At 43.9% G+C, this 57,844-nt stretch overlaps 1 protein-coding gene across 1 annotated transcript; it reads right to left on the bottom strand.

Moving 5' to 3' along the window:
- Nucleotides 1-2,480: 2,480 nt before the first annotated feature.
- LOC137661736 (deubiquitinase DESI2-like) lies at nt 2,481-43,981 on the bottom strand. The gene is made up of 5 exons (XM_068397361.1): nt 43,781-43,981; nt 21,628-21,700; nt 20,187-20,280; nt 18,998-19,139; nt 2,481-2,852 (listed from the first exon to the last, which is right to left on the bottom strand). The coding sequence occupies exons 1-5, from the start codon at nt 43,979-43,981 to the stop codon at nt 2,610-2,612; spliced, it is 753 nt and encodes a 250-aa protein (XP_068253462.1). The 3' UTR covers nt 2,481-2,609.
- Between the last annotated feature and the right edge of the window lie 13,863 nt (nt 43,982-57,844).

Here is a 57,844-nt window from a genome sequence, read left to right as displayed (position 1 = left end):
GACAAACATAACAGAAGATAAACATCTGGTTTTTATTACATTGACAGCTCGCCCCAAGTGTTGCTCACCATACTTCAAGCACATATTCATGTCCCCAATGAGGCTGAATGCAGCTTTCTTGTCTGGGTTACAATACAGCCAGTTAAGTGTTTTACTTCGTGAAATACTGTGAGAGGGTTTTCTATGTGAAACGTGCCTCTGGAGCCCTGGTTCTCTCCTGGATATACACATGATGCTTTATCTGGAGCTCAGGTGCAGAGCGGGAACATGAGGGTGATGGCTGGCTGGCTTTTGTCACATCAGGGACTAGGTGTTTCTGACTGCAGTTTCCCTGGCCTAGACAAAAGCTCTGGGAAAGCCTCTTCTCACTTTCCTCCACAGAAGGACCTAAAAAGAGGTTTCAAAATTCGCCGCACATAATGTGCTGCTGGCTATTGGCAGGCACCCTGGGAACTTCAGACAGATGGAGCTTGTGCTGCTGGTTTAGGCTGCAATGACCATGACTGCAAGGCAATAGAGAGTGCAACAGTACATTGTGTAATGTTGTTTCTGGGCAGCGGGATGGAGAACAGGATGGAAACCTTATTAAACATCCCTGGACAAGCCAGGGTAATCAAGACTGGTGCTGGATTGGATTGGAGGAGCTGCAGAATTGCTCACGATGCAGTATTGGCTGTGAATAGCCAAGGTTAATAAGGAACATGACTTTAGTTCAGCACAGAACTTGCAGCACTTTGCTCAGAGGATGAAAATGAGAGGTGTGTTGTAAAGGTTCTGTTGCCCAAACATGCATCACTTCAGGAGGTGGTGGAGTAAGTGAGTTAGATTTCCATCCAATAGATCTCTCCAAAGCCTCCTGCTTCACTAAGAGCGTGCACATGTAACAAACCATTAAGCACTGTCTGTGCAGACATGATGTACATCATAGCCAAGACCTTCAGCCCTGGAAGCACACAATTCTGTATATCTGAGCTAAAGAAACAGTTGATTTGACTTAGCATGCTATTGCAACCAATAAAAGAAAACAACCACCCATCTTAAGGGCTTGTAGTTCTTCCTGGGTGGAGGGTGGAAGTCCTGACTTGGTAGTAGCTGTTGAGAACAGCATTTCTAAAATGGCAACCCCTTCTCAACACTGTGCCTGGTCCATTTTCATCCTCCTTTGTGTAGCCAAGAGGAGTTGCAAGGGAGAGACGGGGCCCAGATTTCCCCTTTGATTTTCACCTACGTCTTCAGACTAGAACTCCTAGTGAGGTAATTGAGTGGAAGAGTTGGTGTACCTGTCCTTTTGTCCTCCTCTGCTTTCTTGTCAGCTGGCAGAATAAGCTTAAATACATCCAAGGACCAGATTCTTGTCAAGAGCCTGCCTGGAGAGGCAAGTGAGCCAGATGTGCCCATTTTTCATGGCACTGAAATAGTGCACACAACAGAAGGCACCATGGTGGCCCACGCATGGGAAGGGTCATCCATGCTTTCCTGATGTGGCCCTAGGTTTCCCCCTCCACCTCCAAAAAGGGAAGAGAAGGAAACAGGTTGACATTCTTTGGGTTCACCACTTATATGTACCTTCTTGGGTTGGCTCAAAAATGGGCTGGTGAAGGGTGGCTCAGGAGCCACGTTTTAGGTCTGTGAGTGCAGAAGGAAAAACTTGAAGGAAATACTGATATTCCCAACAGATTCCCTCTTGTCCTTCTACTGCTCCAGAGGGCCTTCCCCAAAGACAGCCAGCAAATGTCAGCTAGGAGAGAGATTCCCCAGGGAATCTGGGGAAAAAAGAGGAAACAGGGAACACTGCCTAAAAGTAGGGGAACTAAGAGGGGTCTGTGCCAAAAAGCACCAATATGGTCAACAGTCATCTCTGCACCTACTTAGTAGCTGCCTCTAAGCACTAGCCCCATCCTCTTTTTGACCCTGAAGAAAAGCCATGGTAACACATTCATTTTCTAGGTTCTTTGTTATTATTTTCAAGAGCAGGACAGTCATTTGAGCTCTTAAATTTGAGTACTGAAAACTGGTGGTTTAGAACAGCAGCACCTTTCATTTGTCCTTCACATGAGTTAGAAACCTGATAATTACAAAAGGGATGGGGCTGAGTGGAGCTTGTTGCTGGTCTAAGAGATGAGAAGGTTGAGTTCTGGCTCTGCTTCCTTCACTGGGTGTGGGCAGGAAACTTGCCATATGGGAATGGCAACCCCAGCCAAAACAGAGGGGGCTGCTGGGCTCATGTGGGTGGGGGAAGAGATAAAAAGATAAAACAGTTCCAGAGAAGGAACATCACAGTATGGTGCACCCCTGCCCATAAGCATGCTCTCATGCCTGATAAAGCCAGCAGTTCTCCATGGATCGAGGAGCATGGGGGCCCTGGAAGGAGAATCCCATTTAGTTGCCACACTCCTCAGCTCAGCGTTGGAGTTCACAGTCATTTTGCCAAGTAGCTGTAGTGGCAGCCCCTGGAAAAGGGACTGAAGCTTCACCTCCTTAGTAGAAAGGGTCTTCCCTCCCCTGCATTGTCTGATGAAGATGAGAGAAACCAAGGTGTGCGAGAGGGTGTGAGAAAGAAATAGTACAAGAGAGAGAGGGATGTTATTTGAGGGCATACTGGGCACAGTTTAGACCCGGGTATGTCTACAGGTTCGTGAGGTGCCTGAGGCTGAGGGGGCTGTAGAGGTGGAGGGAGACTCCTCATCTGTTGTGTCCCCCTGCTCCTCCTTGTGGAGGCCGAGGCTGATGTGGCTCTGCAGGGCTGCTGGGGTCAGCCATTCCTTGGGGAGGCAGCTCTGGAGGAATGGGATGCACGAGCTGAAGTAGGCCAGGCGGTTCACCCAGCGGGGGATCTCTTTCCCACATAGGATCTGTGGAGCAAACCGAAAAGGAGCGTGGTTAATAGTACCAAAACATGTGCATGGTGGCAATGTCATCCCCATCTGCACCACCACCTCAGCAGGGTGAATTCCCTGTTGCGTAGAAGAGAGCTGTTTGAAACATAGGGAGCACCTTCTGCAGTCAGAAACAGCTATAAATGCAAATGCTACACAACTGCTTGACAGGCACAGAGAGCCCTGCCAGCCATAGCCCTTGTCAGCATCACAGGAAAGACCGGGGGTTCCTGGCCCTCAATACCTTTGTCCACTCTGTTCTCTAGGCGGTCCATGGGTCAAAGGACAGGCCTGCTGGTGCCTCTCAACCAAGCAATGACACTTGTTTTCCAAGTAGCTCAAGAATTTTGGAAAAAGGTTTAGGCTGTTGCTGGCCAGACCTTTGAAGAGCCCAGAAGATCAGCCTGACTAGGTGGATGGAGTTGCCTGAGAAGTAATTCTTTCTGCTCACTTCTCTTCCTCAGGCTGACACACCAGGTCAGTCACGTTACAGTCTCTGGGGGTCCTTTTCCTATTCTAGCACATCACCCTTTAATTTCTCCTCGTATGGTATTTCCTAAATGTGGGAACGAAAGCAACAAACAGAAAAATACTAGCTTCCCACAAGACCTATGTTTGATCATAGATGCTCCTGGCACTGATTTGAGTTACACTCTGCTAGCACAGGTACTGTTTTCCAACGTCATCTCATATACAGCACAATGAAACAACTCACTGAGTTGTTTCTTCTGTAGCATTTGACCACACATACATGCAGGTGCCATATTTCAGTAGCTGTATCTGTCTTAGGCCACATATTGAAAGTTTCCCTTTACATTTTACCATTTCCTTTAGCAGACACAGAAGAGGCACCTGGAACTGATCAGCTGCGGTGCCTCAAGAACCTGTCTTTAGTAAATATGCTGCCTGCATGGCCCTACATCAGTATACTAGAGACTGAAGTCTGTGGCAGGTACGGTAGACATAATGCCCAAATTCTCCTTCCCTCTCAGCACTGTCTTCCATAGAGCAAGACAGGCAAGGAGGAAACTCCACCCTGCAGACCTTGTCCCACAATTTACATGGATTAGTGGTTCCAGGGTTGTCCATACTGCACCTTCTGCCAATACTAAATTCCTTTGTTCTTTCTCCCACCCTCCTCCCATCTAAAACTACACTTAATTTAATACTAATTACTGCAAAAACTAAGAGGGTGTTTGTCTGTAATCCATCCACTAAGGAGATTATTTGTCAAGATGTCTGTTATTGACAATGGAAATACAGTGCTTAGAGGTTTTCAGGGAGCACCACTGGAGCAGCTGCTGGAGGATGGGCCGTGCCACATTATAGTTGTTACTGCTGATGACCAGCTGGTCCTTCATGTGTATGGCCTGGGCAGAACAATCTAAGCCCCATTCCAACAGTCACCTGAGGACAGGGGAATTAGCTTGCTCCAACAGTGTGGAGTTTCCAATGAAGTGTGGAGAAGGCGGCAAATCCGTGACCATGCTAATTTGACTATGGAACTCACTGTATTTTGACATGCATTGTTTAAAAATCAATGTGTAAAATTGAAGATGTTATTATTAGGTATCAGAGAATGAGCAGAGCCCTTTAGCTGCTAAAATTACTTGCAAGCATAGACTGTTCTTTACCTAATACACCCCAAGGACTTTTATTACAGTTCTTACCAGTGCTGCATCCTACTTAACCTCAGATACAGCTATATGAATCTGTATTTTTGAAATTTTAAATCTGAGGGCAATTACTTTATTAGCAATTATTTATCTCCATCCAGATCCCTGGTTTCCATTGCTAGAGCTATTGCCTGAGCCTATAAACAGATGACCTCTCCACCTGCATTTAAGACTCATTCATAGAGAATTTGCTGATCCATTGGTTTTTCTCACCAGACATAACTGATCATTTTCACAAGAATACTGCTGAATTTTTTAAATTGTATTCAATACGTTCTACTCGAACATGGAACCTGAGCCAAAGCAAAAAAATGTAGCACAATTGCCTCTAGATTTTATAGCATTTCTCTTTTTTCCTCTCCAGAAACTTAGGCAACATATTACCAGTGTAGAAAGTGACTCAGTTTAGGCTCCTTGTGATGTATGCATGTATGTGAATTTAGTTTTCAAGCAGTCATAAGTCTTAATAAAGACTTCCCCCCAGACATTAATAGGAAGACAAAACCAGGGTATGATTCTTTGAAAAATTAGTAGAAATAACATAACAGCACAAGGTAAGACTGCTTGAAATGGAAATACTGTTTTTAAGAGTTGGCTTTCTTTCCTAAGCAGATCCTCTAGCAACCGAAATAGCACTTCCCAATGTGGAAGCAATGCTGAGATGTTTGCCTTTTGTTTATGGGAGCTTCTGCACCCAGAATGAATCAGTGAGGCAAGGAAGAGCCAGAAAAAGAATGGAGATGTGTGGGCATCAGGCCATCAATCAGCAAAGGGCAGTTTGTGGAGCTTAAGGATAATGATGAAGTCAAAGTGGTTTCCCTTCCTCAGTCATGCTTGTCCTTGCCTCTTGTCAGTGAAGCCTCGATACTTTTCCACAGCAAAACATAATGCTCAACAGGAGCAAAAGGGCAATGGCAGGGAATGCCACAAACACTACAGCCTGCTCCTGTGTTTTCTGCTCCTTGCCATAAAGCATATTGTGCTGGAGCATCCAGCAGTACTTAGCTAATGGAGAAACATCAAATAAACCTGACTGCAATGGGATTAAGCCAACTGAGTTTAAATAAAACAGCACAAGCAAGATGAAGTGGGTGTTTTCCAATTGCATATGAAGACACAGAAAAAACTACCTGCTGCAGCACTTCAGGGCAATTCTCAACTGAAAACCTCACACTAGAACAATAAACTCACAGAAGCCTGTTACCATCCATTGTTCCCACCAGCAGAACTCTTTTTAGAGGTTTGTAGAGTTTAGGATTTTACGTGGGTTTTTTCTTGTTCATCAAACAAGGGGGGTTTTCTCTTTTGAAGGGAGTAAACTTCTCCGTGATGGCTCATGTACTTGTCCTGTCAGACTTTGCAGATAAACTGCTATGGGTTAGAAATCACTGGTCCTAACCGTCATATAAGATTGTCCTGCTACCATTCCTTCAGGAAACTAAACATACTTGGAGTGGAGCCTGAGCTTGATACTTGACAAGAAAGCAGCTGAGCCTCTTAAGCTGACTGGAGAAGGAACTTTAAAGAAATAACAGTCACAGAAGGGCTAAGCCTATGTGAGATATAAGTCTGAAAGGTAACTCAGGGTTTAGTTATAGCTGCTCTGAGGCAGAAAAGTATTTGTGATGAGAAATCCTGTGGAGTACATGAGAGGCCGGACTACTAGCAGCAAAGCCTGGAACACCTCAGCCCATGTAGGGCTTCCCTAAGCTTTGCAAACCTCCTGTGAGCAGTGTCCAGCTATCATTGCCAAGCATAGCTCTTCCTCATCTTTCTGTCACCGTCAGGTCCCTGAACGTGTGAGTTATTCTCACCCCACAGAGGCAGCCAGTCCTTGCCACAGACTGAAATCCGGCATTTTGGATAGTGAGCGCAGCTTGTGATTGCCCACCAAGAGACCTGTCCCCATTTCAGGCAGAAACTGCAGCGGAGGCTGCATGTACTTGCAGCTTCCACTGAGCGGCACCTCGTGACAAGAGAGCCAAGACTTCCAGGGCTGCAGCTTCTTCTGGGGACTCTGCCGAAGAGCTGCGAATGGCTCAGCTGGCATCTGCAGAGTCAAGTGGAAACAGCAGTTCAGACATCTGTGGCTGAAGCCAAATGTGAGGGAGAAATGGGACATGACACTTTGGGTGCTATTTCTGGGCAGCTGTTAGATCCATGCCAGGATTTCAACTCATGAAGAAACAACTAGTTTGGGGTACAAAAAGATTCTCTGAACATCTTAAGCGGTGCCATTTTGCACTAAACAGTCACTGGTCAAAATGTACAAACTGCCCTGGGAGTAAGGACTGCACCCCATCACTCTTCCTTCCCCTAAGTGCCTTAAGAACCAGGCTTCATTGCTCAGCAAGTCCTTAAAGCTTCCTGCAAAGCTTTACTCTGGGCAGGGGGGCAGCCTAGCAGCTGGGAAACGTGGGTTTGAATGGAAGGCCACAATGGAAGAAGCTGAGTCTTCTGCCTTCTAGAGGACAACACTATCAATATGCTGCATTTTGTGAGGTCTTTGGGTATATGGGCATATGCTAGACATGATCTGAGATAGGCTAACAGGCTGAGCCCCTTTCAAAATAAAGTGAAGGGCTGATTAATTGTAGATCCCAAGAGAAAGGTCTTGAATGCAATAGGTACTGCGCTGTGCTGGATGATGCAATTGGGGCAATTCAGGCCATGCACAGAAGTATAACTCAAGGCACTTAGCAATTTTTTTTGAGTGAGCCTTCCCAAAGGCACCATGTAGTGCTCCGATCCATGAAAATTGACATCAGCAGAGGAAACATTACATTCCTCAAACAATACATGCTAATTACTTCAATTCTTGTCCTCAAACTGAGGCTCGGACTGTTCAGCACTGAACATCTGCTGAACCACACACTGCCACTTCCTCTTAGCAGTCTGGCTAAAAATAAGGTGGCATCCACGTGGGGCATGTATCCATTTGAGCTACTGTACAGTATTCCCTTGGTGTGTCTTAGAGAATGCAAAGGGCTTTTATTGGTGCCTGAGGAGTCTAACACACACCCTAGAGCACTTTTAAGAGCAAAGCCTTTAGAGCCCAAGGGGAATCTTTCCAGTGTTCGCATGAGTTGGCTCCTATGAGGCCTAGACAATATAGCATAGATGATGCTTATCAGAATTTCAGGATGAGGCCATTAGATACAAACCAGCACATCTGCCCAGGCAAGGCTTGCAGGCTGCGCTAGGGTAGCCAAAAATGATGTGTAGAAAGAGCAGCATGGCAACACGATGAAATTAGTACTTGGACACAACTGGAATAAACCATTAACCCAATGCACAGGGACATCTTTTTTAGCACCTTGCAAAATCTAAACTGGCAGTATAACTGCCCAGTGCTGGCAGAGATGAGGGAGTTTGAATGCATCAGCGAGGAACGTACCTCTAGCTCTGCACTCCTGATCAGCTGCTGCACGTGGTGTATATGCTGGAAATAACGTTCCTGAAAGAGAATGGACACACAGCCTTCGCAACACATCTGAAAGCATAGTCTCGTCTTGGCAGAGTTGGCATGCTAGGATCAACTGCTTGAAACAGATTTCTTGTATAGTTACTGTGTAAAAATGACAGTTTCTACTCTAGAGAATATAACTAGCCTGCGGGGATCAACAGAATAGATGAGAGGGGCTGCTTCCCTGGGCCATGAAGCTGCATGGAGCATGCATTCAGCAGAGTTAGGAATGGCCTATGTCTTGTAGGGGAAAGGGTACAGCTGAGAAACTGTAGATGAGGCTGAATGAGCTCAGTAATGAGGCTGTGTTCTGGGAGGTAGCATCCTGAGTCAAAGGCGGGAAGGGAAAAACCTTTTAAATGAATTTAAGCAACTGTCTAAAATGCCCCCATGCTCCTAAGCAATCTCTTTTTGTTCTACAGCAGGCAGGGCACTGCCACTCCTATGGGTCCTCCCCAGGACTGCAGGTGTTTCTCCCATGTAAATCAGAAAAAGCATCTGCACCATCTCCCTGAGACCAGCCAGGAGTGAGGAAATGGGAAAGCACTGAGAGGAGGGACTAATACCCACGGTCCCGCTCCCCTTGTAATGATAGCGGGAACATGTCAGTCACCTCTGTGGCCCTGTGGTAGGAGGACAGAGCTGCTTTCATGCTGGAGTCTGCTTGGAGAGAGATGCCAAGAACAGAGACAATAGAGTAGATAGCTCTGGGTCAAACGAGACAGCTGGCTTGTAGCACCTCAGCACTCACAGCACTGTTTCAGCTTCACTGGCCAGGCCACCAGTGGAGAGGCACAGTGGCTGCAAATGTGACATCTTGATGAACCACAAGAGCTGAATTATGAATGGCATCACTGATTAGTTATGTACCAACACTGGAGCATGGCAATACCCTCTTTGAGCATGAAGTTCCTTGTAACCCAGCACTTGTAAGTACAGCCAGCACCTGCAGGATGACAAGGTAGGCAGCAAGTGGCCTCATAACAGATGACCATTTTGGGAATGCCGAGTATAATTAAGTCTGGCCTTGTTAGTGTCATTTAAAATAATGAATCTCCCACCAAATGAATGAACTGCAATTCATTCATGTTATCATGATGGCATGAAGAGGAACTGCCTTCTCCTAGCAGGTGCTATTTTGAGACCAGCGGCTGAGAACGTCTGTTGCCTAATAGAGTCATCCTTTCAAGTGTTATGGACATGCTGAACATGACCAGGCCAACCCATATTCATAAAGGGATGGACATCAAGACCGTCTATTTTTTCCTGAATAGCTAGCCAAGAAAATTCCATGTTTCAATCTCAGGCCTTGTTTCCTAACATTGGTGAGCAGCAGGTTACTGCAGATGGAGATACAATGAGAAGAGAGAATACAGGAACTCATAGGAACAGGGAAAGACCACCTGTCTGGCAGTGTTGGCAGGACTCCTAAGCAAAAGATTCCAGTCTCAAGAGCCTGTCAACACACTTAGACAGCTTATTTACACTCCTGACACTTTTCATTTATCAACAGGCAGTGGTGAAAAGGACAGGGATTTTCCTTGCCATCTCCATTTGTGGAAAGGAGGCATCTGTTCTCAGGCATTTGCACACATAAAGACTCAAAGATTCCATGATGGTGTCAATAGAGATTAATTCACCAGATAGTATGAACTAACTTAGCTCCAGGGTATTATGCTTATTTATAACAGATGGGGGGTAGGGGGGGAGTCATTTGGTAAGACAAATGCAAAAAGCAGATAAAATATAATAGATGGTGCAAAATACCCACATTTACAGCAGTCCTAGAGATATATTTTAAGAGTAAATTATCTTTGCATTTAATCTTTTTGGCTAGCTAGATCACATTAAAGGGAAAACATGAAATAACAGCAGAGGCACATGTGGCAAAATCAGCCCTTTTTCAAAAAAATTGAAATGATGTGCTAAAAACTTGCCATTTAGGGGTGCTTAATTTCTGTTTCAAATTATTTGCCACCTCATACTGTTTCCCTGCACAAGGAGATAGGGGAAAGAGGGTGGACTGAGAGCTGAAAGAGGCATATGAGAGTTATCCCACTAATCATTTTTGTTGGGCTAGAGGACTCATTCAGCATAGCAAGGCTAGAAAGGTTAATGATGGAAAAAGAAGTTTATATTTTTATAGCAGCCTTCATTCCAAGGACTTCCCAAATACTTCATAAATTTCAGCTGATAAGGGACATAACTCCTTTTCCTTTTTTTACTTGCTATTTGATCTGGGTGTGAGCTGTCCTGAGGGTTGAGAAATTCTTTGCCTGTGAGCTGTCCTGGGGGTTGAGAAATCCTTTAATTCTTTATCAGCCTGATGTGTGAATTAACTGCCTAAACATATCTCAATAGGACAAGTAGCAGAACATTAAGGTTATACGAAACCCATCGAGAACTGGTCTTGCTGTTTGAGCCAATATGTTACCACGCCTGTGCAAGAAGAAAAGGTGAGAAGTACACAGCAAGGAAGACATACGGCCTTCATCCCTGAGACCCCGGCCCACTACCACCAGGAGGAACTTATTATAATAAAGACTGCCTTCTCGGGGAAAGTCATGAATATGTATAGGCGTCCTTGAAATGATGAATATGTAATACTTTGGTACATAAATACAAGCTGAATTACTGCGAAGGTGCGCACGATTTTGGTGGGACTACCCCCCGTGCTGCCCAGCGCTGAATAAACATACCTACTTTACAACCCTGCCGGTTGTGGAGTCTGTTTTCCGCACGTCACAACTAATACACGAACTACACCTAGAAATCTCATTTTACCACTTCAGAGAAGCCACATCTGGAATGCAGTGTAGCAGTTGATTAACCGTTGCAGTCAAAATTGGGCACACTTACAGGCAGAAACAAGAGAAAAAATAACATCCGTCTGAAACCATGAGGATAATTTACGGCTGCAGGACGTCTTTATTAATAAGCTTCTTCTTAACGTATGTGGCAGTTAAAAACCAGAAAACGAACACAGCCTGTTCCCCATAGAGCTAACAACATTCAAAGGCTGCTGCAGGGAAGCAAGTCTTTCCATCAGCTTCAGTGAGGACTGGCTCAGGCACCAGGAAATAAAGCTTTCCTAATGTTCTTTCATGCCCTGTGGTTGTTTTTCTGTTTGTTTGTTAATTTCCTTCTCTCCTTTCTGTCTGTCGGGAGCATTGTGTCCCCTGCCATTAACAGAATTGCACGTAGGCTTTTACGGAACAAAACACCTATCTCCTCCTCTACAGCAGAGGCGACTGAAAGGCTATTGTTGACTAAGGAAAACACTTGTATTACTTGTCTACTTAGGACCTGCTGAAGACTGGTTTGTAAAAGCTTCTGCCACTTTTGACTGTGACTCAAACGCCACCTGAAGCTCCCTTCTCTGGTGTTTAATCCTTTCTCTCGGATGGCTTTCAGGCTAAGGAGAGTTTCCTACTTTTTAATAACGTTACGATGAGAACTCACGTGTGCCTGGGGATGGGCCTGAAAAGCTTTAGGTTTGAGTTATTCACTGATGACTAAAAAACTGCCCTCATTTGGTCCTTGACTCAGGAAACCTGCCTTTTTTAGAGAATGTGCTGCAAGTCAAGCTCCTCTAAGGAAAGCAGGATTCTGATGTAAGTTTGTTATATGCTGTCAACTTTGCCTTGGCTGAAAAAAAGACAAGTGAATAGCCAGAGAGAAAAGAATATGCGCTGGCTACCATCTCCTGGCACTTCAGCACAGCTCCACACCCTCTACCAGTAAAGTAAGATCCTTCTATTCTAGCAAGGCTCCAACCACATTGACGAAGGACAACCAAGACAGTCACATCATCAGGGGAATGTACATCGGACATAGCTCTAAAACCGGTCAGAAATATCTTACACAGCACTCCACTTATGAGACATATTTTCTGCTAACACACTGATACACTATGACAAAACCTAGCTCTTGCTACTATCAATGGGACAGATTTTTACCAATAATACACGGAAAAGGGGAAAGAAGCCCTAGCATCCAGCCTAGATGTGATCCACATGCAAGCAAGCCTGACTGCACCAAGATCATGCCCTGCGTCCCAAGGAGATTCAGATTGTGTGGCTTCACCAAGCATTTCCATCCCATCTGGCATGCAGGTTTAATAATATCACTGTGGTGTCAGCATCAGTAGTGGGTATGCTAGATGCCTACTTCAGTCCTCTGTAGCGATCAGGTTGCAGGATTCACTGTGCAGACTCCATCTGTTAATCTTCCAGGTATTTGCTATTGGAGACCATCCTTTTAGGCTGATTTGAGAGAGTCCTGCTGACTTCAGGAGACTGGGAGCTATTTACCTCCCAGGTTGAGCATTGCAGTGCTGCAGCTCTCAAACTCTGGCTGCAAAGCATTCGATTGTGATGGGGTCCATAATGCCTGCCCTGTAGGAGCCAGCCTCATCTAGGATGCTAAAGAATTTTCCAAGGCTGACCTAAGCCACCTCAGGTGCTTAGGAGACTCTCTTCCCCTCCTGTGTCAAAAAAGAATGGACCAAGCTTACTTCATTAACCCTCAGGCCTATTTTCCAAGGCTCCTTCAGCCCAAGAACAAAACTCCCAGTTCCCCAAAATATTTTTTTCTCACTGGAAACTTCAAAATGAGCTTCTAAAATCACAAGCACACAAATTCTGGTTTAGGCCTCTCTCTTCCTCTGCTGAAATGTGTTATCTCACTGTTCATGTAAATAAATAAAGTAGTACAGTTCCCACAGGAGAGGCTGAAGGACTCCCTGCTCCAGAACAGCTTGTGGTTGATATTCAGGAGAATTTTTGCTGAAATGTAGGAGAAAAGGTAAATCTTTAATCCCAACTTGCTCTCCCACACCCCAGCAAGCTTCTCTCTATCCAGGAAGTTCTCAGTTACTTGAGGATGAGTATGTCTCACCAGCTAGTTCTGTTTAAACCCACAAAATCTCCTAGCAAAAGTTTTGTTAAAACTATCAGATCCCTCTAAAAGGCTCTGCGTTTAATGACTTGGTTTACTCTGGAAAACCTAGTTCACCTCTAATAATCAGTTCAAATTTTAGCCAATTACCCATATGGCATCTCTGAGCACTGTCCCCTGGATCCAATCCTTTGGATCAAGAAATGCTGAGCAATAAGGAAACAGATCCTTTAATATTTTAAAGGAATAAAGGGGTGAAAAGGATCAGTGGGTACAAAAGGAAGCTGGATAATGAAATACCAGTCTCTTTTACTGAAGGGTTTTTAATCCGTCAAATCCAAATGACCTTAAAGAACCTTCTGAAGAATGATCACATGTGGATACAAACAACTTCAGAGTTGATTCTAGTCTTTTTTAATAGATTTCTCTGGGTATAAGAGAAAGTAATGATAATTTAGGACGCAAATAGGGATGTTTAACTGTGCTTCACCATCCCTCAGTCATGTGGCCAAATTCTGTTTTCATTGACTCTGGGGGAATTCGTACCAGATCACTCAGGTGTTTCTGAGCCAGGTTTGTCCCAGGGGCTACTGCAGATTCTCTGACCATACTCTTAAAGACACAAACAGGTCCTACTAACACAGACTCAGCCTTCTCCTGCCTGCCTTCTCCTTTTTTATTAAAAAAAAAGAAAAAGAAAAAAAGGAGGGTAGTTTTAGAGCAGCTGCAAGAATATAAATAACTCCAGGCTGGGAAATTGCTACAAAATACAGAGGATTTTGACCTTTTCTGATACTTAAGATAAATTACACAAACAAATCAGAAAGAAATCATCCCCCTTTCAAGAAAAGGGAGGAAAGACATGATAAAAGAATGAAACCTTCTGTCACTGCTGTCCTCAGTCAAAGTTCCAACTTCAGCAATTTCTAAGGTGAATCAAGTCAGTGCCTCAATTAATTTCCTAATTATGATGAGCATCAACTTCATGTCTTATCAAAAGGGCCCATATGACCCACTGACTTTATTGCTATTCCACCACTGGTAAGGCTATTGGGGAATAAAAGGGGCTATCTTCCCTGGTGCTCAGAAGCCACACTTCTTTGATAATTATGTGTCTTGTGTCCTATAGCAAGGTGCTGAAGAGTTTCCTTAATTAGGGATCATTCCAGTTGCTTGGAAGTAATCACACTGATGAAGGGAGAAGTATTGGTTTCCTTGAGTCATTCCACTTATCTTCCACTTCTGGTGCTGATTCAAGGGTGTTTTTCTCCCTTCCTATGGTGGTTTGCCCTTTTCTGAGACATGCAACTATCATCGCTCCTGTAAGGACACAGCTCCATAGCTTATCTTAGACAGGAAACTTCAGAAGCGTGGAATATTGCTGGTGGGAAGTCAAATGAGTCATCTGTTTATGAATGGGCTAAGCAGCAAAAGCATTTTCAGAGTCTTCAAGCTGCAATGACGTGGTGCTATCCTTACACTCAATACTAAGGAATATCGCCAGACTGGAAAAGAACCTGGAAGCAGAAAACCTTCCTCCTCCCTCTGATCCTCTAGTTACTGCTGTCTTCTCTAAAGAAGCTGTCCTCAGGCACTGTTCACTCACCATACACCTACACATCAGCAGGGCTCATATTCTTATATGCCCATATTTGAATCCCTGGCAGTCAACCTTTCACCTTCACGTGTGTTTGGGGGTACAAGCTGTGCCAAGTTTGCATTTGCCTTGCCTAGTATCTGCCTTCCACAAGCCCAGACTGCGCTGTAGAGCAGCCATGCTCTCGCATTGAAAAGAGCCCTCTGACAGCAATTTCACAATTCCCTGTATCTGCATGCCCCTACACTCATCTATGCCCAAAGAATAGTATTGGCGACAGAGTGTGTAACTGCATGTCTGTCTTGGCACCTCACGGCATACTTCCTTGTGGCCCACTGCTGCAATGACAAGTGCTCCTGCAAAGCAATGGCATGGCTGGGACCTGCAGGTCCTTGCAGGAGAACTTACAGCCCAGGAATTACTTTGTGTTTGGCTTTTTCCTGAAAGCACAGATGTATTCCTCTCCCTTTATGTCTGCTTTATGGCAATTTGTAACTTCTGTCCCTTTGCTATCTCACAACTCCTTGTTCTGAAAAATCGGGAAATTCAACAAATCACATTATGGAAAGAACTAATTATTTTAGCCTTTCTTTTTGTTTTAAAGATTTTTTGAATGTTCAAAAGCCAATATTTTTTCCATCTGGCAGAATTTAAATAGCCTCTTTCATCATCCAGGGCAACCCTTAAAGAACTTAAATATTTTGCAGTTCCTTGAAGGGCCATTTGAATGTATTGCTCTAAGTACACATGGGGGATTGTTAGGAACATAGTGACTTAGCAACAGATGATCAAACAGAAGGACTTACCCAATGTTGATGTGGTCATAACTGAATTCCCCACACATGCATAACCTTATCAGAATGCCAAAGTACCTGCTGTGTGCCAGCAGCAATATCCGCCTGGAGTACTGACAAGCAGAAAAGCACAGAAGCTCAGAACAGGATGGGAAGTTTGGGCTGTGCTACTGATGGCCTGACTGATTTTTCTTTGCAGAAATTGCAGGCATAAGTCCCTCAAAACGATTGCCCATCCCCCTGGACAATTTCTTCAGAGCGTGTGGTACTGATACTACTTGATTTCCAGGGCTGTTAACAAAAGCAACATGAAAGGAACAAGCTTCTTGTAGGCAAATTGCTGATCCCAGTTTGATGAACCTCTTCATTTTAACCCGCAAACAATTTGCTTAAGCGGTTTATAAATATAGGTGCCATGGGGCCATGTGGCAGGAGTCAAGAGTGGCTGAGGCAATCCTAACTAGATTTTCACTGCTTAGATCAGGCTTCCTTCACCTTCTAACACTGACATAGATGGTGAGGGTGAAGAGAGACCACAAAGCGGTATTAAGTGGTGTGTGTACCAATGACCTCAAATTGAACCTGGGCAAATGCACAGGGGGTGCGTCCAGTTTCTGTCTCATGACTATCCACTAGGAAATTCTGCCCTGCTTTACATCAGAACTTCCTTCAAAACTAATTAAGATGGTGTGCAGCACTTACTAGGCAGAGACTTATGCTCTCTGATAGTTTTCACTTCTTAAATAACCCAGAGTTCGCCAATGAAGAAGAATTTTTCGGGAAATCTGCAGGAAGAGACTCCTAATCATGCAGCATGTTCACTGAACCACTCACTGAGAAAGCTGCTGTGAAATGGCGTTGGAGAAGATGAAGTCTGAACTGCTGCTGCTGGAACCAGGTCATTCTCTCTTTTCTTTCCACAGGAGCTGCTTTGTGAGTACACCCAGCCATGCTTCTTTGATCCAGTACCTGCTCGTTAGAAGTCCATAGGGAACTGGCAAAGCGGGGAGAGATTTCAGTCTTGAGCAAGTATGAATATGCTTGGCAGTCTGCAGTGGGGAGTAAGGAAATTCAGAGCTAAGTGCCAATGAGGGAGTAACAAAGCCCCTTGCAGCTTACAAGTGAATGTGGGCAGGAAGATCAGAAGAGATGCATGGCATTGTAGGGAGAGGCTCAATGCCACAGCAGCACGCAATTAGGCTGCAACAGCACTGCAAAGTAAGTTTTGCAGAGGTAAATAGCAGGTCAAAGGCATGCCCAGTGGTTAAGTAGAGCTTATCTGCCTGTGCTGGGCTTGTAGCAAGTCCAGGGATTTTTCAAGTTGCATGGCCAAATGGCAGAGTCACAAGCAGAGGGCTGGACATGCCCCTAACCATTAGCAGTCAGCCTGCATTGCCTACTTAGACCACAAAATTTATAACTTTTAAAATTAACGGTTACCAGTCAGTTACCAATTATCATGGTGGGACCTGAGGCATCATTGTATTAAACAGGAATTTGACAGAAAAATTATTCATAAACAGATGTAGACAGAAGATTTCTGAATGGATGTTCTATTTGCTAAGAAAACACTGGTGAAGGACAAAAAACCAAAAATTTGAAAATAAAGCCTGACTCGTGTGGCTTCAGCAGTCCTTTTGAGGATGGGGAACCTGGCTTACAGGTCCTGGCAATCAGCCACATGGACGTTGTCTCACGGTGTGATCCTGAGAAAGCTGACCTGGGAGGGAGAGCCAGCCTTATATCTCCTTCCCATTCCCTCTGCAGCATTGTGACCTCAGCCAGCAGGACACATGGCTCCATCTGCCCTCAGTCGGTGTGACCAGATGGTATCCTCCCAACCCATGGCCCAGCCACCGGCACAACATCTGTACGGATACTAATTAGCAAGCCCACAGCCAGATGAGGAATTTAAGGTGGCCAAACACAGCTACCTAGCACACGGTCATACAGCCAGATCTCAAGGCCTGCCAGGCAGATTTGTGTAAACACACATTAACTCATACATCGCCACATGGCTATAAAGCTCTAGCTCTGGTATTGCATGCTGATACAGAAGAATACAAGCCATAAACCAGCTAATTAACCTTGGCAGATAAGAGAGCTGTCACCAAAAGATTTCAGAGCCCTTTTTGAAGGAAGGAAATAACACAGCATACAAGAGGCGATACTTAGGCACAGAGCAGCGATGTGATGTTTCCTTCTCCTTCCCCCAGCTTTATATGCTGAGCATGACGCCATATGGTGTGGAATATCCCTTTGGTCAGTTGGGGTCAGCTGTCCCGGCTGTGTCCCCTCCCAGCTTCTTGTGCACCCCCAGCCCACTCACTGGTGGGGTGTATGAGAAGCAGAAAAGGGCCTTGACTCTGTGTAAGCCACTGCTCAGCAATAACGAAAACATCCCTGTGCTATCAACACTGTTTTCAGCACACATCCAAAACATAGCCCAATCGATAGCTACTGTGAAGAAATTAACTCTATTCCAGCCAAAAACAGCACAGAAACCAATATAGAACTGGTTATCCTAAAAGCCTAAGCAGGTCCCTCATAAATTAATAGCTGGTTCACAGATTCACTAGAGATTTTCTACCAAATTGTACTGTATTTTTTCTACAGAATCTCACCTCACTCAAGATCCCCGATAGGCCTGTTTGGGCATGAATGGACACTTGTGGCAAAAGAAGTTATTGGCATAGGACTCTTAGCCCACATGATGAAGAAAGGTGAGAGATGTGTAATGAATGAGGATGGGGACTCCAGAAAGAGAAATGAAAGTTTCACTGTTAAAGCAGTTGAACTCTATTGTGAAGAATGAGATTCTCTCCTCACATTTGCCATAAAACACCTATGGAAAACACAGAAACAGCTTTTATGAAGGTCATTTCCATTCTGTGCTTTTTGTGTCTTTTTCTGGCACTGAGTCAAGATCCTGAATTCAGATTTACTCAAGTGCTGAGTACTCACACCTTAATTGAAACACACTTTAAACTCATCTAGGGGGTGAGGGGGAAGGCAGCTTCCCCCCCAAATATTCAAATCTTCAGGAACTGAAAATCAAATATCCCAAATTAGCAGATACTCAAGATAAATTTCTGCTTCTCTGTGCTTCAGTTCTCTCTGAAGAGAAATTAGCAGCTCTTTCATAATTCACAGTGGTTTTGTGAACTTCATGATGAGTAAGCAAAGAAAGATGTCTATGAAAAAATCAATACTTTTTTTTTAACGGGTTTTGGATGGTGCACATTAAATAAGGAAAAGGGACACCCACTTCCTGAATACTGCAAATGTTTGTTTGCCGAACACTGATAAGCCATTTTTATTCCTTTGCAGATCATGTAGGGTTATTTGTGCTTGTTATTAAAATTATGCACATTTGTATGCTAGCCATATCAGTCCTTCCAATTCCTGCTCAGCACCTATTCTGTGAACCAAAATGCAGGCACTGCTAATTTCCTACATAGTTTAGACCAAACATGATAAACTTGCTGCATCTTCACGTCCTGATCCGATCCCTTTCAACAGCAACGGGCTTCCAAAAATACTAAGGGCAGAGAAAGATTTGGCTATGGACTCTGGCCTGGCAGGCTGTGCTGACCCCTGTTCCCTTTCTGTAAGCACTACTACAGATCTGAAGCAGCAAATAATAAAAAAAAAAAAAAAAAAAAAAAAAAAAAGATAGCTGTGCCCACCTCAGCCAGAGCAGCAGAGAAGTGATTACAGTTCTTGTGCATCAGGTGATATGCATTGCCTTTGTACTCCTTGCCCAGCTCTTCCATAATCTTATCCACATCCTCTTCTGTGAAGTCTGTAGTGCCCAAGGCAATGGATTCTCTAGTTAAAAACAAAACACACAACAGGAAACATGGAAAGATACAGCAAAGAGAGGGATGCATACCCAGGGAAAAGGAAATTATTAGGCATTGGCAAGAAGGACAGGCTTAAAACATGGACATGCATGTGTGGGGCTATCAGAGACTCTCACTAACAAAATGGCACAGTAATATCCCCAGTTTATCCACAAAGCAGGTTACAGCACAGGCAACAGCCCCAAGAGCTTCCTGCTCACCACCAGGGAAGTCTCAGCTCTGGGGGTCTGCTCCCACTCTGCCCATTGCCCCTCAATAGAAACGTCCAGCAGGACAGAGGAGATGATGATTTTCTCATGATGGAGAGGGCTTCCGTGGGGTGGGCCAGGAAGGAGCAGACAGAGAACTTTATGCAGAAACCTATTGCTTCTCCCAATATTCACTCAACAGCACTCAGGCTTCTAAAAGTCTCCAACAACCATCAACATAAACTGGCAGTCTGGGAAGGTCAAGCCCCACTTGCCATGAGCAGTTCCTTGACCCACAGATCCACAGTGTGAGCACTTTGAACAACACTTTAATGCAGCATCCTCTCACACTCCTCTAGCAGCTGACCTGTCCCTTGTGACAGAGTAGCAATAAACACACAAGATGACTTCTGGTACTCTGTGCAGTATACATAAATAGGTGATACTCATAAAAAAATAGGTTTTGTTTTTTTCCCTTGTGCACTGGCTCTGTGTAACACACAGTTACTCCCATTCTTGCCGACAGGTGAAACTGGGAGCACAGAACACAAAGAAAATGGGAAAAGAGAACTTCATTCATTTGTAAGTATGCTTTTAAACCCTGCCAAACACAGTTCAGCACTGTTCCCTGTTTGGTGTACACGCTCTTTTATCCACCTCCAAAATCTCTGCAGGGCTGCCTTTGAACCAGGATCATGTAAAGGATGCAGTGAGGGTGCTTATCAGGAGAGGCAAAGGGGGACCCAGAGGAGAGCACTTCCCTGCTCCCCCTATACAGATGGCTACCAGGAGGGAGAGGGGAAGAGGTAGAAAAGGGCCCTTACTTGAATTTAAAGGTCTCGCCAAGTTCTAGCGCACTGCCAGGTGTGATCTCGAAAATCCCACTGAAAGGGTAGGGATGCCCTCCATAGGCAAACTCTGACAAGGAAAGAAACAGACTGTGAGTAATTGAATGAACACAATGTCAGGAAAAAGTCTATGGCAGCTGTCTGCACGGCTCAGCATCAGCACCAGGGACTGGGCTATTGCCAACATTGGTTTCAGCCAGACTCTGAAAGCCATTTTCTCTGTCCGGTTACCTGTCAGCCTGAGGATGCCCTCACAGCCTCCCTCCATGCTAACACTACTGCTTCCCCACAGCACCAGGAAAACTCTCAGAGTCTGCCCCTGTGCCTGTCCAGATGGCTTCCTCTCAGTGGAAAGTTTTGCAGTGGAGGCATCAAGAAACACTACAAGAAGCTGTTGGTGGTGGTACTGAGCTGGAAGAAGTCTTTTCTAGAGTAGGGAGAAATCAGTCTTCTTCCAGAGGGGTTTACAGGCAACAACCAGGAATTCTTTGCAGAAAGCCAAGCTGATTGCACCCTCCTGCCTCAGCACACAGGTCGAGCCAGGAGGTCTCTTCATGTCATACAGGCCATCTTGCATGGCCTGTGAAACACAACCTGTGGAACTCACGGTGTCACACATACCATCTCGCATGGCCTGTGAAACCTGCTGTGCTTGAGATGGAACATGGTACCCCATGGGCTTTATCTACTGCGTAGCACTGGCTAAAAATACCATGAGTAAGATAGCCCTAGTCATTCCCATTTAATGCTGAAGGAAACGGAAAGTCTGTGATGCCAGTCTGTCCTTCACTGCACTACAGCTGTTTTCCCAGATCCCTTGACTGCTCCTTTGCAATGGGTGCTCTAATCAGCTTCAACCCCATCCAGACCATTTCATAAGTCTTACAAGACATTTTCTTTTCCTTGTAACTCTGATGTTTCAAAAGAACAGTTTCCAAGGCCTGGAAATCCAGATTCCAAGATTCCTAGACCATATACATTCGTAAAGAATTACTGCAAAATGGATTTACCCTGGCAGGGAATTAGCACAAATATGCATATATAGGTCTCAAGACAACCACTGATCCACCTCTCTTCCCCTTCCCTTATTTCCTCTCTTCTCTTTCCCCTTCCTTCACTGCAGAACAGCTTTCCCATATTGCTTGGTCCCTCCTATCTCCCATCCTGCTACACACCTGCACAAGCTACAGAGGCTGCAGTTAACATGCTGAAAATATGAAGGGCTACATGGTTCATGATAGAACTGCACAAGTCCCTGCTGGACTTCACAATAGACTCTAAAAACAACCAGCTGAGTTTTTCATTTCTCAAAACATTCCTTGCCAAGAGCTGTAAGTTTGGGGTGCTTTTTCCATATCAGACTAGCCATACAGTTGTCCCCATGTTCTGCAGGTAGTGAAAACAAAATACATCATACCTCTGCCGTAGATCTCGATGCCAGAGTGGAAGACACCAATCCCCAAGGTGGAGGTGTATTCATTTATCCAGTACTACAGTAAGAGAAGAGCCACATTTGAAAGCATTAGGGGAAAAGAAACACATGATTTTGGTCTAGGGTATATCCCCCCGTCTCCCATCCTCAGGGCAACTTCTCTTAAGGGCAAGAGTGATTTTGAAATTATCTTGAGACAAACAAATTGAGACTCCTTATAGACCAACAGAAGTGGGCACTGTGTGTATACAGCTGGCTGGGATTAGGTCTCCAAAAAAATGCTCATCTAACCCTTTCCACATAAGGCATTAACCTGTATTAATATACAACTGGACCTGAATCTGCATAAACCCAGCTGCTACAGGATGTATGGTTATTTATCTGTCTTCTCAGTTAAATAGCTGACACTGAGCCAGTTTTACCAATTCACTTGTCTTATCTGATCTTCAAAATCTTGAGTTAGAGAATCCCCAAATATTTTCCAAACACCTTTTTATATCACCTCCCAACATCTACTTTTTATTAAGTTGGTTTTAGGCAATGAGATCATAGAGACAGAGGTCTGTTCCCCCTGTAGGTCAGAGGAGCACCATTTAGTAATTATCCAAATGACATTGATAACTGCTTTATAGAAAAAAAAAGAAACTCAGATCATGCTAGTCGACATGATCACATGTGACCACAACTTCACCCAACTCAAAGACAAATTTTCAAGAGGAGCTGTTAAGTCACAGAATCACAGAATCACAGAATGTTAGGGATTGGAAGGGACCTCGAAAGATCATCTAGTCCAATCCCCCTGCCGGAGAAGGATTGCCTAGATCACATCACACAGGAACGCGTCCAGGCAGGTTTTGAATGTCTCCAGAGAAGGAGACTCCACAACCTCTCTGGGCAGCCTGTTCCAGTGTTCAGTTACCCTCACCATAAAGAAGTTTTTCCTCATATTTATGTGGAACCTCCTGTGTTCCAGCTTGCACCCATTGCCCCTTGTCCTGTCAAGGGATGTCAGTGAGAAGAGCCTGGCTCCATCCTCATGACACTTGCCCTTTACATATTTATAAACATTAATGAGGTCACCCCTCAGTCTCCTCTTTTCCAAGCTAAAGAGACCCAGCTCCCTCAGCCTCTCCTCATAAGGGAGATGTTCCACCCCCTTAATCACTTCATTGCTCTGGAGTCCAGCACTTCCCCATTACCTTAAGAGCAGAGGAATACTGCAGTCCCGTGCATGCGTGCGATGCTTCTCCACCAAGCACTGCTCACTGTTGCCACCATACCATGAAGGACAGTGCAGACAGCCAAACAAGTCCCAGCTAAGCTAATTCTGGAGTGGGAAGCCGCACAGCCATGCCAGGGCAGTGCTGCATTGGAGATAATTAGCCCTGCTCAGCACCAGTATTTATTAGGTTAGCTGCAGAGCTGTGCTGCTACAGAAGTGATGTTTTCAGGCAATGAGTGGAAACTGCCCGTGCCTGGTATATTTACAGCTCACTTACGGCTACTGTGCAGTGAAGATGCATCTCTAGTAACTCAGAACAACTGAATTCTTATTTTAATCAAGGACTGCAAGAAAAGTGAGTGTTGTTCACTTGTCCCCATACAATGACATGACAGGTTCATTCAGCTGAAGGTCTCTTTTGGGTCTGGTAGCTGCTTCTGGTGGAGCCAGAATAAGCTGCACCTTCCCTGGTGTCTGGTGGCACTGAGCTGCCACGGTATGAGTGAGAACCCCTCTGCTGTCAGGTAACCAGAGGTCTGGCATACTCCACCTACTTTCCTCACACTGCTTGCTTATGTATTTTTGATGACTGCAGTAGCACTCTAAATTACCTAGAAATACTTTCTGTGAGACCACTGCTACTGTGGAAAAACACAGTAGCACTGATATGAAAAGTGCAGACCCAAGCCTGACTTAATGTATGGACAGTCTCGATACCTTAAACCATGTCCCCCAAAATGCTTGCCTCTGGCAGTACAGCAGTTCCCTTTCCCTCCAGAAAATGCTGTAATGCTGCTTGTTCTTTGTGAGTTTTGGTATCACAAATGATGTATTACTGCAGGAAGGCAGCAAACCACCTGACCCTAGCTGGACCCCTGCCTACTGCTCTCTTGAGACCTTGTATAACCTCCGCTTACCTCTTCACCTGAATTATGCAAACTCTTGTTTTTAGGATACATCAGAGCATTGGACTGGAGCTAGGTCAGGTAGCTCTCAACCGCTGCCAGCGCATTAGCAATGAACCCTCTATTGAAAACTGTGCCGGGTATTTAGGGACATGATGTGCCCTTTGCTTCTGCTGCCCTTCTCCACAGATCTCTGCTGCCCTGTCCTCTGCAGCAGGAATATCCCTGCTCTGACTGGGGAAGAAGATACAGAGGTGGAGGCTGCATATGGGAGCAACATCTGCTGAGGAGACCGAAGCCTGTCTCCCATGGACACATAACCCTCAGTTCAGTTCTTTGATCTCCCAGATCTCATGGGTTAACTCCTCAGACCCTCAGATAGTCTCAGCTTCAGAGAAATACTGGTTTCTACAGAGTCCCACTGTAACAACTCCCAGAGGATATGGTAAGTAGGTTGCCTTCTTCCCCTAGGCTGAGCTATTGTCTCACAGCAACAATACAAGCACAACATGCTCAGGTCATGCCAGCTGCTTTGCTTAGAGGAGCAACTAATAGGAAGAGAAGGGAGACTTTTTAAATTAGAAATGCTCTTGCCAGTTATCAAAGTCAGGGCTATCTGCAGAGGCTGATCTCCATCAGGCTTTGTATTTCAAACAAGAAAGTTAAACTGAAAGCCACTTTCAGCTATAGCTTTTTCTTCTTCCATGTTAAAGTTTATGTTGGATCCAAACAACAAACAGGCAGACAAGCAGGAAAAGAACAAAAACCTCTCCTTGATCCCTGAGGTCTCTTCCAACCTGGTTGATTCTGTGATTCTGTGTGTGTGTGACCTGATCACCTCATATGTGCAGAGCACTGTCAGATCACAAGCCTGCCCTGTCCCGCAGCCACTTTTGTTCCCAGCACAGAGCCACAGCCCCTGAAACCCACCCTGCCCTACTTCAGGAGCCAAGAGCCAGGCTGCAGGGCAGCTCTGGAAGCACAAGTGATGAGGAGGCTCCACCAGAGAGAAAGGAGAGAGGAGCAAAAGTGTTTCTCTGGCTGATGCCACATGTTGCAGGATTACAACCATCACATGGACATTTCTGTATTTAAATGGTATATTTTTCAGTATGAATTCCTATAATGAACTATTATGGATTGAACTGCAACAACCTCAGCCATCTCTGAATTTGAACTGAAGCTGTACTGGTTTAGACACTTTCTTTCAAATGACTTAATACAAAAGTGTTATTGAAGTGGGATCTGATTTGCATCTTAGTTCACTGCAAATAAAAATTTCAGTATTATCTCTTAGCAAGACCAAAATGCAAAGCAGCTCTGAATCATGGCTGCTACTGTCCTCATCTCACCCCTGTCTCCAGGGTGCTGCAAAATCTGCCTCCGGTGTGTGACCGAACACACACTGAACGCCTCACGGCACTTTGGCGCAGCCCACGGCTAGTTTGGGAGGAAGCTATGCTAAAGTGAACACATCAGTCACTTGCTGAGCTGGAAGAGAGAATCCAAGCCAGATTTGAAACCAGGTTTGTACACACATGCACAAGCTGGCCTTGTTTGCCAAGGGGTTTGCAATTCTGAGCATAGGAACAGCAGCAACAGTCAGCAAATACTCATCTCTGAAGTAAATGGGCTATTGCTCAGATTAAAAACAAAAATCTGCAGCCTGTTCTGAGTCAGATGAAAGAGACAGGGAATCAAATACAGCAGTATCTTAAAGGGAGTTGTGATTCATGACTTCATCACATACTGCCTGCAAAATTGTGCCATAAACCCTACACAGAGGGACTTGGAGCATTCTGTCTCATTTCCATCTTCAACAGAGACAGAGAACAGCTCAGAGGTGAAGAGCAGCAGCAAGGAAAGCTAACCAGACTGCAGCTGCTTACAAAAGCAGCAGGCAGCCCAAGACTCAAAATTCAAACCCAGAGAAGAACCTCCTCTTATTTACAGTTTGTAGTGCATCAGTTAACAGCCTTTAATGCAGGTCCTTGACAAAGTAGAATCTGAAATTTTCTGGTTTTCATTCAAGCCTTCCCTGATTTCCTGGTTGGTTTGGTTCAGAGCTCAAAGTGTCTGGTGAGTTAGTTTAGATTCCAGGAGATACTCTGAGTCAGTTGTGTTATTCACCTCATTTATCCATCTTTCATACAGAGGTAGAAATGACAGTGAACCATGCCCAAACTTTCCAGCGAGGAAAGAAACTAAAAAGCTTCATTATATTGATATGCTTCTGGTAGGTCTAGGATGGAGAAGCAGATGGTGTGATATTAGCAGATTATGTCATCCTGGGACTTTTCAGGGCATAAGTTCCTGGGAACTCCTTCCAGAAACATGGGTTTCTAGACAGGAGAGGCCCATCCATGTAACCACGAACTTCTACCACCAAATAATACCACGCTATAACATTGAAGTTCCTGTCACTAACTTTCTCTTTACCAACGTACTTCTGACCATTGTTTTCTATGGTGTGTCACCAAAATCTTTCCTGTGTCACTGTGCTGAGCAGCTTAACCAACCAGCTCCCTAGAGGCTGGAGACAGGACCACCTCTGTGACTATCTCAGATATTACTTTCTCTGAGCAGCCAACACACTACACAATATTCCATTTATCACCCCAGTACAGACTGGGTATTCTATTCCACCAGATCCATCCACTGCTGAACAGACGATAATACGTCCTTTCTTATGATCTTTATGAACATATAGAAAAGAAATCCACTGAGAGTTGCTAAACAAATCTGGTTTCAGCAAATAGTTGCAAACTCTGAGTACTCATGTCATAGATCCTTGCCATGCTCTTCTACTCTACACTAGGTATCATATACAATCATCATCTGAGCCAGAATACCAGGCTAGATAGAGCTTTGTTCTAACCTAGCCTGATTGCTCTGATGTCCATGTATGACCACACACTATTTTGAACAAGACACCATTACCAAGGATGGGTGCAGATTATAAACCAGTAAGTAAATTAACAATATCTCCTCTCAAAGCACCATCTGTATATAAACCAGTAGGATTATTTCCTTTTCCCCTGTGAATCAACTGTCAAAGCTTTGCTTCTAGAAGGAAGGAAAGAAACAGTAAAGGTGGACAAGAGCTACAGAAGATATTCTGACATTGCTAGTGAGCAAGGAGCATGTTAAGGGACTGAAGGAGATGACCAAATCACCTCACCCTCTGCTAGTCTTCAGATCATGGAGCACTCCTGCCAACACAGGTCCAATAACAGAGTCTCTGCCCTACCACCTGGGCTTGATTTTAATCCTTTCCTCTTTGAGAGCCAAGTCACACATCACCAAGCTCTCCTTTGTAGAGAAGATGTCTCGTCTCTAGGATAGGGGAGCTGTCTCACTGCAAAAGAGACCCTTGGCTCAACAAATCCAAGTGGAAGACACCCAGGGCTCCAGCTGCTAACTAGTGTGCTCTATGAAAGGAGTCAGACTGGCAAGGAGCATTTCTTCACACCTCTGCCTTTATTAGATACACCATGTTAATTCTTTTCCCAGAGGCTTTGTCCTGGGCTTAGCAGTGCTTGGCCCCTGCGGTCAACTTACCTAGGCCGCCTCATGAAAACATGCAGAGGAGTGTGTGTACTAATAAGTGCACTATCTATCATATCTCAAACACCAGGAAAACCCTCTGTGATGTTAAAGCTCAACACAAAAGCCAGTATTAAAGGCAAGATCAGATTGATGCAGGAGACCAGCCAGGGAACATCCAAGTAATATTGCAGCATTATTTTCTGAGATACGTTGATCCAGATGTGACATATGAGAGCACAAAAGACAAAACTAGTGGGGAAAGCTAGAGAACATCACTTCAGGAAACCAGTGAGTAAAATCCCAGCCCTATAGGGTCAGCAGCTTCAGAAGAGTTTCAGTTTCCCCCAATACACTTTTCTAAATCAGGATCCAGAATCTTGGGCCCACAGAGGTGAAAGAAGAGAGCCCAAAACAGATCACCGACTTTATTCCCTGAGCAATGCTTGCAGGGGTGAAGGAAGCATTACCTCAACTGCAGACATGCAGGACAGGGGGCTTCCCGCAGATCTTTGCCAAGGCGCTTCAGTCATATTGCAGCAGTACTCAATTTATGTCCCACAGCCCCAGGCACACACACAGTTCTGCCAATGTGTCTCAGTCCTTCTGCTGTTCATCCCTTCTGGCCTGGAGCTCTGGTAACAAAACTCACTGTCACGTGGAATGACATCAAATTATACAGCATGGCTGCTATTAGTAAGTTTTCTTTAGCAATTGGATAAGACCCCGGCTCATTTCAGTGTGACCTGTGTCTCTTACACTCAGTTCTCCAGAGGTCCAAGGCTTGTGTATTAACCAAGCCTAAAATGCTATTTTCCTAATATACTATGAATACAGGTTAAGCAGGAAAGGATTTAAATGCATGTGGGCAGAACAGCAACTAAAAAAGCTTAACAGAGTATTGAGGAGTGACCTGTCTTTGGCACCTCATACCTGGAAAAAGCTATCTGAGTGGGTCCTCACTCCAGCACATGCAGAACACTACTCTTCCTGGCTGGAGGATCACCTTCGAGTCTTCTTCGCTGTTGGCAAAAGCTATCAACCTGCAAGTCAGGGACCAGGGCGTGACAGCCCACCAGGTCACTCCAAATCAAATTAGCCAAAAGCGCCTGCTTCAGTGAGATGTGCTAACTTTCACTTAAAATGCCAGACAGTGTTAAAGAAACAAAATACTGCAGTAGGCAGCTTTCTGTTTACAAACAGGCTCAGCCTGCAATAGGCAGTAACTTGCAAGTCTCAAGAAAAACAGTTCCCAGAGTGTGGACATTGGCATGTTTGCAAACTACCCAACTGGCAGAGCTGATCAAAGCTTGAGGAACTACAGGTTTTCTTCCAGGAGAGCATACAAGTACTGAGAAACCTGCAGCTTCAATGCAGACAGAGAGCTTGATGTAGCTCTGATGAAGCAGGGATACAGGGTTATACAAGAACCCCACTCAAGGGCCCCACTTCAGACTTGGACCAGGACAGGAGAACTAGCTGGAGAATAGACATCTGATGAGTAGAGTCACATTACAGAAAGAAGAAAAAGACAAGGCATCTCTTGGCATGCAACTGACTCTGCTCTGCTGCATTTTAAATGAGAGGAACTTCTGCTAAGGACACCTCTCCACCCTTCATGTTAATACACTCTAATAGACCAGGAGTTTCCTGGGCAATGACAGCCTGAAATTTACAGCTTATACTGCTAAACATACTCCCTCATGCAAACCCACAAATGCTAAGAGGAGTGACCCAAGGCAAGATGCTCAACAGCACCCTTGACTGGAATGACAGACCAAGCCTCTGTAGGACTGCAACAGCCAACTCTGTCTAAGCAGCTCTTCTGTTTCAGCCAGGTTCTGCTCTGCAAAGGATCTTTTCCTCTCAAGCTGGGCTAAATAAGTTCCTAAGCTTTCTCTTCAGGAGGAATTTCTTTGGAGGTTGCTGTGGCTTTTCAGACATTATAATATGCTTCTGCATTGCCCAATGCATGAGCCAACACTAAAATCTTCACAATCATGAAGCCTAAAGAACTTATTTCAGTGGATTCTAAAATGCTGTATTTTAATCTAAAAATCAGATTAAGAACTGATGCTGCTGCTGAGGGAGAGTTGGACACCTACTTATGCTTTGGTGTTGTGACACAATGTGGTTTTACTGGAAGAATAGCAGGACAGAAGAAAATACTAATCGTGCTGCAGAAAGGAAAGAGTATGCATTTCAGCAGTTAACTTTCGGGTGTATTCAGAATTTTTATTTAAAAATCATAAACAAGATTTAGCTGCGAGAATGTGATACCTTCAGTGTTTCCACATACAGCCTCATCCTACAAAAGGGTGGGCACAGTCCTAGCTCAATATACTGGTATTACTTGAAGTCTCTTATAATTGCCTGCTTTCTCCATCACTCTTCCACTTTCCACCCTGTTGCACCGATGGCAGGCATTGTCCTGAGCAGAGATTCCTTCCTGCAGCCACATTGGGGAGGAAGTTTACCACTGTGTATCTTTTGCCTCAAGCCATACACATGTGTAACCTGCTATTCAGAAGGTAGCTGATCCAGCGTGCTCTGCATTAAATACAGTTGACTCTTGTTGGGGTCAGTGAACACTCATCCGACATATGTTTCAGATCTTGAGCGGGAACCTGCCTTACCAATGGAGAGACAGGGCAACTAGCTGTCTAAGTTAAGCAACTATTTTCTGTCCCTGCAGAATGAACTATTCTCTTCTCTCAGAAAGTTCACATAGAAGCCAGCAGAAGTTAATCCACCAGCCCAAGGGTTTGTCACACCAGTCATGACACTAATGGCCTGGCTTGGGTGTTTGTGTACACAACATGGTATTTGTAGAGGATTGTGCCATATGAGAAGCAATATGCCATTTTTCCAACCTCCGCCTGCTCCCCTTGACCTCAGTCCTGACTGTGCCTTAAGGAGTGAGCTGAAGGGGCTGGGGTAGGACTGGGGGCATCAAACAGAAATCACTGAGGGGGAATTGCTGGAGACGGTTGCAGCGTGTGCCAGTGCTGAGAGCCTGTCCCAGACAGTGGTCTCATAAGCAGCCCTGCAGAAGGTCTATCCATGCTATTGCACACCACTTCACATGCTGTATCTCCTTAGTTTTGACAACTTTCATGTACAATCTTAATCTCAAGTATATGGAGCCAGAAGAAAAAGCGTCCATCTGCAGGATTACACTGAAGTGTATTGACTCAGGGAATGTGCCTGAGAAACTTGGATGTGTTATAAACTTAGCAAAGTGCCAATGCCTTTGCCTTACATACATTCACAATGACAAATTGAGAGGTATTCAAAAAGAAGAGCAGCAGCAATGATCAGGGAAACGGCGAGACTGATTTATAAGAGAATTAATTCAGAGGAGTTAATAGCTTGGCAAAGCAATGACTACAGATGACAGATTTGCAAACATTTGAAGGGCTGACATGAATTATTGGAGAAGACTTCTTAAGAACTATATTAAAAGATTCAAGTAGGAGTAACATACTCAAAGAGAGACTTTGGCTAAGTGTTTAGAAGTTTCCTGTCAGTAAGAAAACACAAGAAAACATTTGTATGACTGAAAGCCAGGTATCAAGAAAGCCTTAGTGTGCCTGTGCAGGACAGAATATTGAATGGTCAAAATGTTTTCTTCTGCTAATGTCTAGGAGGCCGTTAACATCCTCAGTTGAGCATATTTCATACCCTACACACCTATGTGCATTGTGAGCCCTCAGCCCAATCTTCAGAGCATGTCAGGAAGTAGGCTTCCTGACAAAGAGGATTCAGGTGACTCGAAAAAAAAACATAAGGAGATAAATACCCTACACCCTGGTTTACCAGGAGACATCTGAAGCACAATACAGATGCTTTGACTCTGGAACTAGCTTGTCTCTGACATGCCTGGTAGGGTCAGCAATATGGCCTTAGGGCTCTCTGTCCTTCATCTTGCAGGAAAGATGTAACTTAGAAGTGTAATAATTAATAAATAGGGCTGTTAAATGATTTCTCAGATGTGGAGTAATGCTGTGGCTAGGCCCTGCTCAGACCAAGAAGCATTAACACCTCCTTCTCCTTGTTGGTAAGGATCCCTGCTGTCTTCTGTGGGCCTCTACCAGTCTTTCTCTCCAAAGAAAAGACTAGCCCTGTCCCAATGTCCAGCATTACAGAGGGAAAACAGACATTTAGTGCATCCTTTGAAAATGCACTCCAGTCTACATATCAATCTTGCCTAGGCCAAAGCACCTGGCTTTGTTCAGGGAATCAGGCTGCAGGTAACATGCACCCCAAGCCCTCCACAAAACAGCCAATTATCTAACAGCTGTAGCATGTCTCTGAGGTGCTGAAAAGCACAGTTCATCTCTCTGCTTTGGCAGATTTGCAGCAGGGCTTTGAACTTCAGCCTTTCATACCCAAAATGAACACCCTAATCACCAACTATAGCTTCTCTATCAAAGTGATGCATGCACATGTAAACAGCTCCAGCAGAAGAGGCTGAGAGAGCCATGCCACCAAATAAACTGGCAGTTAAGACTTTTCTACTTAGGGCTTTTCTAGATTCCTGCTCAGGTTCCTGAATTTCTCTTCCATACTAGCAAAATGCTAATATGACCCTGATTCTTCCTCATTGGCTTGCTCTCTCTTGGAGTGTTCCTGCCTGGCCAAACACAAATACCTACTTTTTGGCTAGCTCAGGCACACCAATAGTCCATGCCTGACCACCGAAGGCATATTTCTTGGGATCTCTTCTCGGGTCTCTAATGAGAACATCCAAACCACTAATGTCTTTCAAGCTATGGCATAGCTTGAAACATCCTCCACTATGCTGTCTCCATTCACAAGTAATTCAGGAACAAAGCATTGTTCAGCAGGATCCAGTTCATAGGTACAGCCATCAGAGCTTTTGGGGAAAAAAATTAATACCTACAAAAAAGTCTATCTTCTCATCCTGTTAACAAGGGGCAGAGTTCCATGGCTTAGTGGACTGGAGCATCTGCTCTTCTTCCTGAATGGTGTTTCTTTCAGTTATCCTCTGACAGTTACTCAGACCTGCCAGGTGATCCAGACAAACACACTCAATCCTCATTTAATATCATAAGGCTTGCTTACCTGCCAAGATCAGTTTGCCTTTTCTCCAAACTGTATCTAGTCAGTGGTAGGGAAAGGGAGATTCATCTTCAAAGTGCCAGGCTGTGACCGTTCTGAAGGGCTGGGATGCAACAGACTAACAATAAAGCCCCTATTGTCAGAGATATGACCTTGAAAATTTTGATTGGCTACATGCAGGCCACTTTCAACTATTTTGGCAAGAACATTCTCTTAAGTGCTGCCATCTGAAGGCATACTGTGCCAAAGTAGAACAGGAGTGGAGAGGAAAACTCTCAGAGGTGACTACCAAGTGAAAGCAATTAGGAATCAAGCTTGACTCAGAGCTAGAAATTTCTGTAAAGATGAACAGATGAAAAACAAAGAAACATAGCTGTCCTCATTTAGCCTGCACCCAAGGCTAAACAATAAACAGTTTTTCTATCACCCAATGTCCCTTCCCCAAATGAGGAAGGAAATTGGGAAAAGGAGAGAGACTTGTAGGTTGAAGTTAAACAGATTTAATGAAATAAAGAAATCAATATAAATGACAACACAAAAGAGACAAAACTATACTTCTCTACAGAGCACCAGCAAGTTGCTCCAGGAATCACAACTGTTAGAAATTAGGAAGAAAAGCAAGAACAGGAAGAACCCCACCTCTTCCCAGCAAGCCCTCCCTTTTATAGTGAACTTGATGTCAATGATATAGAATACACCTGTGGGCCAGCCAGGGTCAGCTGCCCTGCATTTAACTGCTAAGGGCCTTGATCACCATGGCTGGCCACAAACTGAAACCAAATCCCAATGAAACCAGGACAATAGCAAAGGGGAAAGAGAGAGCAGGTTCATAATCATCTGGCTTTTTGCCTATCACTGGAGAAGTAAACCTCTCTGACGTAATTTTAGAGGAGAAAGTTGCTCAGGAACTGCTATTCTGGAAACCATAAGGCTGAAGATTGTTCCTATGCATGGCAGAGAAGGCAATTATTGAGGTATACACTTTCTATAAATTTAAAGATATACTCAAAGGTTGATTGTTTGGGGGTTTTTATGGTCTCAGATCAGGTGATTCAAGAACACTCTGCTTCTCTACTTTGCAATTCTTCATAGGATTTCAAAATACTTTACAAGCATTAAATTGTTAAGCCTCACAGCATTTGTGTGAAGCAGGAAGACATTCTTCATTTTAGAGGCAGGAGAAGAAAATACCAGCATACTGTTTGTGCTATGACTATGAAGACACAGCAAATTTGGAGCAGAGATAAGCTCAATATCCTGTCTTGAAGGTTATCAGCCCAACAACACTTCCATACTGCCCACCAAAAAGGAGTGCTCTACAGGACTGTCACAAGATTTGTTGAAGTGGAAAGGAGTGAGGCTGATCCATCACAGCTCCTCTTCTGAAAAGGGATATCACAATGGCTTCCTTTGCCAAAGACACTATAACCTACTGAAAAACTAGCATCCTATTTGACAAAGAGAAATAGAGAAGAAGAATATGGAGGAGGCTTTTTAAAAGCTTCAGCTGTGGTTTTTCAGCTTGAATTGTCTCCTGAGAAGTTCTAGCCTTAGAAGTCAAACCTCTTATTGATAACACTGTACTCATATTTGCATTACAACCCAATTTCATTGATGCTTTCACCAAGGAGAACAGCCTCCTAGATACACAAGGCAGGGACTTCTACTCTCTCTATGCCAAGAAAGTATAAGAAACTAGTTAAAACAACTTCTGACTTCTGCCAAGTTCCTACATGGATAACTACTTCGAGAAGACTGAGGTAACAACAAAGTCATTGTAATTACAGCCATCACAAAGGGATAAGTAGTCCCTTCATGATGTCAGGGAAGGACCAAGAACACCACAGGTAATGGAATAAATAGTCCTTTTGTTCCATCCCATTAATGCAGAGCACAATAACATATTGTTTTCAACCTGTTGTGCAGAGACCCAAGGGAGACAGCAGGCTACTTCAAAGGAATCTGCAGACTCGCAGGCTTACATTTGTTAGACAAAAGCTGACATCTTCAGTAGGAAAAAAAAAAAAACGAGAGGCACACAGACTTTAAAGGAAAGAAAATTATTGCCCAAAAGAAAGCAGAGAAAAAATCTTGGGTTCAAACAGGAGGTGGAAGCATGTTTGAACATCCATAGACAAACTGATGAAGGATAGTCCCATAGCTAGGATGTCAAACACAGATTTGTGAGGTTCATATTCTCTGCTCTGCTATGGACATACTACAGACTTACTTCAGACCAGGTCAAAACTAAAATTTCTTCAGCATGATGCTACATTCAAATTCAAAACTATGATCCTCCAAATTCTTCTTCAAATTCCCATTTACCCTGAATTGTTTAACACCATCAGCAATCTGAATGCAAAACCTTCCCACTCCACTACAGCTAAAACAGGTGGGCTTCATACTCAGATAATGAGAATTCCCAATAGAGACAGATGCCAGCTCTCCTTTCCAGCATAGTTCGTTTGCTGCTGGAAGTCCATGGACATAGGCCTTACCCTGGTGTTCCTAATGGCAGCAATAGCACCTCATAGCCAGGAGTTAAACCCACCCACAAGCAAATCTGGATCCCTACAGAAAATAAAAAAGTAAGTAACACTCCCCAGATCTCATCTCTGTGCAAGTGCTATGTAAGGCCAAAATCCAGTCCAGTGCTTACATGTCATATACGCATGTAAATTCTTGCTCTCTGTCTCATTCTCACTCACTTGCCCAAAACAGCTGTGCCTGTCCTGTGAGCCAACAGCAGCAGCATCAGAAAAGAGCGCGGTGGGGGTCTGTTTGCACCTAAGGAGTCTATACTCTGTGTGGCTTTGGTGGCATGTATTCAAATTACCTCATGGTGCCCATGATAGAAATTGGCTGCATGCCATTAACATTAGTTCTCCATTTAAAAAAAAAAATCAATATTTATCTCAAGCTTCTGAGAAGAGAATCTCTTATCCAGCATGGATGGGGGAAACCCTTTCACAATGCGAGCTGAGATTTTTTTCCTGGAAAGGTTCCAGGGGCCATGCCTGGCTGGCAGTGTGCCTAACCAGCTTAGCTTAGAAAAATACTGGGAAATACAGATTCCCTCAGCTAGTAACTTGTTCTTTTTTTCCCTACAGTGCTTTGTCCTGTCTTCAATAAAACTCTTCAAATATAGTGCCAATTTCACACAGTGTCTCATCTCTCTGCATTATCTTTTTCTACAAGAAAAAGGATATGAGTGTATTTTTGCCATAATCATACACTCTCTGTGCTATGCCAGCACAATTACCGAAGAATCGCATTGCAGTGATGTCTCCAGATTAGAATTTAAGGGATAAAACAGAAAGCAAGGGACTTGAATATAGCAATGATAAAATACTGTTGTGCCATGGCGATTCAAATACCCCTTCCCCAAAAATCCAGTTTCTGCCAGTCTGAAGAAGACAATAAAAGAGTAGAGCAAGGATCATTTCCTTGACAAGGGAACTGTCTAAAGAAGGGGTAGCTGTATAACCTAGCCCAGCGCCAAATTGGGTTGTTGGAATAATTATCTTCTACAAAGCACAAAACAGATATAAAAATAGTGATCAGGGAAGTTCAGATAGAAACACGTTTATAATCCATGACCCAAGGTCTTCTATGCTGAGTGATTTTTAGTGCTGTTTAAAATGACCAAAGATACTAACCACTAATAGTTTTGGGAATGAGTAATCATTTCTGATTGTCAGCATTTAGCTATTGGATACTGACAAACTGCTTTAAGGATATTTTTGCCAACCCCCTCATATGAAGATGCAACAGAATGATTAATATGTCCAGCATGCAATGACAGCTGGGAAAAAATCAAAAAGCTGTGGGAGTATCTTGATGACTCTGATATAATGTGCACTGCTCTGGTTTGTCTGGGGGCTACAGGGGATTTTTTTCCCCCCCGAAGGATTCCCACTATCTTTATTTAATGAGAAGCATGGACATGCAGCTCTGAAATACTGTTTAATAAATAGCCATCCCTTGCTGAAAGACAGAGACTACAGTTAGCAGCAGTGCTTAGCAACAAATCATCAGCGTTTAGTACTATGAATATACTGTTCTGGGTGAAAACCATTTCAGATTAAAAGGTGAGTGTTTGTCCCTTCAAAGCACAGCCTCTGTGCTTGCTTCTCCCAAGGGTGACATATACCCTTGCACAGAGAGAGGCACAAATGTGCCTGTGTAGCTTCTTTGGAAAACACAAAATCTATCCTTTCTTACTTTTCTTTGCCCTCACCCTCTAAACAGCACAGCATGAACGAGACCAGCACTGGAATATCATTCAGGCTGCCCTAAATATTTGCCGCCTTCTGGGCATAGTAATAATTTTACACTTGTGCTAAAGCAAAACTTCTGTGCTAGCCTACTGTGTGTTGCATACATCTAGAAACAGACCTGAAATGAGCCTAGTGATTCAGCTAACTGGTTTCTTCATGGACATGCATCTTACAGAAGTATTTCCTTATCTTCCCTCTTCCCCTTCAGTCCCTGATCTCACTGGGTACATTTCAGATGTGGAGATACTGTAACATCAAGGAGGAGCAGGTTTCACTGGAAATGTTCCTTCCCCTTCCTCCCCTCATTTGTATTTATTTCTATAAAAACCCATTTGATACTGCAACTGTATCTTGGCTCCTATTTATTTTAGTGACAAGAGAAACAGTTGTGTATTTGTACAACAGCATGCAAACGGTATTGTCTGACAGATCTCTCAGAGACCTGCCAAAAAAATTCTCCTGCATGCAGAGTAGACATCTAATCCAAGCTGTGGCCAGGCTAATGTAGGAGGTAAGCACTGTAAATGCCTCATCTAGCTCACAACATCCTCTAGTATCAAAGACATCTGCTCTCAGATTAAACTGCCCCCCTGGTTTGGCCCTTTAAGAACCTTCTAGATGCCCAGATACCTAGTGTAGGAAAACAAGGCCTTATTCAGCCCTAGCTGACAATAGCCCACCACCTTTCTCAAAAGCAGATTGTAACTCAGTTTTGGAGTGAAGCAGCACACTCCAAGCACACCCCCATTTTGATTAGTACCAAAAATAAGAGCCGGTACTCTTAATAATAGGACACTACACACATAAGTCATATTCCATATTCACCCAAAAATGCTTCCCAAAGAACCAGAGACCTAAAAAAAATCACCACACTCTTTCCAAAGTTATCCACAGGGCAGGAGAACAAGAGCAGAACTCCATACAATCGAGCCCAGCTTAGATATGGACACAACTGCCACAAGAGATGAAGGGTATTGTACAACAGATATGGATCTTAGTTCTCCTGAGTTGCTCTTCTTTAAACTCACTCATGCAAGCTAGGGAATACAAATGGTCATAAACCTATAAATTAAGCTAATTATCCTGCAGACCAAGATAAAAGAAAGATTTCTATTCCTATAACAGGGAAGTATCTGGACACTCCCGCAATGAAAGTCATGCAAGTGATGCATCATGCAAGTGATGAATGGATAGGTCTGAGACCATTCAGTTCCCACTCCATATATCTGCCTTCTCCGGAGTTAGATGGATGCATGCAAGAGGTAAACAGATTCATCAAACAAATAAGATCAGCATCCCAGCCTGATATATTTCAACTTATGTGAAACTTTCGTTTGCTCTATGAAGTACGAGTTCAGTAGCCTTTATATAATTCATTTTACTGCACTTCTCTTTAACACCTCAAAAATCTTGCTCAGCCTCCCTTACTGGAAGAGATCAAAAAGAGATAAAAATTAGTCAGTATAAAACTCTGCAGAGGAAACAAAGTTGTATTTGACTGGACATCACGACCAAAGGAATATTTGCATCAGTGGGAGATCTCATCTTGGAAGGGGCTGGGATTGCCAGATGGAGTTAATAAACCAGTCACTGTTTGTGTGAATCCTATCAGATCTAAATGAAAAGTAACTCATAATCTCTTTGGTGCCAGAACTCTCTCTTGTTCCCATTTATACAGTGTCTTCATGAAATATGGTGGGATCCTAGTTCATGGCTGGGGCTCATAGCTGGTATCACAAACAATTCATTAACAGCAGGACAAGGCAGACACCAGCATGCTGTAAGCAGGAGAGCGTTACCTCATTCCACAGGACAGCATAGATAAAACTTGCACAAGCAGATAGGATATATTTGCTCATGCATCACATGTGCAAACATAAATACAGTTTGGACGTATATAATGAGGTCTTGGAGAACAGCAGCATTTTAACTCTCTGGCTTACATGAGGTGTCCTGGTAGCGATAAGCAGAGATGCATAAGAGTGTGTACAAACCAGCACTATTCAATATATTCATTAATGACTTGGATGAGGGAATAGAGTGCACTGTCAGCAAGTTCGCTGATGACACAAAACTGGGAGGAGTGGCTGACACAACGTAAGGCTGCGCAGCCATTCAGAGAGACCTGGACAGGCTGGAGAGTTGGGCGGGGAGAAATTTAATGAAATATAACAAGGGCAAGTGTAGAGTCCTGCATCTGGGCAAGAACAACCCCATGTACCAGTACAAGTTGGGGACAGACCTGTTGGAGACCAGCGTAGGGGAAAGGGACCTGGGGGTCCTAGTGGACAACAGGATGACCATGAGCCAGCAGTGTGCCCTTGTGGCCAAGAAGGCCAATGGCATCCTGGGGTGGATTAGAAGGGGTGTGGTTAGCAGGTCGAGAGAGGTTCTCCTCCCCTTCTACTCTGCCCTGGTGAGGCCGCATCTGGAATATTGTGTCCAGTTCTGGGCCCCTCAGTTCAAGAAGGACAGGGAACTGCTAGAGAGAGTCCAGCGCAGAGCCACAAAGATGATTAAGGGGGTGGAACATGTCCCTTATGAGGAGAGGCTGAGGGAGCTGGGTCTCTTTAGCTTAGAGAAGAGGAGACTGAGGGGTGACCTCATTAATGTTTATAAATATGTAAAGGGCAAGTGTCATGAGGATGGAGCCAGGCTCTTCTCACTGACATCCCTTGACAGGACAAGGGGCAATGGGTGCAAGCTGGAACACAGGAGGTTCCACGTAAATATGAGGAAAAACTTCTTTACGGTGAGGGTGACCGAACACTGGAACAGGCTGCCCAGAGAGGTTGTGGAGTCTCCTTCTCTGGAGACATTCAAAACCTGCCTGGACGCGTTCCTGTGTGATATGGTCTAGGCAATCCTGCTCCGGCAGGGGGATTGGACTAGATGATCTTTCGAGGTCCCTTCCAATCCCTAACGTTCTGTGATTCTGTGAAAGCCAGCCATGGATAGACTGACAATCAGACTCCTTTCACATATGCCATTTTAGTAATGAAGCCTAGAAACAGGCCCAGTATTGCACCAAAGATGCAGCACTATGGATTTGTCCTTGGCAAATCTCCTTATGGGAACAATTTTCTCCTAACTGTCCTCTTGCAGAACATGGTCCACTTGCACGGGAGTGCTGCTGAATCCCTAGAAATGCCTATGCTTTCTGTGGCAATAGTTAGCCTGCTCAGAGGACAGCCTCCTTCGGCAAGTTAATTGCAGAAGGTGCAAATTTCTTAACTCCCTCCCAGCCTACTTATCCTCAAAGGTGTATTTGTACATTGTGAACCATGAGAAGAAATACACATCTTCGTTTGCTACCCTTCAGCAGCAGTAATTTCCAGGTAACCAAGCATGAAAACAGTGCTGGATATATAAATACTAGCCACCAATGCATATTTTTCCTATCTCTTTGTAAAAAAACACCACACACTGTGACATGAGCTTCATTTCTACTTTGTGTAATCTTGTAGCTGTGGTTGCTGCCTCACTTGAATGCTAATACTGTTGAGGTTTGGGCACCCATGCTTGCAAATACCTTCTTTTCTTTCCCTTCCAATTCCGTCTTAGGAAGGCACAGGCTCTTTTCATCTGTGTGATCAGATGGCAATACACAATGGATGCAAGCAAGACCAGCCTGATGCTGAACCACTGTGTTGGTGCCAATTTTAAGAAAAACACTGCCTCTGAGAGAAAGAATATGGACTAGGTTCAGCAGAGAGATGGGAGAGAGAACAACATGCTTCACATCACAAGTGAGCCTTTGGAAGATGGTTGAAGTAAACAGGAACCAGTGTTGAGTTTTAAAGCCTTAAAAGCACTCAAGCTTTTGGAAGCACTCAGATGCTCCTTTTCTTTGGAGTGTGGAACTGTTTGGCATTGTAGCACTCAAAGCTTAGTTCAAGCACATTCACATAAAAGATTTAGACAACATGAACCCAGAAATTAGGGGTGGGAAAACCCCAAGGTATCCAGCAGAGATCACTGCAGACTCTTACTGGTCATTCCTCATCCAAATTGTCTCAGGACCTTGTGCTTTCAAAAGCAGATGAAAACATTGTCACTTTTAGCTTTTAGACAGACCTAAAAAAGATAAGGATAGCCTCTCCAGTAACATTTAGCTATTGCTTCAATCCTTCCTCCAACATGTCAGAAAAGAAAAGTCTATAGGGCCAAGTGGTATCAAACCTGTAAAAGGTGAACTCAGACCTGACACTGCTGTTGCAGAGAAACTAAATTCAGTCTTTGCATCAGAGCTTTCTTGTTTCCACCAGAAGAAAACTGGTGAGATTCCCATGCCTGAACTTCCCGCTTTTATTTTTGTAGAAGGAGTAGGAAGAGTGAGGAAATCAGAAGAGGCTCTGTTTAAAGTTGACGTGGATGAGTGTATGATACAGACAGACAGAATAAGCCCTGGAGGATCCCAGGGGCAGAACAACATTTGCCCAAGATTTCCAGAGGAACTGCTGGGACAGAATAGCTGAATTACTAATGATTGTGGGCAACCTCTCATGTAAAACATCTCTGGGACCTGAGCACCAGAAGGTAGCAACTGTAATGCCAATCTTCAAAATGAGAGCCAGGGAAGTCTGCAAGCCTGGCATCTAGAATGGATTAATTAGTAGAACTGATAACAAAGCATTAACAGACAATAAATATGGTCTTTTGGAAAAAGGTCAACATGACCTCTGCGAGGCGAGGTCCTGTGACACCCACCTCTTGGTATTCTTTGGAGAAATCAGTGATCTCATTGACATAGTTAACTTATTTCAAAAATGTTTTTGATTACATTTTTCAGAAAATATTTAAGGATGTAACTAGTCATGAGACAAAGAGATATGGTAGGGTTCTGCAGGTAGCATGAAAAAAGTAGATAGGAATTGACTATTCTGTCACATATAAAACCTATCAAAATGAAACCATTAAAAAAATTTTTAAAAAAGGACCTGGCTTTTCACCACTAGGTAGTAGACCTGCAAACTCCCTGGCAAGGGATGTTGATACAAAAGGTTACGTTTGTTCAAGAGAACTGAATGGAAGACAGAGCCTTCAGGAATTAGTAAAGACACAGAGGTTAAGCTCAGAGAAGCCCCAGAGCTGAAAATGTTCGGAAGCTGTGAAAGTGTTAGAAGGAAATGTCATATATGCTCATGCTGCTCCATCTCCAATAGTGGCCCCATTTGGCCATTCTTATGTTTGTGTGTTCTTCTGTGTGAAGAAGAATGAAAACATTGAAAAGAAACCTTGGAAATTAGTTCTCCCATCATAGCACAGTGATTTAAAAAAAAAAAAAAAAAAGTAACAGGTTTTATTTCCCAGAAGAGAGGGAAAGATAAAGAGATGACCTATTTCAAACATCCATCTGACTCTGGGCAAGCCTTATGAACCACTGGAAGAGAATCTGCCTCACGCTTTAATAGTCAGAATACAGTTTAAGCAAAGGTTTCGAGACTACGTTGTAATTGCCCAATTAGCTCTTGCGTGCAAAAGGGATTCTCTTGCATTTATCCATATCCAGCAGGGCAGAAATCCAAAGCTTTCTGCCCACTGTGGATTTGCTCTTCCAATTCATTAGGATTAATTTCTTCACCACCCACACAATTCTCCAAATCTCTTTGTCCCCTCCCTGCCCCATTGCCACCTGTCAAAGTTATAAAGATGACTGGTGCTTCTTAAAAGCAGCACAGAGCATCTTTATCCATCTATTTACTGACAGATGCTTTTCCCCCCCCTCCTTTGGTAGACTAGTTCTTTCCAAAAGCCTGCTGTCTGCCAAGCTGTCCCCAAAGCACATATGTGCATGCCGTGTTTAACCACATCACCTCCTGTATCCCTAGCGTGTAATATAAGTCTGTTCCTATGCCCCCCCAAAATCCTAGGTAGCATTTTATTTTGATGAGTCCCAAGTAAAACACAAGAAGATTTTCAAATCTATTAGCCATCAAATTAAATGATAACCTGTGTAAACTAGTCAGCATACAGACTTCAGGCTGGCCCAGAGCAATTGTTTTTATTTCTAAAGCAGAGGATAAATTTTGGTAGATTAACATGCACGCAGTCCTGTTGTCGAGTCATTAGGCAGAAATAGGCCTGACTGTTTCTCCTTACCTCTTCCTATCTCAGTCCAAAGCTTGTACAGAGTCATGGGAAACAAGGGGGGGACATTAATCTTTCATGCTCTGGCTCATCTATCCCTGTTTACTAAGCCACATCTTTTCAGAAAGCCTCTTGAATTATATTACCAGCGCCACTCTGTAAATTAATTGGTTTGGGAAGAACCATCTCTGATCCAGTTGGCATCACAGTACAGCATGAAATCCTAGGAGTTTTCTTTCAAACTGGAAATCATGATAGCAACAGAAGGCCTGCACTTTCATTTTAAAAAGACTGAGCACTGGAAGAGTGCTTCTGACCCACAGTTCCCTCCAATGCTGGAAGCTATCTGAACTCTGTTAAAGGGGACCACAGGTAAACTGGGAAGCCTCAATAAAACACTTTGCTTTGAAACATCTATTACAGTCCTTAAAAAGAAATCAGATCATTATCAGCAGCCACAGCTGGAAAAGAGGAAGAACAGTCTCACAAACATAATTCCACATCAAACCCAAGAGATGGCACAGTAACAAGGCACCTAATCATAGAATCATAGAATATCTCAAGTTGGAAGGGCCCATAAGGATCGAGCCCAGCTCCCTGCTCCTCGCAGGATCACCTAAAACTAAACCATATGACTAAGAGCGTTGTCCAAACACTCCTTGAGCTCTGACAGGCTTGGTGCTGTGACCACTTCCCTGGGGACCCTGTTCCAGTGACTGACCACCCTCTCAGTGAAGAACCTTTTCCCAATGTCCAATCTGAACTTCCCTTGACACAGCTTCATTCCATTTCCTTGTGTCCTAGAGTCAGACGAGTCAGCCTCTCTGCATGCCAGCGCCTCGGCTGCAGGGTGGGAATAACAGCTTTTTCCTTCTCCAGAGAAACACTGGGAAGTACACTGGAGAAGACTGAGGAAGGATCATGCGGTAGGGTGGAGAAGGCTAAGCAGATCTCTTGGGTACATTCCTGTTCCAGCGCCTGCAATGGCAGCACAACACAGAGATACTCACATTTGCTTTAAACTGGCAAGCACCATCAGCAGGCTCCGGAGCACGGAACTGCTCAGTGGGAGCTAATGTATCCTGGCAGGAAGCATGGCACGCAGCCCCCTCATGCTGCGTTGTTTTCTTACCCACTGTTTCTGAATCCTCAATCCCTTGACAATATCCACTGCGCTGCCACACGCGTGTCTGCAATTTGCATGCCGTCATCTCGAGTCGCTTGGGCTTTCCTGACAGAATTAAATGAATAGCAAATTGAGTGCTGTCTTTCCCTCCCTCTTACTTCATTCTCCCCTTGCTTTGGTACATGCTGAAGTAAAAAGCTTCCTCTGAATCAGATTTTAGCTGTCACAAAGCCAGCAGTTTTCTTCTAGGAAGTCTGGGTGCTAATGACGGAAATAGCAGCTGCCGCTAAATACTGCATCTGCTGTATGCAGTCAAAGGGCAGTAAAAGCCAAGGCCAGGAGCAGGTGTTGGGGCTGACTGATTGCAGAACCTCCTCACCATCCCCAGGCAGGCTCTGGTGGGGAAGGGAGGGGGACCACCACCTCCTGATTGACAGGAAGGCCAGGGACAGCTGCCAAGGCAGCAGGAGTGAGGTTACAACAAGGCATGTGCTCACCTGGGCACAGGTCAGGTGGGTGCTGCCAGCAGGATGCAGGGCTGCTGCCCCTCAGCCCACTGCCCAGAAACCCTGCTGCTGCCTCCCATTCCTCTGGGAGTCACATCAACCCAGGCAGTTACATCTGGGATGCCAAAAAGCAGTTAGGGTTTTAACCTCCCAAGCATCCCACAAGCTTCTCCTCCCACCCCCACAAGAGCACTCTTTCCCTTCTTACAGGGGAGACAACCCAAGGCAAAGAGATTGAAGTGACTTGCTAGAAGTGCGACTGAGGTGGGAACTAGGACTAGAGCTTTGATATTTCTTTTTCTCAAAATCCAGTGCTTTACTCGAAATGAAGGTTTGGTTGTTCTCGGCGAGGGTCCAAGGACATGCCTTATTGGCAGCATTACACAATCTATTTAGAGTTTTTTGATTCCCACATGTTCAAAGCACTTGTACTTTTCACAAAACATTGTGGTGTCATTGAACACGATGTTATGTTTGAACTGAAAGGAGGAAAAAAAATCTCCATCTATTATTACACGTAAATAAGAGTTGGTCTCTTACAATCATGCTATCTTAGTAGAGAATTAAATGAGGGAGCTTGACCCTAGCTGTGCTAACTAGTGATGATCTATCATCAATTTACTGAGACAAAAATGCATCCTGTCAGATCCACCATCATTTCTTTCACTCTGCATGAAGGCATCCTGGAATAGAAGGAAGGGTGGAGGAGAACACAGAAGTACCTGAGGACCTAGTCATGTCACAGGGATACTAAAGAGCACAGTTTAAGTCATATGTATGGTCCTGTTTTAATGTGTTCACTTACCTGCATCACCCAAGACTTCCCACAGTAGGATTTTAAATGGTGGCAGGAAAGTATAATATTGCCTCCAGTTGTCAACTCCAGCAACTTATCAGAAACACGCTCTTACTGGAGAAAGCCTTCAGAGTACTCTAGAAAACTTTTGCAAAGGACACAGAGGCTGGCAGCATTCAGTGAGAGCTACAACTGTGACAAGTGCCAGCTGCAGGCTTCGTGAGATAGTTTAGCAAAGGTATCTTGTGTCACGTGGCTAAGAGAGACTTCAAATTTATTCCTTGTAAAAATTGCCCTGCAGATGAGTGGAAAGTAGCCAGGATTTTGGTTTGTTTTCAGATCTACTTCAATGTATGTTATCAAAACGAAACCAGAAATACAGTGCCAGTGCCATTCCATTTCCACTAGAATAGTCCCAGCTAGAAGGAGCCAGGGGTCACGTCTGAATACTCCCAACAGTAAGAAGCATCTCATGTCTTGATAGAAGCTGAGTGATTTCCTTCTTCTTTCGTGACTACTCTCTGGTCTGTCTCTGCTCAATCTCTCTCTTTTAGACTAGTCTACAACCTGAATACAGAGAACAGGCAAGTCCTAGAGCCCCACACAAGTTCACGTGTTTCACTGTTTCTAGAGCAATGGTAAGTGGCAGCATCCCAAAGAGAGGCACAACAGCCAGCCAGCCAACAGTCACAGGAAATTAGTTGTGCCCCGCAGGATCTGAGAGTCCCACAGGTATCTTTCAAGGGAGCTAAAGACTTAGGTGTTTTTCCTAGTAGGTGCTCATAATGGGCAATACACCTGTACTGCAGTAGCATTACAGTTCTAAACACACCCAATGGTACAGCACCAGTACTGTTTCAGGATCCATGATACAAGTTTAACTTTCCCTTCTGGTTTCCCAATTCACACATTTATTGCCCCTGCTAATACCATGTCATCTGGTGTGGGGCTCAGATGAGATAACTAGCACTTCTGGGTGCTTAAGTTCTTTAACAGAACAACAGTTTTACAAATAATGAGTGGCAGGGCACTAAAACCTTTATGAAGCGACTGATAAAACAGTTCCCCATGCTTCATGAGCAGTTCAGATGCTTGACATAAGGGATATTGTGATGATTAATAATTAATTGGCTGGGGACACTGAGAGTCCAAGGACAGATGCCTCCCATCTGCAAGCTCTGGGAGCTGAGGCTGCACTTTGCTGGAGGGAGGGAGGGGAAGTGGTAGGTGAGAAGGTGACAAGGTTAGTGTGTCCCTGCAAGTCAGTGGCCTTTTCAAGACACTTCACCTTTTGTCTCCCAACACAGAAGAAGGTATTATCCTGGCTTTTACCACCCTAGTCACTGGGGGACAAGAGCAGCAATGATCCCTGCCAATTCCTGGTGACAGCTCACCTAAATGAGATGCATCATTAGAAGCTACATTCATGTATTTAATAGGCTTTAACATCAGCTTTAATGAGACACCTCTGAGACCTCAAGAGAGGTAACAGACAGCTGGAAACATGCTTCAAAGTCCTGTGGGTATGAGAAGTAGAATTCAAGTTCAGAGGTACAAAGTACAGGATTTTTAAGCACCTCATGTGTTAGAGACTATAAAAGTGTCCTTTACACTAACTTTAAAACCTCCATCTGCATAGATTTGTTTGATCCAACAACAGCTTTAACTGTATCAAGATTATCCAAAACAGCAGCTGCAATAGGCGCTGAACTGCACATCTCAGAGTAACTACACATTACAAAGGGAATCCTTGAAGCATTTCAATAACATGCCATATTACAAACAGCACTTAAAAAGCCACAGATGGATGCATGAGCCTCCTAGCATAACTACTGCAGGGATGGATTTGGAAGATAGGATGTCACTTTTACTTCAGCTTGCTTCCTGCTTCCTTGCCTTTCTCTCAGAAGTAGAGGGTGTTTTAAAGAGTGTTGAAAAAGTTCAAGTTCTGGTTGGTCCTGTGGGGTTGGAGATTGTGAAAGGGAGAAGTATAAGGAGTCTCACCTTCCCCATCCCCCTTTTCTCTTGCCTCCCAATGCCCCTCTCAGATGAAGTGTTCCCTCCCATTAGCTCTGCCTGAATACAAGGGACAGAAGAGTACGCTCAGCAGTCAGGGGTACGTGTGATCAATCCAGTTGACAGGGTGCTGGGACAAACACCTTTCTGTCCTACCTTGCCCCCCAAGGGGTGTCCTGCCTGCTTGCCTGGCTTTGCCAAGGCCTATGGCTACCACGATGCAGAGCGTCTCCTGTCAGCAGCACTTTGCCCAAGGGAGGAGACAGAATCTGGTCCAGACAATAAAACCAAGTGAAATTTGCATGGATCCACATGGTTTGCATTTGTTTATCCTTCCAAAGGCTTTTGCTCACCAGAAGTCACAGTTCTCTTTTGCTTATATTATGAGACCCATAGGGAAAAAAGGGATTCGTAGTACTTCTTTTCTTCTTGTCCCAAGAACATCTGAGCTTGAAATGGACCAATTTAGTTTGTCCCTCTCTCTCTGATCTGTTTCTTCTTGGCTTACACTGGAATTAATATCTGTTCTGTTTCAGTTCAGTACAACCATTCCTCAATGCATTGGCCCCCAATATTCTCACAATAGCAAGCCCAAGAGGCGCAGTGCTCCAGCAGCAGAAAACAGAAGAGGTCTATTCCACATCCCAAAGAACTGCCAAAGAGAAGATAGTCAGCTGCCTTGGATAATAAGCAGACATAAAAATTAGAGTGAACAAGGGCACAGCAAATGGCACTGCAATCAAGAACAATGAATGTTAGAACTGGAGACAGATGGTGGGTGGATTTCAGCTTGGGACATGCATTTTTATCTCTGTCCTCTGCAGATTTGGAAACCTCCAGCACTGCCTTCCCGCCTTTCCACAATGTCTCCATCACAGGGGTACTCTAAAGATGCATTAGCCTGTGTATTCCTAGTGCTGGGACAGAGTCAGAAAAAAGTCTGCACAAGTAATTGACTCTCCAGGTTAGGTAGCCAGTTAAGGAGGAAAGGGCACAAGAGATCCTCTCAGGGCAACAAAGCCTGACATCTGTCTAAAAATGCCCTGAATGGAAACAAAGCAATAGGAGGAGGGAAGAGCAAGGTTGGCCTCTATTTACCAGGAGGAACAAGTACTTTCTGCTTGTACCTGATAACCAGGAGTCCAGATACTTGTCCAGAAGGGTACAGACCAACGTTCTAACCACTTCAGCCTGCCAGAGGGGATTTGGCTCTCCACCTGCCTCAGAGGGAAGCAGCTTGGTCACCCTCTATATCTGGAGTCAGGCCTTCTCAGACCTTCATGGTGAAGCAGTTTTCTTTCATATAAAGTAAACAAAAGATTCCTTTCATATAAAACACATGTTCAGTGGGCCAGAGAACAAGTGTGAGTAACACTATAGCCTGGCTCCAGCCTGGACACCCTCCTGGGACAGCTAGGATCCACTGGAAACATCCATTGTTCTGCTAAATGAATATCTCAAACACAAACTAAATCTTTTGACACAAGAGACCCAGAACAACCAAATCCAGAGTTTCCTGCTGTCTGCTTCTATTGCAGACCTGCATGAAGGGACATTTGTGTTCAAGTCCCTCAGCAATTTCAACAAGGTCTCTGTCACTCCAGATGCATCAGCACGCTAGATGGTAGAAGTCAAATGCAGAACTACTACTGATCCTCCCCCAGCACATAAGTACTGCTCATGTCAGAACCTCTGGCCATGTCATGCCATCTCAAATGCCCTAAAATATTCAAGACATCTTTACAAAGTTGATAGCAATGAAACAGGATCCATGAGGGAAGAGACCTGGACTTTTCCTGAGAGGAAGCCAGAGGTCAGATGGATAACCTAAAATGGCCCTTGATGTCTGTGCTTAGGCAGCTGAATAGAGCCTTTCATTTTCTAGATAAGTGATTTGCTAAGAAAGCACCTCAGCCCTGCCTGGAAATACTTATAACCTAGGCCTCTTCTTATGCAACTAGAAGAAGCCTGCTGAGGCTCTTGCCCCAAGTACTGCCCAAGCGTGCAGGTTAATGACAGAGGCAATGACTTATCAGACTAGTCCCATGCTTTACCTCTTGGCCCTCTCTTTCTGCCACTTCTCACATTCACCAGGCTAATCCACAGCTAGGGGAAATGACAAATACAGGGCAATTATAAAATCATCTGCTCCAAGTAGTCCCAAACAGAGCAAGACTCACGAGCCAAGAACAGATGTCTAGAAGAACACCGTGTAGCTAGGGAAAGCTAACCTAGGGCAAAGCCTATAATTCACTCTAGAAGGCAGCACTGGGCTCCTCATGCTCTCTTACACCGTGCCAAGTCCTTCATCTCCCAGAGATGTGGATCTATCAGTAGTCACATTCAACCATGTGCTGACCCACATGATGGAGACACTTACTAAACGGGCTAAAACGCTTTCGGCATTTCTAGCATCTGATACTTGCTTCTGTAGATAAGCATTTCTACCTATCAGAGATCATTTGCAACCCACAGCATTTCTTCTTCCCTTATCATTGCTTTTCCAGACACCTTAAGATTCATTGCTGAAAAACTAAGTTACCAATTAAAACAATTTTCCACTCTTAGGACATAGCCTCATATTCTGCTCTGCGATGAGAAGTCTCAGATTCATGTGCCGATTAGATTATATAAAGCTCTGAAGTAAGGAGATATCTACATTCACTCCTCTAGACCTTTCATACTCAAGAACATGCAGTGTTTACCTAGAATGGCATCAAACATTTTTTCTTTCCTAACAGTTTGAGTCCATTTGATAGAGAAAGAATCATCAGACTTGTGATTTTTGTTTCTTCCCCAGCAGAAATATAGATTTTATGTACTGATTGATCTCTGCCTCCCTCCCCAGCTTCAGCTACATCATCTTAGCATAATGACCGGAACAAGAGAGACTGAAACAAACAGAGAAGTAGAATAAGGGCAACCCAGGCCACTAGCATAGCTTTTGGCCCCAGGACACTCATTTAAATGCAGTTCATTTAAATGCAGTCCATTGCACTAATGCACAACTATATACCCACCCATCACTACACTTAGAAATGGATCTGACAGCTGTTCCAACTTAGTAGCTCTGTTTCCATCACTAGAGCTCAGCTCTCCACAGCAGAAGCTCACACTGCATTCATAACTGGTCCCTGTGGGCTGCCTCAGTATGAAGCTGGATGACCAGCTGAGCCATGACACCAGAGCAGCTCAACCTATCAACCAGGGATGAGGTACAAAAGGCAGAAGGGGCTGCTTTGCTACTGCCAGCGTAAATTTATTTGGTAGGAGAGTGACGGTCTCCAGTACTGTCAACACATCAGTTTTCATCAATACTAAGAGGGTTTTGTTTGGTTTTCGGTTTTGTTTGTTTGTTTTAAAGAATAGCCAAGTGACATTAGGAACCTTGACAGCCTAATCAGACAGAGGCTAAATCTTGCTGACAGGAGTGTCATGTTCTAAAAGGAGTCTGCCTTGCCATTTGGGGAAACCCCAAAAAAGCACCAGAGAAAATTGACTGGAAACCAGCTTCCATATGGTTTCAAGGGGAAACAATAATTTCTCTCAGAGTGGCTCAGAGACAGACCAGGAGGTTGTGACTTTGCCTGTAGATGGGGTTAAAGGACAACTTCCAGTAGCAGCAGAAGTTATCTGTATCTCTAGGTTAGAGCTGACCTTACCCCTGGGCTTACATCTGAAATACTGCCCTTAAGTCTCCTGACTCTGCAAGAGGTCAGGCTGCCTTGAAATGAGTACTTTAGAGTCAGATTGTCATCAGCAGGAACCGACACAAGAGCGCTGATGTGGGAACTGGGCTAATGACAGGACCTGTGAAGCTTTGCTCCAGAAGCAGAGTTCACATATCTTTTATGCTTTGTTAGCTTTTCTAGGTTCTCCTCACTCATAAGGGTTTCTTATATTTGCTGATGTAAAGGAGAGCATGTTGTGGAGCAGTTTTCTTAGCACATGCAGGACTAGCAGAAGTGAGAACTCCCGCGTTGCCCTGGATGAGTCAGTTCAAGTCAGTCCACTGGGCAACAGAGCACTGGTTCAATGAGCTTGCTGATGGGATGAATGCCATAGCAGGAGATAGTAATGCCCTGTATACAGTCAAGCAACAGCTCTAAAACATCTCATGCATAAGAATAGAGTAGTCAGCTAAAGAACAGCAGTGCTGGAGAAGATCAGCAGTAACATGGACAGGTAGCCAGCTTGTCACACTGACAACATCAAAATAGACTCTTCCCTTGATGGCTAACACACCTCCAGGCTGTTGCTAAGACAATAAAAATCCATTTATTATGCATAAATGGGCACACTTTGTCACTGGACTTATTAACCCAGGCCATGCCACTTACTCTTTAGCTTCTTAATTGGTTTAGATCAGATGCCATGTTTGGATTCCTTCTTCTTGAAGGAATGGACTCAGCTGCAGCTCAGTGTATTAGTTTTTTTATTTTTTCTTCCTCCAGTTGATTTCCTCTCTCCAAAGACAGAAGAGAGAAAGGATGTCTAGTTGCATTTCATCATTTTCTCACAGGCTTGAACCAGGCACTGACTACAACACAGTGCTCTGCATCACCAAACTGCTTTCCTTTTCCCTCTGCTCCTGAGCTCAAGCAGGGCAAGGCAGCAATCCCACTCTATGACTGGCTTACCTGAGGTCAGCCTGTTGTCACTCAAATTAAATTGATGCAGTCTAGGAGGAAAAGAGAAGCAGTATTCCTTACCTGTACACACTGCCAGGCTGCTCAGCCTGATTTATTTGAAAAACTCTAATGTCCTGCCATCATATTTGCCATGACAGATTTTATTTTAATTATTATTTTTATTCTTTTAAAATCAAGAGCATTTGCACTGGGAAATGTTGCATCCAAGAAAAGTGAAGCAGTCTGGATGGCCCTTTCATATCTTGGGCTCAGGACTCTGCTGACATCCAGTGAAAGCAGCTTTCTCTGCCTTCTCTCGCATTCACAGCAGTGGTCTATGTGGTCTCTCTGGCTTCTAACCAAGAGTCTTCCCAGAGAGTTTTTGGGCCCATAATAACAAATATCACAGTATGACATTACTGTTACATATTTTGCAGCAGAACCATTACTATACCTGACTGGTTGTAAACCCCAGACCTATTATGCAGCATAACCATAGTTTAACAGTCAAAACTCAGTCCTACAAAGAAACCAGCACAAGCGGACATTTAAATGCTCCAGGAAGGCACAGAGAACAAACATCTAAGATCTGCCTGATCCCTCACGCTACCGCCTGTGACCAGCACTATGTTCAACCACTCTTAGAAACAAAGACAGTTTAGCACTTATATAGGACATGTTATAGCACTGTGGGGAAACCCACTACTAGACACCAGGCACCTGCTACCTCACCATTCTGTTTCGTTACCCAGTACGCTATACTTGGTATAGTTTGAAGACAGCAGAACAATGTTCTGGATAAACGAAGAGTCAGTGATAAAGTAAAATCTCAAGACCAAAATCTTCCCCTTTTCCTTCAGCAATTTAAGGATTTACCTTTGACCTCACCTGTGAAGGCTGTGAAGAAGATAAGAGACCACAGATCTTTCTTAGCTAGGGCTTATTCACAGAAGAGGGAATTCTTATGAGCTTTGAGAGTGGCCACAGAATAAATAAGAATATAATACACCTACCAAGCCCTTCCCAGAACATGGTAAACTTTTGAGTGAACAGTGTGTTTTAGAGAACTGAAATGATTCAGATTTGGCAAATAGTTTTGGTCAGAGATGATTGGCAAATATTTTAAGGAAGAGTCAAAACAATTCATTTAATGTGTTTTAAAAAGTGGTGATTTTGTTTCAGAACAACTTTTTATACACCTATATTAGGAGTTGCCAGAATTTAATTAAATCTCCCAAAGGCAATATTTTGCATTTTGCTCTCCGTTTGTTACATACATTCAGTTTGGCCAACATATGAAGGAGGAAAAAGAAAGAAGAGATCCTAGTGACTCTCTATCACTTAATCTTTCAGGACCACAAATTCCTCTATTGACTTAGAACATCTCTTCAGCTCATCACAGCACGAAACTCCATAGCTATCAACCTACTTGACGAAAAAAGTCCCCTTGCTTTCCAAGTGGCTTCTTGGATACAAATAGAGTCAGGTGATGCTGTACTGCTCCACACATAGCAGCTCACAAACAACTAACAAGTAGTGCAGAGATGGAACCACCTGCAATAGGATTTCTCACTCTTCGAAGTGAGCTGAGTGCATCTTAGATTTCTAACAGTAATCACAAACATGTTGATGTTTTTCTGAGTAACTAGACTTGTTTTTTCCTCCAGAGAGATAATAAAATGTTCCATGATCTAGTCTGTGCTTAAAACAATCTCTTCACAGACTGAAGTACTCTGCTTGCAATCCTGTTGCTGCTTCTAAAATAGACTCAAAGGCTCCTTATGTACTGAAGCTAGAGGTACAAAGCACCTCTATTCCTTCAGTCCAAAAGCATTTAATTATAGTAGCCAAGAGTCTCAGTCTCTCTTTTCCACTTGCATAGGAAGCCAAAAAGAGATGCTAGGATGGTAAGTCTGTGCTGGCTTTCCATGGTACACACAGGTCATCACCTCCAAATCACATGCGAGCAATGGATGTTAAAGAAAATGCTGAAAATATCAGAGCTGAAAAGAGCAAAAGGAAAAGTAACTCCCACTTCCATAATACTATTTCGTATCAGAGAAGTTGGCTTAAAGCACTAAAGTTTTATGCATGTATTCTGTGGCCGTACAGACCCTCTAGGATTTATGTCTTTCCTCACAGATAACTGACGTGTCCTCTTCACGCAGGGACTCTCTCACAAGCCTTTCCTTAGAGCACATAAAATAAATAAAACTCAACTTTCACCCTGTCCCAGGGTCTGCTACAGAGTCCCACATACAGGTTCCCACACCACAACTGCTTGTCCAAAAATCCTACCTACCTTCCTCCTGGGATTGACAGAAAAGCCAGACTGCTTGCAACTTCTCCTTCTTGACCCAGCACCCTCCTGCCAGCCTTCAGTCCCTGAGCCCAGCTCTATGTAGAAGCAACTGTAAGATGACAGACATCTGTAGACTCAGGTGGAAACAACCTCATCAGAGCTCTTCTCCCCACCTAAGCCACTCACAGGCTGTGATCATCTTCTGATCAGCCTCTGCTGGGAGACCAACAGCTGATTTGCTACACAGAGCACAGTCAATGTTTCTTGGTGGTACAACTGAAACTATTTCTCATCTGTCACAGAGGAGAAAAACTCATTACAAACCCTTATGGTTTGTAACACCACCTTCCTCCTTCTCTCCCTCTCCAGAAATGCTGTCCTCTGTGCAGATGCAGCCTCCCAGGATGCTCTGTTCCACCGCATCAATAAAAATCAAGAGTGTGATTCATGTTCCTGGAACTCCTAGAAACTACATGCGTGACTATAAGCTTTTACATCCTCAGCCCAAAAATACCCGCCCCTACTTCACACAGGTTGCTTGCTGTAATATCACAAACACAAAACTGGGGCCTTTATCACTGCTGTGGAGATAAGAATGCTATTGTGTTTGTTTTTCTGTCAGGGCCACTTGGATGATCCACTCAGTGGTGTGATGGAGAAATCAAATCAATGACACCATCACCCACTGATCAGTGAAGCAAGAGAGACACCAGTCAGTCACCTGCAGGGCCACCCTTTGCCATCACCCATTGGACTTCAAGCCATTTAGCTCACAAAATGATATAAATTATATAAAGAACTGAAAGAATATGGGAGGACCATTATAAATAATTACATTTTGGCTACCTCTCTGAAGCTGGAAGTCACAGGGAAAAATCTGAGAGCTAGTGCACCTACAGTGACCCTGAATCTTATTTCCCTCTCATTCACGTCCAGAGAGGACGACAAGTAATGTCAGTGTAATCAATGGAATAACAGTGGGACAGAGGCTGAGAAAGAGACTCACCTTTCTCATCCAAACAGACCCTACGTCATTGTTCCCTGGCTCCTGCTGACCAGGGTTCTCATTCTCCTCTACAGCACATCTCAGGGGCTCATTTTCCCCAGCATAAAGAGTAAGCAAAAATACCAGTAGATCAAAATGACAGTTTTGTATGTTATCAGCTGCAAAGACACTGGAAATTCAGGACAACCATATCTGTAATAAAAGAGGGACAGCAGTGATATGAATATCTTTGCTTTTAACTTGATAGCATGAATGTACTATGCAATAACCTGAAAATATTATGAGCGCCCCCAATTTGAATCTCTGCCCAGCGGGCTATTTTTAGTGGAATGTTTTAGCTTGCTTGTTAAAGATTTAAACCTAAGCAATAATTGCAGTTACTCTTCTGTCTGATTTAAGTTGGCAACATTTATTAATGTACAGTGATTAAGTCAACTATTCCAAAGTAAGCCACGAAGACTTGAAGCGATGAGGAAACAGGATGATATCCTGGCTGAAGAAAGTCAACCCTGTGATCTAAGTAAGATCTGATCCACGATAAAACAGTTTATTAAGGCGGAGTGGAGGGAAGAGAGCTGCAAGTTATGAAGGGGAATTTGATTTATCCCTCTGAAGGCAAAGTGATAACTGACTGATCAGAGCAAACTGTCATAGAATCATAGAATAGAAACATAGAATAATTTTGGTGGGAAAGGACCTTTAATGTCTTTTACATTAAAGAATAATGTAACACTAGCCAAGTCCCACCACTAAACGATGTCCCTAAGCACCACATCTACACGTCTTCTAAATACCTCCAGGGATGGTGACTCAACCACATCCCTGGGCAGCCTGTTCCAGTATTTGATAAGCCTTTTGGTGAAGAAAATTTTTCCTGATACCCAAACTAAAACCTCCCTGGCACAACTTGAGGCCGTTTCCTCTCGTCCTAGTCATTTGTTACTTGGGAGAAGAGACCGACTCCTACCTTGCTACAACCTCATTCCAGGTAGTTCTAGAAAGCTATAAGGTCTCCCTGAGGCCTCCTTTTCTCAGACTAAACAAACCCCAGTTCCCTCAGATAGATTTTATAGATGCAGTTATTTCATGCAGGTCCCCAAGCAGCTGTGGGCTTAGAGTAAGTCCATGCAAGAACTGGATTCAGATTGGGAAAGAGATTCATCCATGATCGAACCCATGATTCATGATGTTATTCTGTGTTCACACTTACACGTTACATTAGAGTTCAGTATCCTGCACATTCACTCTTTAAAATGCCCTGGTTGAGCAGCAAAGTTCTCCTGCCCTGCCTGTTTTGCAAGTGTACAGGTGTGTACAAGCTCTTTAGCAACAGATAAAACAGGATATAATCACCCTGCGTGCTGGGGGTGAGGGAAGTTTCTTTTGATGATAATATTCTTCTGAACACTTGGAATACCCAGTGATTTTTGCTCAATTCTTTTATGCTGAAGAAAATAAGTCTACAAATAGATTTACCTGCTTCAGCTATTTGTGCAAAACACCTCATTACATAGAAGCACTTTTTTCCTAAAGAAGCCTGGTACATATCCAATGGGTAAAAGGATAAATGGCTATAATCTTTGAATACACAAGACTACACAGAGTGGGTATTTCATAGCTGCACAAAGCCCATAATTGAACTTCTGCCTAGGGGTAAAGCTTTCCTGCAGTGTAAAGTAAGTGCTTCCAGATGCCATACAAGGGTCATGTTCCTGGTCAGGAAAGCAGAGCTTTACATCCAGTTAATTGTTATCCCCAGCTGTCTTTTTTTTTTTTTAATTGAGGCTAGTTTTCCAACAGTCATTCAAGCAAATGTGCTCATTTCCCAGTTCCCCCGCAATTCCCCACCACAGTGTAACAAGTGCAGATTTTGCATGGCTACATTCCAGGCTCTGTGGTGTTAAAATCATAGCAGTAATTGGAAAAGCATGTAGCCTCATAATCATAATGTAGGACTTGAACTAGAGGTGACTCAGTGGTAGTCAAACAGATGCTATATGAAAATAGAACAGTTTCTGTGTACAGAGCATTAACTTGTGGTTAACCCATGGAGTTAGTACTCACACATGAAGGTTTTCATTGCTTGCTAGGCAGCAAAAATTAACTCAGTCTGAATTAAACAGATGACCTCAATTCAGTTCACTGTGTCTGGGGTGTCCATCTCAGAACACCGTGACCATGAAAAGCAAGTCCCCTCTCCCATAATTCTTTTGGGCTTCATCTTTGGTGTCAATCACACAAAAAAAGTCAAAGACTATGTTCATCCAGTAGTCGGATCTCTTCAGCTGAGCAACAAAATATTCACTGATTTGGGATAGCTCAACGGTGGCTGAGAGAGGAAAGTTCAGACCACAGCCTGCAGCAGAACAAACTATAAAATTGCAAGGAAGACAGTGGACATAACAAAAGGGCAACACAACCCCTTTATCTTCCTTGAAGTATTATGAGAAACTCCTGTGTATGCATTTGTAATGCCAGTCCCTTTTTACCAAGTACTTAGCTACCACTTGCTTGGGTTACCAGACCTGTTGGCTGAAGAACAGTGTGGGGGCGTTCAGGCTGCCAAGCAACTGACCATTAAACACTCAAAACCAAAATCTAGGGAAGGATTTTACACCAACTTGCTCAATTTTACCAATAATATCTCTGGAAGAGGCAGCTTCAAGCCATCGTAGTTTTCCTTTTCAGACT

The sequence above is a fragment of the Nyctibius grandis genome, chromosome 4 (assembly GCF_013368605.1).
Source record: "Nyctibius grandis isolate bNycGra1 chromosome 4, bNycGra1.pri, whole genome shotgun sequence".
NCBI lineage: Eukaryota > Metazoa > Chordata > Aves > Nyctibiiformes > Nyctibiidae > Nyctibius > Nyctibius grandis.
Note: the sequence above shows the minus strand (reverse complement) of the source record. Positions and strands in the feature narration are given on the sequence as shown.

Coding starts and splice junctions, on each gene's coding strand:
- LOC137661736 (XM_068397361.1), bottom strand. CDS start 43,981: ATGACGGCATGCAAATTGCAGACACGCGTGTGGCAGCGCAGTGGATAT. Junction 19,140..20,186: donor GGCGAGACCTTTAAATTCAA/GTAAGGGCCCTT, acceptor GTTTTTAACTAG/AGAATCCATTGCCTTGGGCA. Junction 2,853..18,997: donor TCTCTGCTGCTCTGGCTGAG/GTGGGCACAGCT, acceptor TTTGCTCCACAG/ATCCTATGTGGGAAAGAGAT.